Consider the following 57,610-nt stretch of genomic DNA (forward strand, 5'->3'; position numbering starts at 1 on the left):
CTCTCTCTCTCTCTCTCTCTCTCTCTCTCTCTCTTCATTTTTATTTTTTTGAGTTCGAAATCATTGTCTTCAACATCGTTGTGTTCATCTTTTCGTGGTTGAAGGCAGAACAGTGTCGTCAACATCGATGTCATCGAAGAGGATCGAGACGGAGGTATGGCTGTGGGCAGTAGGTTGGGTGGTGGCTCCACAGAGCCTCCCACCAGAATACGTGTTCCGACATTTAGGTAGATTGGTTCTTGAAATTCCAATTACAAAATTTGAATTTGCAAAGGTTGTAGTAAGATACAACTATCTGAGAAAGGTGGGAGTAAAAGAGTAGATTTGGTGAGATGATGGATTTTGCAGCGAAAGTAGTGGTAGTTATGGAACGAAGATGAAGAAGGAAGAGAAAAAGAGGAGATATTTACAGAATTGGTCATTTTTATCGAACAAAACTTATCTTATATAGGTATAATTTTAGTTTCAATTTTTCATAGTCAATTTTATCAGTTTTTGAATATTTCGTGGTCAAAAATGACTATTTACTCTTTAAAAAATTGTCTCAAATTATTTTTTTATATCTACTAACGAGCAATAATGTTTTTTAAAAATTAGTTCTAATCTCAAATCCAATTAAATCCTTTTTTTTTGTACTAAAGGTCTCCTCCTCGGATTTTTGTGGTCGCTTTGTTATTATATCTTTTTTAATCAACATCTCAAATCATCACTCTGCGTATGATTTTTCATTTTTGAGATTCACTGCTATCAATTGATGGCCTGTGATTTGATGTCTAATTGTCATTGCAGCATCTCCATTCTTAATTTGTTGGTTAGATAATTCAAACATTAATTATATTTTATAATAATATAGTACAATCGTAACATCTCCATCTTTTTCTTTTTCATCTTCTCTTTTTTATTTTATTTTTTTAAAATTCTTCTTGATTTACTCAAATTTAACATAATTTTTGAGTTCTGTAGATATTGTTTTCTGCTTCTCTTTCTTTCTGAGTTAATTATGTCGCAATCATTATGTAATTTTGGTTCATTTTTGAGTTAATTGTGTTGCAATTATTATATAATTTCGGTTCATTTATGAGTGAATTAAGCTACATTTGGACTCGTTGTCCTACTCAATTTAAAACTTTTTCTCCTCACCTTCTACAGCAATAAATAACAGCAGCAACAAAAGAATGACGGTGAAAAAAAAAACACATGAAGCAGAAGGCGGAGAAGGAGGAGGAGGAACGCGAAGACAAAAAAGAAGACGACGATGACGATAACGTAAAGCCGTGTGAACATAAATGACTTGGTTGAAAGAATGATATGTGCGCGTGTAATCACACTCTTTTTAATAAGAGTGGTTTTTGTTGGTGTTAAGTTTACTTAGTTGAACTTAAATGGCAATATTACTTAAATGTGTAACAGATCTGATTTTTAAAATATTATCTTAACCATTTTCTAGACCCTACTACTTAATAAAAATGCTAACTGCTACTGGTATTTTGGACAAAAAGTCTTCGAACCCAATAAATCAGCCAACGATAAATATTAAAAGAAAATATTTAAAATAAAATAAAAGTATCTAAAATTTCAATAAAAAAATTTGAAGAAGAAATAAAATAAAATAAAATCAATTTAGAGTATAGAAATTAGAATTTAAAATTAAAAATTATATTATAAGAATTATTAAAATGATGACTGATTTAACGACTGATTTAAAGAGTTATTAAATAAAAAATAATGTTAATTTTCAACTAAAGATGATCAAACATGTGTCAAATGAATTCAACTGCTAAAATTCAGTTGGTAAATCGATCATTAAATAACAACTAATTTTAAAAATGTCAAATCCATCACTAGCAATTGATCATTAAATGATGACTAATTTTTTCAATTGCTATCAGAAGAAAAAGCTTTATTTTCATCCAATTTGAATTGATCTTAAATATCCAATAACTAAGAGTCCAAGCTTCTGTTATTGTTTGGCTTAGTTGTTAAACTGAATTATATACCAAGATTCAAGAATGAACATTAACTATTTTTTATCTTTGTGTATTTGTTATCCTTTACACCCCCTTCAAATATAACAGAGGGCTATTAATCACTCTGAATTCGAATTTCAACTGATTAAAAGTAGCCACTAATAATGGTTTAGTCAGGATGTCAGCAATTTGTTCACTTTTTAAAATGTGCACAACATGAAATTTTTTAGTGTTAATCTCGTGTCTCACACATGAAGTTCCTTAGTCTTATTGTGGAGGACTGGTGGATTCGCTGCTAACATCACCGTGGACATGTTATCACAGAATATAGTGAGAGCCGTTCGTAGCTTAATCTGCAACTCTTGAAGCAGATTTTTGATCCACTCGAGTTCAACTTGGCAAGCGGCTAGGTTTCGAAACTATGCCTCCGTTGATGACCTGATAATAGTGAACTGTTTTCTGCAAAACCAAAAGACCAAATTAGTTCCTAGATATACACAAAAGCCTGAGACAAATTTTCTATCCTCTAAATTTGTTGACCAGTCTGTATCAGCAAACCCATATAGCCAAAAATTACTGCACTTGTTGAACACCAAGCCAAGAGTTCTGGTACCTTGTAACCATCTAATGAGAAAACAAAAGATGATGTATAAATTGGTTGATATTACAAACCGCAAATGATATGTCTGACCTTGTCACAGTTACATATTACAAAGCTCTTACTATGGAACGAAATAGGGAAGGATCTTCAAATTTCTCTGAGCCAATGGACAAGAGTTAAAGGGAGGAGATTATAGGGGTTGGCATACTAGTGGCAGAACTCATCCCAACCTTAGAAAGCAAATTATCTATATATCTAGATTAAGAAAAATGTAGCTTATTCGGACGAGTATACTGCACTTGTATACCTAAAAAATAATGTAATTTTCCAAGATCTTTAAGTGAGAACATATTATGCAGTTTGTTAATCATCAATTGAACTTTAATAGTATCATTTCTAGTGATGATAATATCATCAACATAGCATCATATAAATAATGTAGGTTAGTCCATTCTTAATGATTAAAGAAGTATCTAACTTAGTAGTATGAAAACCAAAAGAGTGGAGAGTTGAGCTAAGTTTCATAAACTATTCTCTAGGAGCATGTTTAAGACCACAGAGACTTTTATTTAATTTGTGAGTGAAACCTAATCCTGACCCCTAACAATTTCACAAAAATCTTTTTTGCCCCTTAACAAAAGCATAATCCCATTGCGACTCCTAACGATTAACTCCGTGAGACCTTCTGCCTCCTCCATTAATATCTCTGTCTAGAGCTAACAGATTTTATCTATGTAGACCGTTAAGTCAACAATTTAATCAGAAAAATCGTCCCTTTTTTTCTTTTCTTTTCTCCTTTCCTCCTCTATGCGAATCAGAATGCCACCAGGCCAACTTTCCTCTCTCCTTTTCCTCAACATCATTTTTGGTCACTATCATCAACATCCACTACCATTATCTGTTCTCGCTGTACCAACCCACTATCATTCTTCTTATTCTTCTACCCACTGCCACCTCCTTTCAATTGAGTAATTTTATCTGTTTAAATACTTGAATTTGGTTTGGGATATAGTCTTACGAGTTGTCATTTTCTAGATTTTGATGATTGAGTATAAAGATTTAATTAAAGTATCAATTTTTATGTGAAAGAGTAGTTTGGTGATTATGGGGTGCATTAGTGTTTTAATTTATTCGATATAAGGTTCTCCACTTGAAATGTAGATTTGGGATTTAATAATGTGAAACCAAATAGAGACAAGGTAAGCTAGTGAGAGAGGGATTGTGAGGATAACGAGAAGAAAAAGAAAGAGAGGGTACCAGTGGTAGCGCTAGGATTGCCGATGGTGAACAGAGAAGTAGGGGGAGAGATATGACTTTGTGGTTTTGGTTCGGTCGAAAAAAAGAATAATGATAACAATGCAGTGGTGCAGCGAAAATAGAGAATGGTGGTGGATGTTGATGATGATGGTGGCCAAAAATAGTGGAGAGGAGAAAGAAAAATGTAGAGAATGGTGGTAGGTGTTGGTGATGATTAGGGATTAAGTTGGGGTTATACTCCTCCTATTGACGGAAATTTTGACGGGAATGCCAGAATGTCTAGAAAAAATAATGGATAAGGGTCGTGATGAGATTATATTTTCGTTAAGGGACTGAAAAGAATTTATGAAATTGTTAGGGGTTGAGGTGAAGTTTCACTCTTTAATTTGCATACAAGGTCTAAAGTCTTGAGACTAATGCATGTAAATTTTTTAATATAAATCACCATTTAAAAAAATGTTATTAAAATCAAATTGTCTTAAAATTAAGTTTTAAGACAAAACTATATATAGTTAGAATAAGTTTTACAGCACGTGGTTGACCTTACGAATCAGTTAAATACTTTTTGAAATTCAAAATTAGGGGTGTTCATGGTACGGCCCGACTCAGTTCCGAATATTTTAGAGGTTAATTTGGTGTGATTTCACCGGGTCTAGAAACGGATAAGAGTCTTAAAAATAAACTCGGTCATTATTTCGGGTCGGGTCCGGGTCCGGGTCAAGGTGAACCCGACTTCACCCGACCCATGTGCGCCCTAAGGGAACTAAAAAAGATTTATATGTTTTAAATAAATTTCAATAGGTTTAATTACTTTGCAGGTCCCTATAGTTTCACCGAATTTTCAATTATGTCCCTATACTTTTTTTCTTTTCAATTGGGTCCCTGTACCTTATTTTTTTTTCAATTAAGTCCCTGCCGTCAGTGTACCATTTGAGATAACAGAATATTCTTCATAAAAAAGAAATATTATTGGCAATTAGCTGTAGAGGCTTGGTGAAGTAATCTGAATTTTTCCCTAATACCCAAATAACCCCTCGCATTTCATTCCTAAGAAAAAAAGAAACCCTAAGTTTCTCTTGTCTTCTCCGTCTCCTGCCTCCGTCGACGGCATGTGTGTCTGTCATCGACTGCAACAGACGGTTGCCGGTGTCCCCTCCGTCACCTTCTCTCTGCGCTGGGCCGTTGTGCGTTGTTGTTGTCAGAGGTCTTCTCCACGGTTTGTCCGGCCAAGACGTCTTCGTTCCGTTGCGGTGAAGGCCCTCGCCTGGAGTCACCATGCCGCACGTTGCCGAGCCTCCGACCACGCTTCTGCTCCATCTCCCTACAGTCGAAGTTTCAGCAAGTAAGTGACAAAGAAAAAAACCTATCTTTTCACTATTAAAAGTTGATATTTATGTTATTTTTTTTAAAAAAATATGGCATTGTTTGACTGTTATTGCTGTGATGGTGGTGCTTTAAATAGATTCTACTTCTATTTTTATTAAATGGATTTTGCTTTCAATGGGAGATTTGTGAAAGTGTAATGTATGCTGATGGTTTCAACTTATGAAAGTTTGAACCTTTTTTTCAAATTATGTGATTGAATGGAGATACTATGGCATTGAATGATGAATTTTGTTTATTCTTGAATGTTGATTGTTGTGGCTGTGCTGATGTTGCTTTAAATGGATTATGTTTCTGTTTTTAATACCTGTAGGGATGAGGGACTCGGATTTTACCATAGACATACACCATGGTGGCAAGTTTCATGATTTAGAAAACGGGCTAGAATATTTGGGGAGAAAGGTGTTGGAAGATATGCATTATGAACTCGATGAATGGAGTTTGCAAGAAATAGTTAGTGAGTTGCAAAAGTTAGGGTACAAAGGGAATGCCAGGATCTGGTACTGTGAACCAGGCTATCAATTGAGCTCGAGTCTCAGAGAGTTGATGAGTGATGGAGATGCCATGAGAATGGGTAGGTTATTAGTGTCGCAAACTGTTAAGCATTGCTTGGTGTATGTTGTTGATGGCTGTAGGGAAGGTAACGGTGTTGAGATATGTTCGAATGATAAGGACTATGTGCCAACTGAAGCTGATTACAATGAGAGTGGTTTCGTAGAAGTAGAGGTTGAATGTGAATCAGAAGCGTCTAGTGAGGAGGATAGATTTGATGACAGTGCAGACGATGGAGACCACGAGGATCATTTTGGGTTTGACGTTGAAGATGGAAATGATGGTGGAGTTGGAAATGCTTTTGGGGGATTTGATGGCCCTTTAAATGAACATGACAATGCTCAAACTGGTAGTGTTGATGCTGCTGTGAATGACGCCGCCGTTAGGGATGATGTTGAGGTCAGAGAGATTTTCGAGAGTTATGAACTTATAAATAGATTATAAATCTCTCTTGTAAATAGACTATAAGATGATTATCAATTGATTAAGCTGTGTTATAAATCTCTCTTGTAAATGGATTATAAATTCATTAAAAAAAGAGCTGAATATCCATGTTGCAATCTGCTGTTTACCTGATTTCAGAACCTGGTCTTGCAGCTGCCGCCAACGGAGAAGATCCGAATGCTGCTGACATTGTGCCTACTGTTGCGCCTGCTGCTGCTGCTACTGCTGCTGATCTTACAGCTGCTGTTGATACTGATCCTGCTACCGACAACAGATCCAATGTGAATATCTGTAGATCTGAACGAATAAGGAAAACATGGGTAGCAGGGGAAGAGGAAGGGGCAAGGGAAAAGGAAGGGGCAGGGGAAGGGGTAGAGGAAGGGGTACAACTGCATCTTCACAACCACTCCCCACCACACCTGCATCTTCCCAATAGCTACTGTTGCGCCTGCTGCTACTGCTGCTGTTGATCTTACAGCTGCTGTTGACACTGATCCTGCTGCCGACAACAGATCCGATGTGAATATCTGTAGATCTGAGCGAATAAGGAAAACATGGGTAGCAGGGGAAGAGGAAGGGGCAGGGGAAGGGGTAGAGGAAGGGGTACAACTGCATCTTCACAACCACTCCCCACCACACCTGCATCTTCCCAATAGCTACCCACCACACCTGCTGTTACTGCCTCTACTTAACCACCTCCTATACTTGCAACTTCAGCTTCTCAGGCTCTAACCACAGCCACCTCACAACAAGCCTTACCTCTTGAAGGGCCAGCCTCCCAGCCTCTCCTAGCTGTGGCAAGTGCAAAATCTCACCAAGCACCTAGAGCATCGTCTTAACCTTTACCAAAGACAAAGGTGTTTGGTGTGAGGAGAAGTTGGCGGCTGAAGTTAGGAGTGATGAAGCAAAAAGGGGCACCTAGTCTATATATAGACCTAAGTGATGACTGAAGTCTCTTTATATTTATAGTTAGGGTTGTTGGGGTTGCTGTTAAATAGTAATTTTGTGATGAATTGTGTCTATGTGGCCACTGTTTATTATGTGGATAGGACCACTATTTTGATATTTTGTAATCAGGTTGGACCACTTTTAATTGTTGCACTTCTTGGATCTTTATTTTGGATTAGCTATATGTGGCATATTATATGACCACTTATGTTATGATATTTTGTGTAAGTATGGTTTATAGGAACACTTAATGAAAATATATGTAGCATATTTTCTGGCCACTTCTTGCTGCAAGTTGTTGTCACTTGTGAAAATTTAAATATTCACATTGATAAAATTGCTTCCCAACTATCATTTGTTATACACAAAAAATACATCAAAGTGCAAAATTGATTTAAACTAAACATAATTAACTTTAATTAGATTGAAGCTATACAATCTCTTATATTACAACTTCATAGCACAGATAACTCTAAACTCTTGCAAACCACATTCTAATTATTAAGACTAGCAAAAACATAAATAGCATATATTGCATTTTACATTGAATTTTCATATTGTCATCCAACCTCCCAACTTGTTCTTGAAGAATATTCAACTCATCACATAATCTACCCACACAAGCATCTATTTCTTTGGCTTCAACAATTAATCTCTCCATCTCCACGTTTAGCCTCTCTATCTTTCTTTCTTGTGCATCCAATTTCAACATTTCAGCTTCCAACTTAGCAGAATTTTGTGTTCCAACAACTCCAACAGCAGCAGCAGCAGACACGTTACTTCTTGCACCAACTTTATCAACCCACTCAAAAAATTTGCATCTTCTGTTAGGACAAGAAATAAATCTTCTATTAGGATTCTTTGTTGTTCCTGAAATTTGAAGACTCAGAGTGTCACCACAAAAACAGTGAACCCGCCTTTCTTTTTCCTTTGGACACCCATTCTTTGCACCGTCATCAACCTCAATCCAATCAAAATCATCAATCCACTCAAAAAAGTTGCATTTTAGTATCTTCCCACAAGTAACATACCTCCTACCATGGTCAGAAACGGTTGAGGAACAGTGGACGGTTACTGCCTATCCACAGAAACACATGTGTCTTCTTTCCTTCGAGTACGAGCTCCTAGAAACACAGCTTTCTGAAGAGAGAATGAATGAGGTTTCTTGACTATGAGCCATAAATTTGGAGAATATGAAAACTGAAAATGGAAAAAGGGAGAAGAAGAGAAACCTCAAAACTGCAACGAGAGTGTTTATAGGGAGAAGTCAGGGGTAAATATGTCATTCCACAGCTCACTAACATTTTTTTTAATGTCAAACGTTAACAGGGACTTAATTGAAAAAAAAGGTATAGGGACCAATTGAAAAGAAAAAAAGTATAGGGACCTAATTGAAAATTCGGTGAAACTATAGGGACCTACAGAGTAATTAAACCATTTCAATATTATGTTATATTGATTATAAGCTTATTGTTTTATTTTTAATCACACTTGTTGAATTAGAAAATAAATCAAAGAAGCATCAAATTAGAATTTAGAGATAAATTCAAGTTCAAATATGGATATCAACTTTTCGGTAACAATTTTTTTTTTATAAATAAGGGCATCATAAATAAGTTTCTTTATACATAAATTTCTTTATAAATTATTGTTAAAACTTTAAAGACCCGATTTTCATCCGATTTGGACTGGTATAATTATGGCTCGAAAATGTTTAGATTTTATCAGGTCTAAAATTGGGTTAAGATCTAAAAAATAGATCCAATATATATTTAGAACCGATCTGAATCAGAACAAATTCAATTTCACCCAACCCATAAACACCCATATTCAAAACCATGTGACTGATGGAACCCTTTTGCAGCAAGTCTAACTTTAAACCTTTGAATACTATTATTAGAAAATTTTTTTTCATAGCAACTATTCTTGATCTTTGTGTATTTGCTATCCTTTACACAATCCATCTAATACATGACCAAGCTTAACACATCATATAGAACAGACAAATATTTTTGGGTAATTAATATTATGGATTCATCAAGATTTTTCCACAACTACAAGATTTTTGGGTCATTAATATAAAATAGGAACATAAACTATTGAACATTTTTTACACTATGAAATTACTATTGAGAGTAACATTAATAATGACTATAAACATATAAACCATGTAACTGGTGTACCATTGTTTCAATTCAGAACCCTACAAATATATATATATACTCTTTCCATACTAAAGAACTGGCTGACGGCGGCGGATAGAGAGGGATGACTGATGGCTAATGGTGGGCGGATAAAATATAAATGTGGTATTGGGAGGAAGAAAAAGAAGGGAGAAGGATCAAAATATTCAAAAAAGAAAATAGAAATAATTTGGTTTATTTGTTTATTTCGCGCTTAATCTTGCATATTCACTGTGTTTTCGTGTAAGGAATCAAATAATAGAGCATGTGTCTAAGCATTTCCCGGTCATCAGGTCATACCGTCATACTAATTGATGAGAAGTACCTTTTCTTTATCCAACTTTGCTTTTTTTTTTAATTTTATTTTTATTTTTATATTCATAATAATATTTTTTTTGAGAAATGCTATAGTAAAAAGTGTTTTTCAATAAAAGTATTTTCAGAACACATTATGAGGCCACACAATTAAAACCATTTATGTCTAAGTTGATTTCGGACTCTCAATCTAATTTCATCCCTAGAAGAATTAGTGTAAACAATGGCATTATTATTCAGAAAGTAGTTCATTCTACAAGAAGCAAGAAAGGAAAAAGAGACATGATTATTAAAGTAATCTCAAAAAAGCTTACGACAAACTTAAATGAAGTTTTATTCTTGATTCGCTAAAAGATGCAAACTTCCCCCCTCCCCCGCGCAGATCATTAGCCTCATCGGATGCTACATATCTACTTCTTCCATTTATGTTCTTTGGAATGGTTTTTTTTGGAGGCGGCTTTCAACCCATTGCGAAGAATTTGTTAGGGAGATTCTCTATGCCCTTATTTATTTGTTATTTACATTCAAAGATTGTCTTAGTAAATTAAAAAGCTTATTAATGATAACAAGTGGAAACTTATTAGCTTTTTAAAAATGGTCCTAATTTGACTCACTTATATTTTGCGGATGATCTGATTCTTTTTTCTAAAGTAGACAACACTCAAGTTAAGGTGATCAAGGAGGCTCTTGAAAACCTTTTGTAGAAGTTATAGTCAAAGCATACGTTATGGCAAATCTTGTGCATTTTTCTCCAACAACATCCATCATTCGATCAAGAATGAGTTGAGTATCAACCTGAAAATTTTCCTAACTTCTAATTTGGGGAAATATCTAGGTGTCCCTCATCCATGATCACTATAGCCAACATCAGTTCCACTTTATCCTGGATAGAATGATGAAGAAACTGAATAGTTGGAACAACAATACCCTCTCTCGTCGGAAGATGTACCTTGGCGCACTCTTCTTTCTTATATTCTTAGTTATGCTATGCAAATTATGAAAATTTCGGTGGCTTTTTTCTTATGAATCTTGCTTGGGGACTTATTAATAATAAAAAGACTCTTTGGGTTAGGGTACTTCGAAGTAAGTATGGATGGGAAGAAGATTCTATCCTTAAAGTCAGATAAAAAAACTAGCAGCTCTAATGCTTAATTGTGAAGGTTTGGAATGATTTCAAAGCCCATCTTATTTGGCGTATTGGCAAAGGAAATGAGGTTGCCTTTTGGGCTGATCACTGGATTTCGAGTATTCCTAAGCTTAGTGATTTAGCATTAGATGACATTCACCTCTTATTAAATGATAAGGTAGCAGATTATGCTAATTCGGATGACAATTGGAGATCTAATATTTTCAACGAGATTCTACTTGGTGATATTGTTAACATGATGAGAATTATCAAAACCCCCAAAGGGAGCTAGGAGAAGATGTTGTTTATTGGCTTCCCTCTTCTACATCAAGCTAGCCACCAACCTAGTTCTAATTCTAGTTTCTCTTTTACCAAGGTCTGGAAGCTATAATTTCCTCAAAGACTAGGAGCCATCACTTGGCTGCTTGCTTAAAATGCTGTTTTGACTAATGAAAATAGAGCGAAAAAGAGACTTATCGACGTTGCTGATTGCCCCATATGTCAGAACTCCACTAAAACCTTGCTCTATGTTATGCATGACTGTCCCTTCATCAGCAAAATTTGGAAAGAAAATCTTTGGAGTCTTCACAAGAGAAATAATGGAACTAGTTGGCTTTTTCTTTTTATTACTAACTGTAACTTCTAACAAACTCACTCCAATCTAGACAGTTTGTTCAATCGAGCTACTTACCTGACTAGGAATTACGAAGACTCGAAGAGTGTCTCTATATTTTGAAAGCAGGTCGTGCAACGATTAGCACGAAAGAGAGGATTTCATTGGATGGGAACCCCCTTAGGGACTGGTCCAAGTTGAACGTTGATGGATTTGTCTCCCTTCCGTCGAGTGCGACAAGCTGTGGTGGTCTGATCCGTGATAACCAGGGTAGGGTCACTGCGGGGTTCATGCTAAATCTGGAAAAATGCTCGATTACCTTGGCCGAAATTTGAGGGTAGTATGTGGCCATTAAATTAGCTTTCGATTTGGTATTAAAAAACTCTTAGTTGAAACGAACTCTCTCTGTGTTTTTTGTTTTGTGCAGAACCAGTCTTGTGAGCGAGGTGCGAGCTCCTCCTTGCTTCCAGCCTTCAAAGTGCTCCTTGCTCAATCTCGGGATGTCCGCATAGCTCACATCTGTAGATAAAGAAATGTCTGTGCTGATTTACTCGCTAAGAAGGCACAGTCGCTGCCGATTGGTCTCTCTTGCTTCTCATCCCCTCCAGCTTTTCTCTCTGTTGCTCTCATGGCAGATGCTGCTGGAGTCAAGCTCCCTAGGATGATTCTTCTATAATTTTTGCTTTGCTTTTGGACAGTTGGTCCCGTTGCATATAAAAAAAAATAATAAAAAATTAAGAAATATCCAGAGCCAACGTGTTGAAGACAATGTTCTGAAAACCGGTTCGAACCGGTCGAACTCTGAATCAGACGCGAAAGCGGTAAAAAACCACAGAATTTGAAAATCGGTGTTGAACCGACGAACTGGCCGGTTACCGGTCGGTCGAACCGAATCGGAACCCGGCCGATTTTTTAACCTTGCAGCAAAACGCCGCCGTTTTGTGTTTTGGGAACCCTAATTCCCTTTTTCTCTTCGCAGCTCCCACTTTCGTCCAGCACTCCAGTTGCTCTGCACTCCATCGTCCCACAGAAGAGTGAAGACAGAGCAACACCCACAACTCCACGAGGCCGCCATGACCCACCACAGTTCAGCAAGGGTCAGACTTCAGAGAGAGTGAGACTGTGAGAGACATAGAGAACGCCTGAAGCCCTCAACGCACTCACCTCCGTCGCGCCTTCAGCACCGTCGCGCCTTCAGCACCGTCACGCCGTCAGCAGCGTCGCGCCGTCAGCTCCGTGGCGCCGTTGGGTCCGTTGCGCCTTCAGATACCTTGCGCAGTCAGCATCATCCGCCGTCAGCTCCATCGCGCCCTCAGCCACTTCGCATGTCACCTCCGTCGAGCTCTGCCTCTGAGAAAGCAATAGAGAAGCGTTGAAGCGTTGAAAAAATTAAAGCCTGAAGTCCTTCGAGCTCTGAGAGAAAGCAATAGATTTCCTCATTTTCAGGTAATTTTTAATTTAGTGATTCTGATTCTGATGAATTGAACTCTGATAAACTGAACTCTGATTCTGATACTGATTCTGATGAAAAAAAATTATAGAGAATCCTGAGTGCTTTTTTTCTAAAAATTATAGAGAATCACCTGATGTCATGCGAGCTTTACTTGATCTTGTTACATTGCATTGCAAGGTTAATAATTTAGATTCAGTTGAGGCAATGAAAGAAATACACTTATATAGAGATCGAAAGGAAAGCTTTGATAGGCCTAAAGCTGTTCCAGCTGCAAAAAAACTTCAACCTAGTAATAATATCTGTTTGATAATAAGCTTTAGTTATTTACTTATTTTATGTTTTGGTTTCCTTTATTTGATAACTAATACTTGAGATATGGGATTGTAATTTGTAGAAGAATGGTGGAGGTTGTTTGGTAGTTCTGCTTCATGTTTACAAAAAATTGTAGTTCGCATTCTTAGCCAAGCATCTGCTTCTTCAGGGTGTAAAAAAAAAAGAAAGCAAAAGTCGCAATATGATCCAATCGATATTGAAACTATTGATAAGGTTGATTTTTGGGTGACGGAAGAGGTTGTTGAAAAAGAGCCTGATCTTCCAAGTAATATTGAAGACTTGCTTCGTGAGTATTATAGTTTATTGATCAGACAATAAATTACAATAGCTTTTATCTTTAATTTATTGATAATGTGTTATATTTTCTTAGATGAGATTGATGCTGATTTATATCAAGGTGGTAGTGGTGGTAGTACTAGTACATTTTATGCTGCACCACTTGCTTTTTCTGGTCCAAGTAGTGGAAATGAAGGTGATGAAATCAATGAGGCAAATCTGCAGTAAATTATGGAGGATTTTGATGATTGATGACAAACTTGGATCATTTTGATGCTGCTATGTTATGTTTGATTGGTTGTTTGTTGACTTTTGAACTTTGAATTTATATTTGAATGAGATTATAACATTTGGTTTATGTAGTACTTTTAATTTGAATGATATTTTAAAGAATTAAACAAAAATATATAATAATAATTATTATAAATAATTTATAAAGTTATAATTACAATCAAATTTTAATGATTTTTAATGATAAAAAAATAACTAATATTTGTCTCAACTAATTTAAGTTGGTTGAGTGTTATCTTCGTCAATTAAGGAGTTTAAATTTTGTTTTTTGTGTGTAACAATTTATTCGCTAGTGACAGAATCATAAACAGAGTTTCAATCCATAAAAAAGGAGTAATTTTTAAAGTTTGTCGAATTAAAAAATACCATAAAAAATTAGCATATGACTTTAAAATAGATTTATCTTTGTTAAAATTTATCTAAGATAATTTTATTTGTTGATATTATATTTATTCTTAAAATCGAAATAATATGATCAACGTTATTACTTTATTAAAACTTCACATTTTATGACATAATGTTTAAGGTTTCAAAGTTATAGAATTACGCCATTGCAAAAATTATTGAATTAGTTCATATTTTTTGCTACCATGCATTACTAAAATACCATTATTAAATATTAATTTGCGTAAAAAAAATATAACAATTTTTATTATTCAATAATTTATTTTATTAAAAAAATAAATTATTATTCACTCTAGTAAATACATATTTTTCTAATTTCTTATCCACAATTACAATACAATATTAATCTCCAGCAGTTAAATCTTTATTATTTAGTCAACTTTAATTATTAGATCGGTTCCGTTAAGTAGACAATAGAATTTAGGTTTAATTACTCTGTTGGTCCCTATAATTTGACAAAATTTTTAATTAGGTTCCTATACTTTTTTTCCTTTTAATTGAGTTCTTGCACTAATTTTTTTTTAATTGGATCCTTACACTTTTTTTTTCTTTTATTTAGGTTCTTATACCAATTTTTTTTTAGTTAGGTCCCTATAAAATTAAGCCAATTATTATTAAAAGGAATTTAATTGAAAAAAAAATATAAAGACCTAATTAAAAATTTCACAAAACCATAAGAATCAACAGAATAATTAAACCTAAAATTTATGAATAATGAATTTAAATTTTGACCCACTAAAGATTAAAAAAAAAACACTCCACAAAAAATAGATAACAAAAAATACTAATACTTACTTTCAAAAAATTTAACCATACAATTTCTTCTCTACTTTATCGCTGCTGCTTCTTCTCCCCGTCCACCCTCTTTCACGTTGCAACGCCATTGCCAACATCCTCACCGGCGCGTCTCTCTTTGTCGCCGGTAGTCATCATTGCTGTCGAGCATCTTACGGTTGTTGCTGTGTCATCAACTAGCTCTCGTCAGCGTCTTTCTCCCTCTTCGGTCGTCATCCTGGCCGTCCAGCCTTACAGTATTATAGATAGATATCTAATTAATGAGAAATTTAATGCGTACGCAGTACGTTAAATGTTGTGGTCAACCCATAATATGTAGGATGGTAATTTTATTAGGTATGTGAATGAATATTTTCATACTAAAATGGATGTTTAATTTATTGGAATTGAATTTATGTATTTAACAATTAAGATATGTCAGATATTCAATTCACTCGGTATAGGGATGATTATTTTAAGGTAAAAACTCAGATGCAGTCGACTTTACGTGAAGTTGATAATCGAGAGCCGTTAGATGATTTGACTGATTTGACTAAATTTTCATCCAACAGCTCTCGACTATCAACTTCACGTAAAAACACCTGAGTTTTCACCTTATTTTAATTCTTAAATGGATGATTATTTGATTAGGTTGCATTTATATTAGTAAGAGACAATGTAATCCATTTTTGAGTATAATCCATTTACACTAACAAAATAGAACTTTCACTCCTGCGTCTGCACAGACTGCAAAGAGACAATGACAGTATCGGTGGATGCGAAAGCATGCACAGACAACAATGTTTTGACTGTGTCTGAACGATGTTAACAAAAAACGACGACGTTTTGATATTTTGGAATGATTATCTCTGACACTGATAAAAATTTTTGAGTGTGAATCAAAGATCGACAATAACAAATTTTAGATATAGACTAAAAACCGAGAGATTATAATAAAATTAGAAAAAATTTGTTAATTTTAATTTTTAAATTTTAAAATATAAAATTAATTAATTAATTAAAAATCTTATTTAAATTTTAAATTTATCTTTCTTTTTAAATTCATTATTCACATTATTCATCATTTTCATTATTTAGTGTCTACGAGTACTTTCTCTAATTATTAATGCATCATGATATCAAAAAAGTAGTGCTCAGAGGCACATATCCTCGACATGACTGAATACAAGTGGGCCTTACTATATGGAGAATTTTATATATAGATATAATATTCGAAATTCTAAATGATTGGACAGAGATATATAATTTATCTTCTTCATCAATTGAAGACTTATAGACATTAACCGTACCTGTTTTCTTGCCTTCTGAGGACATGGGAAGGATAAAATTACGACGTTGTTTACATCGTCATCATCATCATTTGGCTCTCCACAACTAATATATATATATGTCATATTGTTATTGACGAACGATGATGTGGGAAGTGGGCGTAATAGTCGATTAGTAGTCTTCTCAAATTTTTGTTTGCTATTTGCTATGCCACCTCTAGTTGTTCCACTTGTTAGTTGTTATTTTGTTAATGGATATATGAAGCATGGAAATTATCAGAAAGCATATATAGATTTACAGCGAAGCTCTAACGAAGTGGTCAAGTTAAATATCCTCAGCACGACTTAATTTATAGTTTGTATAATTGGAAAAATCAAATTTCTATGATTAATAAACAAATAAATTAATTAAATACAATCTATATAAGGATATTGATATACGTTGGATTGCACAGCTAGCTAGCTAGCACACGTTGTGGGTATATATATTATATATAGGCAAAGGAAAAGTATAAATCACTATCAGAACCAAATTTGAAAACTCACTCATTAAGTGCAATACAAGAAACCAAACTGCGGGGAAAGCTAAGCCCTTTTTCTTCTTCCCCAGCTCATCAAAGCAATTAATTAAATTCAAACATAATAAGGTATATATATCATGGCTGGGCTATCAATTGGTTAGAGTAAAGAAGCATAAATAGATGGTTCCCATCCACCAATTTTCATATAGAATTTTGTTTTACAAGAATAATATATATAGAGATGTTTAATCTATGTTTTAGTAACCCAGGCTTACAAGAAACGAAGAAAGAAAGAAAAAATCAATCATTAGTTAATTAATTCTATTCAATTTCAGTTTTGATGATGAGGAGGAGAGTACTCACAGACAACCTCAGTTTGCACTTCCCTGCGGTGGAAGTTGCGGTGGCAGCCACAAGCAGCACACGTGAGAGCGCCGTTGGTTCCTTCCCCTGCACTGGCCATGAACTCCCTGCACCCATCCACCGCGTACCCTCCGATATTGGCCGCGTGATTCTTCTGGCACTCCCCGTACCTTACGTTCCTTATCACCGTCGACGAAGTCTTCACCGCCACCTGTCTCTTCTTCATCCTTCTCGATCGATCTCTGATCTCTTCTTCAAAATGAAAAAACCTATGCGTCTATATATACGTACAGATGTTTCAGACTTAACAATCAGTTATCGATTTCAGATTTTCACCCACAAGAATTAGATGATGGCTACACGCGCACACACATACATATTTGGTGGTATAATTCTATAGGTCTATCTATATATAGGTCAATGCTCCTGGGGTTGGCTAACCCTAACCCTAGTAGTGTGTGGCTTTCTTATTATTTTATTTGCTGAAATATGCAGGAGCAAGGAGTAAGATATATGTGGAAGTATAAATTATTAATCAAGATGGATGATGTTTCGCAGCCTTATTTTACCTACTTTTTGGGTGGTCATTTAGGTCAAAGCAATGACTATGAGTGAGGCATAGGAACACCTCTAATTTAGTCTCACTAACCATTATTATTGCTTCATAAGCCAATGAAGGAAGAACGCGTGCGTCAACAAACTAGTGGGATTGGAATGGTGGTGGGGTTTCTTTCTTCTCTTTCTTGCCACATACAGGAAGGTGTTGAATGAAGATCAGAAGAAGTAGGTTTACACACACACAACCAATAAAAATGATCTAGCTATATCATCCCCTTTTCCTCTTGGCAGTATAATAAGAAAAAGAGATTGTGGATCCCTCTAATGCTAGAACGGGACAAAAACTTCAAAGCAGCGTATTAAGAAACGCTGGTCCTTTGCGCTATAACCTACCTCACATTATACAACCCTACAACATTACTTGTCTTTCAGAAGTGATAGCTCACCTGTATATCATTTGATTGATTGATTATTTCAACCAAAAAAATTCGCATTCGATAGAGGAAAGAAATACAAACGAATAAGATTAGCTCTATATATATATGTACACGTACATGGGGTAGTAATAATAATGTGAATTAAGTAATCAGAGGCCAGGAGAGTGTTTGCTACCTTTTAATCTGGTCAAACTGATTGATTAAAATATTTAAGCATGGTTATCAACCAAAGGGTAGATGCTGATTTTATATCTGAAATGGGTCCAATCTGATACTCAAAAGGCAGGTTGCTGTGGCCCTTGCAACTGTGACAACAACTCTTGTCTAAATTTAATTACCTAAGATTCTAATAATTATTATAGGAGCATTCCCCACACGCTCTGATTCTTTTTTTCATCTTTATGTACTGTTCAGAAGAGAAATGACCTAGTGATGATGATAATAATAAAAACCCCGACGATTTCCCATCTAGAAAAAATGTGAAAGACATGTGTGATTCTGTAGTTGATATATATTTTGTTTTTGACGGTTTGGAAACACAGGAGCGAGACAAGAAAACAGAAAGACAGATTAGAGTAAAGAAGGAAAGGCACGCAGCCGTTATAATCTACACTGCATTATTACGAAAAGATATCCCATTATAATTAGTGCTGGCCCATATCGGAATGGGTATGCAGTGGAATTAGAATGAAGAAAATAGAAATCAATTTGCAGTGCCACAGACAAGTTTAATTTATTCGACCGTGAAATAATTAAAAGTCAAGATATTATTCATCCTAATCATGTTTTTTTTAAACTAAAATTAACTATCAGTCACAAAAAAAAAAACTAAAATTGACTATCAAAATTAATTATTAAGATAAAATATTTATTTAAAAATAAAATATATATTAAAAATAAATTAAATTATATATATATGGTGAATAATTTTAATGTATAAATATTTTTTTTATTCATTCGATCCACTTAATTTATAGCATGAGCAATACATGCAGAAGCAAATAAAGCATGATGAGGAACCTCCACCTCCACCCTCACCTCCACCACCAACGCCATATATCATCAAGATTCAAGAAACTAGCTAGAAAAGGGACAAGAACACAAATTGGAATGGGGCNTAATACCTAATTTAATTTCTAAATGTTCATGAGAATCTTAATTTTTCTCTAAAATTTTAATAACCATTATTTAGTCTCTAAATTTAATAAATGTAGCTAATGTTAATTTTTAGAACAACTTTCAATATACAGACATTAATGAATTACTGATATGAGTAATTGAATATTATGTTAAACTCTGTAAAATGATACTATTTTGATTTTGATACTCAAATAATCCAAAAATATCATGAATAGTGTTTATTGAATATTTTCTTCCCTTGACAAGTGATAAGATGTCATTTTCTTATATTTAAACACCAAAACTAAAATAATATTGCTTTATATGTTGCTATCTATGTTCGTACTCTATTAATATTTGTGTATCGAAAATTATTTTAAAAACTAATGTGAATCAAATTTGTAAAATTTAAAAATTAAATAAATACAATTAAAATTTTAAAGACTAAATTAAAATTTATCTATAAGATCAATCACTAAATTGAATATTATTTCATATAGCATATATCATTCACATAATTAATTAATAAATAAATACACATATATATACACTAAACACTATTTTACTTTCATCATTTGGTTGATTGATTGATTCCAATCTGGAGAAGCATATATAGTATATAACTGTCTCTGCCATTGTCAAATGTCAACAATTTGGTTCTATTCCAGTATTTGTCTGCTCCAACCAGCAATGTTAATATGCAAGGAAGTGGAAGATAAAAAGATATTGAAATAATAATTAAATACTCAATTGTATTATCTTCCTAACTAATGTCTTTAATGCTGAGTGTTACAATTGCTACATTAGCAGTTTATATACATAAAAGACAATGGCACGTTGGCAAAAGTTTGCCAGCGCTGCGATGTGAATTGTGCTCATTTAGTGTGGAAGCAATGTGTTATATGTTGCTTGGCGCTGTAAATCATTGGTCAATTAGTGCTGATGGAAGCGTGTGATTGTTTTCTTCTGTTGGAGGTTCATGAGTTATGGGGCGCTACTACCATTTTATGTAGCCCAAACCTTTTTGTCAAAACCAAATACAAGCTATTTATGATGGGTTTAGTATAATTTGAACTTTTTAAATTAAAACCAGTTTATTTGATATTTTAAATATAATTTTTTAAAAGTTATAAAAGTTATGTTTGGTAAAATAAAATAAAATCAAAATATTTTTTTAATGAGCTACAAATTAAATAAATTGCATTTATTAAAATTACTTTTAATATTTAAAATATTTTTAATAATAAATATAAATGAATAAGTATATATAAAAAATTAATTTTTAATTAACCAAGTCAACCTTTTTATTATTGTAAAATTATTTTTTAATTCTCATTTTTTAGTTAATTTAAAATTTTAAGAATTTAAATAAAAAAGTGATAATTTCAAAAGAATTAGTGTAAGAATCGGAATAACCGTCTTAATAAAATAATAAATTTTAACTGTCCGGAATAGGTTCGAAAATATGAAAATGTTATTTTGAAAATAAAAAGGTAAAATTTGAATTTAATAAACTTTTCTGAGTAGAAAAATATATCTTTTGTAAAAAAAATTTGTAAAAATGCGTACCGGTGTTTAAACCGGCAGTACCGGCTCTAGTCTGTCTGGTACTGCGTATTAAGAAAAAGAAGATTTTTTGAAAATTGAATTTATTGTTTTGAAAATACAAAAATAATTTAGAATTAAAAACCGGACACTAACTCAAAAGATTTTGGCCCAAAGTTGGGTCAAACGGATTTAAAAATGCTAACGGGTTGAACCGGACTCAAGTTGGACCCAAGCCCAACATATATAAGTGTCAATTAATGAGCATTCAGTTCATTTTACCCTATAACCAAAGAAAAGGGGTGCTGGAAGTGACGGGAGAAGAGAAGAGAATTTACTATTCATCTTCTCTTTTATTTATTCATAACTTGAGCTTTGGAGTTCCGATTGACGAGCTGTCTGCAGCTGCGCAAGCTCTCGTCGAGTTCTTCATTTATAGCTAGGTGTTGTTGGTAAGAAATTAAAACTCAACCTCCAGTTTCCAACCCTAAATATTTTGCGTTTTTACGTTTGGTTTTGAGTAGATTTTGTAATTTTGTTTGTTTAGGGGTGATCTATCATTGGATTATTGTTGGATTTTATCCCTAATATCATTGTTAAGGTAAGTCTCTTCGAAATATTGTGGTTTGATATTTTGGTTAGCCATAGTGTTGATTTTTGGTATGTTATATGTATATAGCTTAATAGTTGGTGAGTTTTGGAAGTAGTGTTGGTGCTTGAGGCTTGTTATTGATCTTGTTAAAATCAAGCTTTGTGTGTTTGTGCATATTGAAAATCGACTAAGGTATGGTTTCGGTTTTTTCTATATAATATGTAATATTTCTGGATCACTTAGACTAGTGGATCCTAAGATAGGATTGAATGATGTTAGTGTATGATTAATTATATGTAAATTTATGTTTGATGATGAATAAGATGATACGGAGTGTTGAAATGTGTGATATATGAATTATAATGATTGATGATGGATATTGATGATTATGATGTGTGATGATAAATGTTGATGATGGTATTGGATTTTGAATCTTGTGGTTGGTGTTGATATTGAATGGTGGTGAATGTTGCTTATGAAGAGTTAAATTATGTAAAATTGTTAAGGTTGGGATCTTGATTTATGAATGGTTGATTTTTGTTGAATTATGGTAGAAAGATTGAGTAAAACGGAGGTTGAGTTGATTGAAGTGTAATAGAATGATAAAGTGTAGTATGTGGTAGTGTTTTGTGATGAATTCAGTAGGTTTTGGATTGGTTTGGTTTTGAAATTTGAAAACTAGAGAACTTTGATGTTTTTTTATAAAACTTTATTTTTAACGAACTTTGGCTGATTATAACTTGAACCTCAAATTTTGAAATTGAGTGATTTTTATTTTAAATTAAAGATGATTTCAAAAGTTTTAAAATGATATAAAGTTTGAAGAAAATGGAGTTTGTAGAGAAAGTTATGAACGCTTGAAGTTTGGTGCAAAAATCTAAAAATTCTGCAGCTTAAAATTTTCCGAAGTCTGTTAAAGGTCGCGTAGGCGACACAGTACACGTGACGCAAGCATTCCATTCGGGTTGGAACACTCGCGTATGCGAAAGGGGTTCCGCGTACGCGAACGCACCTTTTTCAACGTGTGTGTACACACGGCAGGAGTGTGTGTACGCACAATCCCTGTTTTGCTGAAAATGTGTTTTTCTTCACTTTTAAGGGTTCTCTTGCTTTCCAAACCTCTTTAACTTCTCATTAAGGCTTGTGGCTAGTGCTTAGATCCTAAGACTAGTAAAGATAGGTTTATGATTTGAGATTAGTGAATTTATGTTTGAGTTTAGAATACGGAGATTTAGGTTTCTGAAGTTGTTAGTAGTCTGTTGAAATACTATATTTTCTTCTCTGCCGCAAGAGTGTGCCAGACACTATATCTTCGGAGCATGCCAGTGTACCAGGGATTAAATCCTCGGAACAATAGTATTGTTCCAGGCACTATATCCTTAGAACAAAAGCCTGCCGGCACTATATCCTCGGATGTGGCAGAAAGGTGACATTCAAAATGATGTGTCGGGTTGGCATTTATGAACCGACAAGTGATATCACGAGCCAAATAGGATAGATATTCATCATATGCATCTTTTACATGCTTGCTTGCTTTGATTACTTTTACTTGAGTTATGCCTATTTAAATAACATGCCTAAATGTTAGTTGATTTACCTATTATATATGTATATTATTTGTGTTTTACTTGTTTGCATTATATATATTTTAATAGCGTTGAGGATGATTGGTAGGCGGTGGTGATGGATTCGCACGGAGGGTAGGTTGGTGAAGGTTGTGGAACACAGCGGAGACTAGTTTTAGTTAGAAATCTCCTAAGTTTAGATAATCTTGACCTATTTATGGTTTCTGGTTTAAGTTATTTATTTTATTAAGCTTGAATATGCGTATCGATGTGAAGTTCTAGGATTGTCTTTGGTGTCCCGAAACCTTATATCTTACATATTGGACAATATTACCATATTGAGAACCTTCGATTCTTATACCATATACTATTGTTGTTTTTCAGATGTAGGTCGTAACCCACCTTGGTGAGTCTGCGGATATGGTGACAGAATGGAGGATAATCTTCCTTATGTTTGATTTTACTATACTTTTATTGTAGTACTCTCTCACCTTTTGTATATTTAACGTTATTGCCTTAGAGGTTTTATTTCTGAAAAAATTTGAGAGATAGGTTGTTACTTTTTCAAACTTCAAAACTTTGTTGTATTCAGTTTTGATTTATCAGCCTAAACTCAACAGATTGTAACTAATTCTCTTTTTGTATATTCATACCATATACATATAATTTATTTTAATTATTACCTTGTGTATTTAGAGTTATCTACAAGGTTTTATATGTATTATATTTTGTTCTGTTTGTATCTACGCTTTTAGTCAATAGTGTGAATGCGCGCTTTGTAATTTCGCTTTATGCAACTTTGAGATTTAGTCCTTCATCGGGCTTCTAGTTATATATTATAAGCTTTAGAATTATTGAGACACTTTGTTATCTTTTACTTTATGGCTAGAAGTAAGGTTTAAGATAACGGAGTATTACAATTAACCTAATTAAATGTAAATATTCGTTAATATATATATAGTTATATTACATTTTTTAACTTCTTTTAAAAGAATTTTTAAGTTTCTAAAGTAAAAAATGTAAATACATATTTTTTTATTTGTCAAATATAATCCGAGGTGCTTACATTTGTTTAAAACTTAATTTGGTAAAATTTTTACTTTTTGAAAGTAGCTTATGAAAACTATTTGGTAAAATTAAATTAAAAATTATTTTTAATAAGTATAAGCACCACAATTGTGTTTGGTAAAATAGTTTTTAAAACTTAAAAAAATTATAATAAACATATTTATAACGAAGAATAATTTCTTTTTTCAAATTTTATAAAATTTTATATAATATTTTAAAATATAATAATTTTAAAATAAAAAATTATTTTATATATTGGCTCACCTTTACTGATCACAAAAAATGGGACACATATCTCAAATAAACTACTCTTATGATTATATATGTATTTTTACATATGTATATACATATTGTTATTATAATTTTGACTAATATTCATGCAAAGAAAATTTTATGATTGATTTTCATAAACCAAGTCCACCTCTTCACATTTCAAAGAACAGATAAAAAACAAACAAACATCATAGATCTACTGAAAAAATACAAAAATAACACACACAAAAATAATATAAATGGATAGAAATTCATACCTAATATGTGATAGAGATGTATTTGTGTTAAAATTTGTGAAGAATAGGTTGAAAAATAAAAAATATATAAAGACTGTGTTAGAATTTGTGAAGATTAGGATGAGAAGTTAGAAATATATGAAAATTTCAATGGCAATATAATAGCGGAGAATATGTGCGAGAAAATAAATAAAATTTGATAAGTATAAGCCAACTTTAAAAAGCTCCCACTTATGTGCTTTGAAAAGCACCCATAACTTTTAAAAGTCGTAAGTACAAGCACTTGAATTTTTTAATTTACCAATGTAAAATGAAGTGCTTGTCCTTTTTAAAAGCACAAACATCTCTTAAAAAATCTTTACCAAACCAAACATCTTTTAAAAAATCTTTACCAAACCAAGCCTAAAGCATAAACACTTTTTCTATAAATTTTACTAAACCCATCTGTACAGAGTCCTATGAGAATGGGTAAAACTGTTAAAGTATATCCCTTGTTTAACATATTTTATTGTAAAAATAAAATATTAAACTTGCAATGACAATAGATGCATAAGAAATAGAATATTAAACTTTTTTATATTAACGGTGTCTCTATATATTACTTAGCAATATGTTAAGTTAATTAATTTTTTTAATATTTATAAATAGTAATACTTGATTTCTAAAATGAAAAGGTTATAGAGATACATACTTCTTATCAATAGTCGATGGATGATATAATTCTGGAGCCATTGCAAAAGAAAGTTCTATTGGAAGACATGACTTTTTGGATAAGCTTATTATTATCTTTCTACTTTTGATTTTTTTTAAATTAATTGTTATACATTATTTCTACCTTCAATTATTATTATATGCCATATTAACTTTTAGGAATAATTTTTTAGAGATTTTTTCAATTATTAGAAAATCAAAAAATAATTTTGGTTCTTTTAATAAATTGAAATTTCAATTTTAAAATTTAAAATATCTATCAATAACTTCTCAGATCAGACGCACACTTTTACTATTGCTGTCCATTCTACTAATAATCTTATCTTTCCAAATATGATTCTTTTTCTCTTCTTTTTTTATTCTATTTCTTATTCGAATTTGTCGATGATAAAAATATTAAACTTGGTCTTTAAAAGGCCAACCTTGAAAATGCCAAATTAGTGGCTCAAATGAATTTATGTTCTTCTTTTTCCCTTTAAAATTTGTCCCACTAAGAATTACAAAATGATATGGATAATAGACATTGTCTAGTGTACTGTTGTTCAATTTCCAAAATTTTTTTAAGGTCCTTAAATAAAACCCCAACTCTTTTTACAAAAAAAGAAAATGTGCTGCTGATGAATTGAAGAGCTTGAGGAGGATGATGAAAAGGAAGAAGCAACACAAGTAACTTCAATGGCTGTTAAATTATATTCTAAAACTGAACGCAATTCTTCATTTGAATTATTATGTTTGTCATTCTTAGCATTTATGTTTCGTTTTGTGAACCAAGAGTATGGGAAGCTTGGAACTTTCTAATGAAGGAAGAGCTTGAGGACAAAAGGATGTAGGTTTTAGTGGAGGAATAGAGGATGATACATATGATAGAAGTGTCACTGATAATGTTGATGATGATGGAACTGCTTCATAGTTGTTTCTCTCTCTTTCGGTTTACACCATCTCTGTTTCTCTCTCTAAATAATATACAAATATTTATAAAAGTATGGGTCTAAATTAGAGTTTTTGTTTTAAAAAAATATGTTCACAAAATAGCTCCACAAAAAACAAAAAATAAAAATTACTCAAGTATTTAAAGTAGTGTTTGTTTTTAGGTACTAAAATAAAGATGGAGAAATTGAAATTTAATATTATATTTATTAGTCCAGAAGTTGATACTAAAATTTTAGTTTCCATTTTCAAAATTTTAATATTTTAGTCTCTCTAAAAAGGAGGGATACAGGAAACTAAAATTTTTAGGGACGGAGACTGAAACGTTAATAACATTTTATATTTAAAATATTTTCATTCCAATTAATTAATTTTAACGCGTTACTCTTTGTGCAAATCAAATTAGGGCTCTATTCTTTGCAACTCTTTAATCCTTTATCTTCTCATTTCTGTATATTTTTATATTAAACATAATACTGAGACTTATTTGTTATTTCAATCTCTGGCTCTCAATCTCAGACTCTCAGACTTTCAAAGTCTCATATCAATTTCTGTCTCTCTTTCAAACACTCTCTAAAACACCTATCTCTCTTTTTAGTTTTTTATTCTATTATACTTTTATTTTTATAATTTTTTAATAATATCTGAATTAATCAATTCATACAATTGAATTAATAAATCAATAAATTAATAGTTTGAGCTTGATTTTAACAACTATAGCACGAAATAGTGGATGTTTGTCCATAACCAAATAATTTGTGATGAAATAATTATAATTTGATAATGCTAGGGAAATATAAAAAAGTCAAAATTTGTCTTATTTAGTATTAATTAATTATTGCAGTAATTAATAAATGTTAAATAATACAAATTATAGCTAGTTTTAGTTTATTTTTTTTAGTTACCGAACATTTATGTTATAATTAGCTACTATATTCGGTAATAACTATTCTTAGGAAACAAATGAAGGAATGTATGAATATGTTATTTTCAAGGATTTAATCAACATATCAAATGAGAAATGCTAGAGGGTCAACAAATTTTGTGATTTATAATTATCAATTAGTTATTATTAGTATTTTTAATGGATTGAGATTATATTTAATAGTGTGGAATTATTCACTTGAGTATTGCTACACATACAAGTCTTTTTGGCATACAAGTTAACTCTAACTCAACAAAATCCACTTATATAACATGCGCGTGAAAATCACGTTCCTCTTTTTATCCCGCGTTCATCCTCCTCTTCCTTCTTCTTTGCGTTTCTCCTCATTTTTCTTCGCGTATTTCATCTTCATCGTCGTTTTTTTATTATTGTTGTTGTTGCTGCATTTTTTTCCTCTTCCTCTTCCTATTGATTTTGCAACATTATGTATTTTTTCTTTATTTGATTTTTCCTCCCCAAAAAAATTATGAGAATATGAAATAAGAATATGAAGAAGAAGAAACAGCAAAAGATGGGAGAAAAAGAAAAGGAAGAGTCTTGAATTATGTAGAACTTATTATTAGTGAACATACACAAAAAATTCTTAAACAATACACTCAAATATCTTTGCGTTACACCCAAATATCTTCGTGTTATGTAACACCCTACCACACAGAACCTTACGCTTAAGCTGTAAAGCAGAGGTGGCCAGGTATTACGACCTCTAAAAATAAAATATACATATATAATATACTAGAAAGGATAAAATATGTATTAAAGAGAATTCTAAACATAAATGTACATAACAAAACCCAATGGACAAAGTCCCAACTTCACTTGCAACAGGAAACTCCAGACACTCACTGAGGCGTATCTCGACCTGCATCTGAAAAATAACAATATTGTATGGGATGAGAACCTAGTATGGTTAAAGTGCTCACATACATAATATATAAGGTCCCAAAAATCCAGAGGCAATCTTAGAACTCTAACACTCAGATTATAAAATTTAAAGATTAAAAAAAGAGAAAAGGACAAATAGGTCCTTCACCTTTTGCCCCGCAGACATTTATACCCTTAAGGATTTGAAAATATATTTAAGTCCCTAACTTTCTCAAAATTTGGATATATCGATCCATGAGTCTAATTTGTCGTATTTTAAAAATTTTTCTACATGTGCATCTGTATATCGGCCAGACTAATACAATAGAAGTTATGTTTGATTTTTTCGTTAAGTCTACCATACCTAAGTGAACAGAGGGATCGATGTGTTTAGATTTTGAGAAGGTCAGGGACTTAAATATATTTTCAGATCGTTGGGGATTTAAATGTTCACAGATCAAAAGGTCAATGACCTATTTGTCCTTTTCTCTAGAAAAAAATCGAAAGCCATAAGTAGGGTGGTTCTCTAAGTTTCCTAAACTTAACAAAAACTCTATCTAAATTCCTCCATCATCCGCTGATGGTTGGATTTTTGACGGTTTAGAATTTCACAAATGAATTCTTGTTGCAAGTATAGTTTCTAAACCAACAATAATACTTTCATACAAAAGATTGTTTGTCACAAGTAACAAACCCCTAAAATTAATAACCGAAGTATTCAAACCTTGGGTCGTTCTCCCTAGGAATTGTAATGAAGTATTTTGTTATTAGTTGTGATGTGTTTTGGGGTTTTGGATAAGAAACATGAAAAGTAGTCAACAAAGGAATTAGATAACTCAAGTGTCACTAATTACTCTACCTAGGCCAAGAGGAACAAAATCTATACTATATCTAGAAGAGGCATTTCAACAAACACATAAAAGGCAATAAAAGTAAACAACATAAATTGCAAGAATTAAAGGGAGATCTAACTACGAATGCAAGAGATCAACAATAGAAAAGTAAAGAAGAATAATTATTATGAATTACCTCTTATTGAATTGAAAGAAAATGGAAGGAACAATAGTAGATCTACAACAAAATATAAGAACAACATAAAGGAAATTACAATAAAAGAATGAAAGAAGAATGAATGTAGCAACAAAGAATTGAGAGATAGAAGTGGAAGAAAGCAAAGATTAAAACCTAGATCTAAGAACTAATCCTAATCCTAATTCTAATCCTAGAGAGAAGTGAGAGCTTCTCTCTCTAGAAACTAACTAAAAGCTAAACTAAAACTAATTGGTAACTAACTTGTGTTTCCCTCTTCATTCCTTGGGTTAAATAGCATCAGAAATGAGTTGGATTGGGCCCACAAGGCTTTAGAATTCGCTGGCCACGTTTTGCTTTAAGTGAATCAGGTGGTAACAACGGCGCGTGCGCGTACTATGCGCGTGCGCACCACCATACGTGTAGCAACTATGGCAAATCTTATATCGTTTCGAAGCCCCGGATGTTAGCTTTTTAACCCAACTAGAACCGCATCATTTGGACCTCTGTAGCTCAAGTTATGGTCGTTTAAGTGCGAAGAGGTCGGCTTGACAGCTTTTGCGTTTCCTTTATTTCTTCATGATTTCTCTATTTCTACATGCTTTTCCTTCATTCCCTTGGTCCAATCCTTGCCTCCTAAATATGAAATCACTTAGCAAACATATCAAGGCATCTAATAGAATCAAAGAGAATTAGATTTAGCTATTTTAAGTCCTAAAAAGCATGTTTTCACTCTTAAGCACAATTAAAGGAGAATATACAAAACCATGCTATTTCATTGAATAAATGTGGGTAAAAGGTGATAAAATCCCCTAAATCAAGCACAAGATAAACTCTACAAATGGGGTTTATCATCCGCCTTCTTCCAAATTCTCTAATTCCAGTGGAAATACACAGACTGACAAATAGACAATGGCAAACACAATTAGAGTATAACTGTATAAGTAATGCAGGTAGCAAGTATAACAATTAGGTATACTAAATCATAAAGACACTCCCAATTAATGCACAAACAAGCAAATTAATCATATTCACATGATGTATGCATGTCCTATAGCTGATGAGTCTCATCTGTCGGTTATAAGGCCAACCTGACATGTTCGGTAGCTAACGCCAGACAGAACACCACAACATGGAATAGGTATTACTCGTCTCTCCATGTCGGTATTTCACCCAACCCAGAATAGGTATTACTCGTCTACTCAAGTAGGTGCCTCAAATCATAACCAGAGTAGGAATTACTCGTCTATCTACAGGCCATGACTCGGATAGGAATTACTCGTCTATCCTCAAAATTACATCTCGAATAGGAATTGCTCATCTACCCTCACAGTCATAACTCGACATCTCAAAATAATTAATAATTAAACTCAATTCTAATCATTAACCATATCTCAATATCCCCAAATTCAAAATCATAGCTTAGATAGGAATTACTCGTCCATCCTCACAATCACAACTTATCACTATCACTTCAATCATTATTAATATAGCCTTTGTTTATAATAATCTCAACACTCCGCACTTCTCATTCATAATCATCACATCTCAAACTCTCTTCACTCCCAAGTCAATAAGCCTTCATAGCTTGATCCCTCCACTATGTTTACAACTAATATTTAGGATCTAAAAAAGTGAAAATATAGGTTTGGAAGTTCAAAATTATGTTTTAAATCACAAACTCATTTTGCTGATTCCAGGGTTCCGCGTACGCATGGACAATCTCGCGTTCGCGGGGGTGCTTTTCCCTTACTCGCGTACGCGGGACATCCAACGTAACCCGAACAGAATTCCCGCTCCGCATGTGAGGCTCGCGTACGCAAGTTATAAAGAGTTGGCAAAAATTGTGAGTGTTGTAGAATTTCAGCTTTACACACCAAACTTCCGACGCACATAACTTTTTCATTTGAAATAATTTTTCCTTCATTCTTCAAAAGGCGTAAACTTCACGGGCCTAATTTTCATATAAAACAAGTTTGGAAAGTTAGATGGTCCAAAAACCGAGTTATGACTCGCCAAAGTTTGGCCAAAATTCAATTTTTTTTCAAAAATATCAACCTCTATTTTTACGAAGTTTTCCAACTCAAAACCAACAATCCAAGTTTTTAACCAATACAAAACAAGCTAAATTCAATCTCAGCCTTCTCATACATTTCACAACCCACCAATATACTTACTCATCAAATTCAACCCCTAAAAGCTCATAATCAAACATAATTCCATACTCAAACATTAAAATAGTATCATTATTTATTTAATACATCATCTCATCAACCTTCCATCACACTCATATTATTAACCAACACAACATAACTTATAATCATCTTATAATTAATTCTCAACATTCACATTCTCAATTTCGACAATTCAAAATCACACAGTACATTTTAATTCACTAATCAATCATCAACATGTCAACAACCATTATTATTCGATATTCATCAAACACCTAATCCATCACATACCAACTCAATTACCCTTCATACCCAATTCATATACCACTCACGCATTTCAACAATAATCTATTCCGTTCAACTTACCCGGTCACGGCCCCCGGACCAGTTTCCTCATCAATCATCTTTCATAACTCTATCATATTCACATACATATATCAATTCTCAAATTTATTGTACACATATACATATTAGTTCCCTAATCACCTCAGCAACCAAACATTCAATCCAACTTATCCTATAGTTATCTAGTCTAAGTTTTCACATACATTACATATTATATACGAGAAACCAAAATCATATCTCGACCGATTTCGTCGTAAAACCCAGAGACACTTCATGATCAACGTTCCTCAAGAGTCCACAACCCCAAAACCTTTCTGAACAAAATTTTCAGCCGCCAAGGTCCAACAATCCAGCTCCCAACATCATCAACATACTCCAATTCAATATTTATTCAATCTAATTCTATAACATAACACTATAATCAACATTCAAGCTATCTAAATCACTAATCAACAAGAGGTTTGACCTCTTTACCTTACTCATGCTTCAATTGAACAAAACTCGCTAATTTTCGTGAGTTAATTCGAACCTAAAACACCAAAATTATATAAATTCTTAATTCCAACACTTTTCAAATTCAAAACTGAGAAGGAATGATTTGGGTAAGAAAAATAAATTCCTTACCAAATTATTTTATGAATTTTGAGACGAATGCGTGGTCACTGACGACTCGTCAATCGGAGCTTCGGATTGAAAGTTATGAAGAGTAGAAGATTAGAGCAAGAGTTTGCATATTTTCCCCTCCTTCCATGAGTTTCCCAGCGTGTTTCCCAAATGTGGGAGGGAAGAAGAGCTGAAGCTCTTCCTATACATGTTGTAGGGTTGGGCCTTAGGTCTGGTTCGTTTGGTTTAGTCTGTTCGATCCAGTTTGGATCCAAATTTTTAAAATTAGTGTTAAATTTTATATTTTAAATATTTCTATCGTTCTAATTTATCAACTTTAATTTTCTAATTCTTGTAAATAATAATTAACTTATTGGTTAACTATTCATTAATTTTTGCGGGTTTTACATGTTACACCCAAATTTGATATAAATATAGAAAAATATTTCCTCTAATACTACATTTTTTTTTCTTATTTCTTTCTTTCTTTTAGTCGAATGAATATAAGTTCATCATCTTTCAAGTAATTTTACAGCATTATGTGTTTCTTCTTCTTCTTTGTTTGATTTTTTTGTTTTTATTCTTGTTATGAGAGTAAAATAAAGAGAAACTTAAAGATGAATAAGAAAAAAAAGAAGAAAAAGATGGTGATGATGATGAAAAAAGAAGAAGCAGCAGTAGATGAGGATGAGAAAGAGGAAGAATTTTGAATTATGCAGAGCTTATCAGCATACACACATCGAAAATTCTTAAACAATACACTCAAATATCTTCGCGTTACACCCAAATATCTTCGTGTTACACCCAAATTTGCTGCAATTACAGAAAAATATTTCCTCTAATGCTATATTTTTTTCTTCTTTTTTTTCTTATTTCTTTCTTTCTTTTAGTTGAATGAATGTAAGTTCATCATCTTTCAAGTAATTTTATACCATTATGTGTTTCTTCTTCTTTGTTTGATTTTTTTTTATTCTTGTTAATAGAGTAAAACAAGAAAAAACTTAAGAAGATAAAATAAGAAAAAAAAAGAGGATGATGATGATGAAAAAGAAGAAGAAGAAGATGCAGCAGAAGATGAGGAAGAGGGAGAAGAAGAGTTTTGAATTATGCAGAACTTATCAACACACATATACCGAAAATTCTTAAACAATACACTCAAATATCTTCGCGTTACACCCAAATATCTTCGTGTTACATCCAAATTTACTGCAAATATAGAAAAATATTTTCTTTAATGCAGAATTTTTACATTACATTCAATTCAAACCATCAACAATGAACAACAATTTTCACAAACAAAAACATTATTCACTTTTAGAATCATAAACTACTAACGAAAATATTAACTAGAATCGAACCACACCTCACCAATTTGATTGGATTCAAAACAATAATCAATTTCGTTTTTGTTTAATTGACAATCTGAACTTGAATTATTCATTATCTTTAACAACGAGATAACTGATGACAGAAGAAACGGAGAAAAAGAAAAGAGGAGAAGAAATTCCAATAAAAAAAAAAAGAGGAAGAGTAAATAACGGCACAAAAAAAATGTGCACACGTGAATATAAATAATTTATATAGATTTGTTTTAAAAAATGACTTATATATAAAAAATAATATTATTCACTTTTTTCTTACTAATTAAATATTGGTCAAATTTTAATAAAACATATACTAAAATTTTAGTAAATATTTTTCTTTCATGATACTTGCCTTTTAGCATATGATACCAAGATTCTGTTTTTAAAGCATCCACTAATTAACGAAACATTCCGAACAAGGAGTGAGGAAACGAAGCAGAGACCTCGTATTTTTCGAAGGCAATAAACATTTCTGAATTTTGACGGACATAGCGTAAGATAAGCAAGTACACACAAACACAGCCAGCTCAACCCAATCATCCACTCCCCCTCTTTCTGCCATTCCAAACGAAAAGAAGACTACGAACTCCTCTGCTTGTTTCAGATCTTCCCTCACTGTTTTGTTCTTTTCATTCTCTGCACAGAGGGTTGTTCCTTTCCTTTCTCCATCTTCGACCAACTGCCCAATCATCAAGTCTTAAACTTGATTTTGTAAGGTAAGGTCCCACCCACGATTTATTTGTCATAATCATTATTCACTAGTAACCTTGGCTTTATGTAAAATAAATTTGTTGATTATCTCATTATTGTTTTTGTTGCATGATCATTCTCTTTAAATTTTAAAATGAAATAAGCACTTACTGTCTTCTGAATTAACCAACCTTGGTGTTGAAAAATAGCTTTCTCTAAGAGGGCTTCTTAGCAGTTAGAGCATTTCACGTTTGATGCGTGCATTAATGTATTTCAATGGAACAATGTAGCGACTCATGTCGGTTTGGAGATAATAAAGATCCATCATGGTTACAAAAGGGAACCCGGGAGACAACAGAAACAATAAGGGTCCCATGCCTGTTTTCACGGTAGTTGGCTTGTGTGCTTTCTTCTATATATTAGGCGTATGGCAGCGGAGTGGTTTTGGAAAGGGAGACAGCATAGCGGTGGCAATTAACAGAGAAACGGATTGCAGTGTTCTGAGTGATCTTAGCTATGAATCCCATCGCGATGGTGAAGCTGGAGCGCCTGATGCTCCTGAAGGAGGAGTCAAGGAGTTCAAGCCATGTGATGATCAATACATTGATTATACTCCTTGTCATGATCAAAGACGAGCAATGACATTCCCCCGCGAAAATATGATGTATAGAGAAAGGCATTGTCCTCCTCAAGAAGAAAAACTTTATTGTCTCATACCAGCTCCTAGAGGATATGCAACCCCATTTCCATGGCCCAAGAGCCGTGATTATGTTCCCTATGCGAATGCCCCTTACAAGAGCTTGACAGTGGAGAAGGCTGTGCAAAACTGGATACAATATGAAGGAAATGTTTTCAGGTTTCCTGGTGGAGGCACACAGTTTCCCCAAGGAGCTGATGCTTATATTGATGAACTAGCATCTGTTATTCCACTCGACAATGGCATGGTTAGAACTGCTTTAGATACTGGTTGTGGGGTGAGTCGACATTCCTTGTTCTGTTTTATTCTTGCATTTCTCATCTACATCATGTTGGAATGAAGGAATTCTAAGTTTTCACTTAATAATTAATTATAAGCTTTTATCTTGGTTCCTTCTACTTCTAAATGCTTCTTCCATGCAAAATTTTGAGCTCCTATACTATATGTGCAGTAGGTGTTATATCCTAGCTCATTTGATGGTTATTGGTGATGGTAGGTTGCTAGTTGGGGGGCATACCTGTTTAAGAAAAATGTTGTTACAATGTCAATTGCACCAAGGGACTCTCATGAAGCACAAGTGCAATTTGCTTTAGAAAGAGGTGTTCCGGCTATCATTGGCGTTCTTGGAACCATCATGTTGCCTTTCCCTTCTGGATCATTTGACATGGCACATTGTTCTCGCTGTTTGATTCCATGGGGTGGAAATGGTAAGATAACTACCATGTCTCTGACACGGGACAATAAACATTTCTTTTGGTTCACCTAATAAATCTCATGCTATCACTTAAGGAAATGATTCCACAGGCGATCAGGGCTTCTATAGATGAAAGATATATTTTTTTTAATGAGACATTCATGCATTACATGTTTCAAAACTCTATATTTCATGACTACTTTCGTTTTTGCTGAGACATATGTTTAATTTGAAATTAACAATTTAAAGGTTAGCTTGTAGGATACGTTATTTGATCACATTGACCTCAACCTAAGATAACTTCAAGTACGAAAACTATGTCCTATTTATTTATTTATGATAAGATGATGATCTTCAAATCATTGTTATCCTTACTAGATTATTGTATCTTTCTTCTTTGAATTCATTGTTTTTTTTTTTCATGTTTTCTTATTTATTGTTCAATGGTTCATTAAAAGAAGCAAAGTTCATAAAATTATTTGAATTCAAAAAAATTGTTAGATGGTATATATATGAAGGAGGTTGATCGAGTTCTCAGACCTGGTGGTTACTGGATCCTTTCTGGCCCTCCAATCAGCTGGAGGAATAGCTACCGAGCATGGCAGCGTCCTGAAGATGAGCTTGAGGAGGAGCAAAAGCAGATTGAGGATATTGCTAAACTTCTTTGTTGGGAAAAGAGACATGAGAAGGGTGAAATCGCTATATGGAGAAAAAGATTAAATACTGATGAATGCACTGAACAAGAAGCTCAATCTTCAACATGTGATGCTACAAATGCCAGTGATGTCTGGTATTTTTCTGTCTCATTTCATTTCATCAATCTTTTTTCCCTTCTCTTTCTCTTCCATGGATTACTTATTTCCAATTTGATGATTTATGTTCAGACAATTAGATACACCATTTTTTGTGTTTACTCAGAAGGAAAATATGTATTACAATACAAATAAGAGGACTACTATGTTGATTATGGTTACCATGCCTATTGCCTAAGATACTAGAGGACCATCTTCTTATCACCTATGGCAACACCTCAAGAAATCGCTTATAACCAACACCTCTTGTCCATACGTTATGAATATTTACAATTTGATTCCCCGGCTGCATTTTCTATTCTAAGTTATTAATCCCAAGCTTATTTCCTAAGGCTTGTGTTTCGAAGAATACAAGGAGTTTGGATTTATGTTTCTTTTTTATGTTGAACAAGTTTTTGAAATGTATTTTATATTTATTTGCAAGAACTATTTCCTGGCTGGTAAATGGCATCTTTCAAGATAATTAAGTAGTTGAGAAGCAATGCAAGGCCTTTCAAGAGATTTTATATGTGTAGATCTCTAGCATAGTGTTAGTCCCCTAACTTGAACGAGGTAGGACTATGGTTGTAATCTTAATCTGAAAGCTCTGACACTGTGTAGGTACAAAAAGATGGAAAATTGTATAACTCCTACTAAAACTAATGGTTCGTGGAAGCCATTCCCAGAGAGACTCAATGCTATTCCTTCCAGAATAACAAGTGGATCTGTTCCTGGTCTATCTGTAGAGATATTTGTGGATGATAATCGATCATGGAAGAAGCATGTAAACGCTTATAAGCGGGTCAACAAAATCATTGACTCGGGAAGGTATCGCAACATAATGGACATGAATGCTGGTCTGGGGAGTTTTGCTGCTGCCATGGACTCTCCGAAATTATGGGTTATGAATGTTGTGCCTACAATCGCAGAGAAAGCTAACCTTGGTGTTATATTTGAGCGTGGATTGATTGGCATTTATCACGATTGGTAACTTATTTGTTGAGGTGTCCTTTTCTTTTTTTTTTTCCACTTTCTAGTTAAATTAGCGAAGTAACTATTTTTCAACTAATAACAACTATTTTTTTTTTGGAGTATCCATTTACTCTAAATCATAAATCTAAAATTTTAAACCGTAAACACTGAATTCTAGCTCTAAACTCTTCAAAAAGTGAGAATTAATATTGACTAATCAGAAGTTATCTTATTTCCTATACTTATTTTTTACTTTCTGTCCCTGCAAATTCTATTTATTGTAGTGGTTTTATACTATAGATAGTCTATGTTGAGTCTTGCTAGCTTATCACTAGTTATGCTTTTTATACCGTGTGAATTGGAAACGGAGGGGATGATAAAAAAAAAAAACCTTGTTCAGTTTGATAATTTTTCTATTTTCTGCCAGGTGCGAAGCCTTCTCCACATATCCCAGGACCTATGACCTAATCCATGCAAATGCTGTTTTCAGCTTATACAAGAATGAGTAAATTGTTTTTCATTGCAATTTACACACACACACGCACACACATATATGCAAATAGCACTAGCAGCCAAAGTAGTTCATACAATGAATACAGGTGGAGACATGTGAGTCAAGTTCTGGTTTTGCCTGACTCAAACCATGAATACAGGTGCGGCGCAGAAGACATTTTATTGGAGATTGATCGTATATTACGGCCTGAAGGAGCTGTAATAATTCGAGATGATGTTGGCGTGCTAATGCGGGTGAAGAGAATTGTGAGAGGAATGAGGTGGAAAACGAGAATGGTGGATAATGAGGATGGTCCATTGGTTTCAGAGAAGGTTTTGTTTGCAGTCAAGCAGTATTGGGTTGCAGGTGACAACAGTACAAGCTCACTGTGATTAACGTAAGCATTAAGCAGAGTTATTGGAATGGAACAATCGTTTCCAAACACACTTCTAATTGCATGTACTTTGGAGTTTGTCTAGCTGGGTGAGAGCTTGGAGACATGAAATTGCCTGGTGCCGAAGATATTAGTGGCCGTATGTTTAATTTTTTTAAATTGCAGAGTGAATAAGTGAGCAAAAACATAATAATTAGTGAATGCGTTGAGTGTAATTAGCGAGAGAAAACCGTTAGTTAGGTTTTTTGTTTGTTTGTAATTTGGTTTTGTTTGTATGAATGTAATTTTTACCATCATAAAAAGGGTTAACTACCAATTAAATGCTATCAACAAAACGGCTCATAAATGATTCGAAAATGGAATAAAAATAATCAATAATTATTATATGTTGTAAGTGACAAAAAAAAATGTATTTAGTAAACAGTTCATCCAATTAATCTGAATTTTTGTGACAATATTTGAATAAATATTTAAGTGTAAGAAAAAGAATTCGAAGTAAAATTTGATCTTTTAATTTTTTTTATTTTTAAAAAATATGTGACAATTTATAATATTTTTTTAAAAAAATTGTTGTGTTTTTAATTTTTTCAAAAATTTATTTATCGTTAGCATTTTTTGTGATTTTTTTTGTCAGCAATATAAACTTCCAGATTTAATAGTTTACTCTCGTAAAAAAAAAGTTGCAATTTTCTCATTTAGTCCTATTATTGCCATTATTATCTTAAATTATAGTCTTCAAATCTACTTTTTTTGGTTCTTTCCTTGACAAGATTGTATTGTAAATTACATGAATTAGAGTCCCTGCCCAAGGTAGCAGCTATGGAGTGTGGATCTTCTTAGTTTCGAATTTCGATCCCTTTCCCAGTGAGCACCATGTTCACTCCAAGCCACCATTGATGGATCCTGTGATTTAGGCTATCTCATGCAAGGAGAGCGTGAACGGTTTCAATTTCTGAGTGTCTCTAATGACTAATGCCATTAGCGTAACTGCATAAGTGTAATATTTGTTAGAAACTTTGAATGGTTTAAAAATACAACTGTAGTCGATAAATTATCTACGTTGTATGATTATTGTTATTCAATTTTTCTTATCTGTTGTCTTATTATTTTTTATTAATTTCTTTAACTTTGTTTATCCAATATTCCAATTTAAACTTTAGACCTTGTATTTATTTTTTCTTTTTTTATCCTTTGATTTTGAAGGGTTGTACTTTTTTAAATTATAGATAAATAACAAGTTATATTTGTTATGTATTAAGTCACCTAAACTCAACTCTCCTGACTAGTTACTAAAATGTGATATTAAATAGTCACAAAAAAATGTGATATTAAAAAAGTATTTTTGAGGAATTATTAAGAAGAGATTGTGATGAGATAGCTTTTATGATAAATATAGTATTTTGATCTTAAATAGATAATTAAAATAAATATTTATAAATTCCTCTTTATCATATGGTTGATGGTCTTCAAGGGGCGTAGAGGAATATGTTCCGAGTTTGGTGTTTTTAAAAGAAATATAAATTGATTCTTAACTTTTTAGTCCCTAGATGTATAAGTTTTTGAGAATTTAAAATATATTTAAGTTTTGGAGTTTAATTTGTCTCATTTTAAAAAAAAATTTATGTGTGTTTCTGTATCAACTAGATTAGTACAATGAAAATTGCATTTGATTTTTGTAAACATGAGAAATTGATATATTTATATTTTAAAAATATAAAAAATTTAAATATATTTTCAAATTCTAAAAGACTTAAATATTCATAGATCAAAAAGTCAAGGATTTGTATATTTTTTTTTTTTAAAAAAGCAATTTTCATATTATGTGATCATGTTACATTTAGTTGATTTACTATTATCATTAATGAACAAGATATAAGATCCAATTGTTAGGTTTAAGGATAATCGTCAATAAAGTGATTTTGTAATAATAGTATATTCATAACCCTTTAGTTTTAACTTTTAAGTCTTGATTGTTACGAGTCTCTCTTATGTATAATATTTATTTTGAAAATAAATTTTTTCATCATCTTAATGTATATGATTGTTGTTCTTAAATATTTTTTTTTCCTAAAACTAAGGATTTTTTTATCTTTTTCTTTTATCTATTTTATCTCTTTTATATGTGATTAACAATAATTAATTATAAATTTGACAACAAAAATATACATAATGTATTTTCTAATTACAATTGAAATAAAATTAATAATAAAAATGTGTCACGTAATACTCTCTCATTTTTACTAAATTATATTCGTGTAACTATATCAGGCTCAATAAGTATAGATAATGCAACAACAAAGATTAGGTTGTTGGGCATAATCCTTTTACTGAAATCATTCAATCCTTTTCAATTGATTGGATTCGCTTGAAAATAGAGTCAATTGCTCATCTCGAGAGCAGCAGTAACATCATTTCAAGATTTTTCTTTCTTCTGTTAGACATGATTCATTATTTTTAAAATCGTTTTCATTGCTTCAGAGATTCACTAAATTAATTGAAACACTTGACGATTTATGCTCAAATATTCGAGGTCCGACAATGGTATAGGCTTGGCCAAAATTTTCAGGAAACTTTCTTTAACCTTTTGTGGAGACGAACAACTGGCTAATAACTTAAGAAAAGCAATAGTCTTTTTGAATCAGAACTACTATTTCAGACGCCACACTTGAGAATGCAGAGTTCAGAGTGGAGAGACTCCACCACATACTAAAGAAACACTAGGGTTACACCCAAATCCATTGAAATTTTAAAAGCAAAGTTCATTTCAATTGAAAAGATGGAAAGGGTGGTGACACGATCGCATATTGGAAAGATCAGCCCATCCATGCTTAAACGTGTTCTGTCTTAGTAACAAGAAACCAAAAAGAGAAACCTCAATCCATGTATGCAATACAAGAAACATATTTCAGTCATCACCATGTCAAACACGAGTAGGCTTCCAGACAAATCGAATTGGTCATCGCTATAAGTTTGCATTCTTGCTGGATTTTTTACTCATCAATTCATTCTAGATCAATAACTTAAGGGACTGCAAGGTTTATTACTTCATGAAACTGCAATCCAAGTCAAGTAGTCGGTGAATTGCAACCCACTAGTCATATTGTCATAGCTTTTATTTCAATAAATATAGAGAACTAATTCTTAATTAGCCAGCCATTTTTTTGTTGTTGTTATCTTTTAACTCTCATATTTTGGAAGGTTTAGGTTTTAGAAATTAGGACTTAAGGTTTAGGATTGAATATTGAAGATATAGGATTCAGAAGTTAAGATAAAAAAAAAAAGTAATTTGAAAAAAGTTGGCTCCTTAAACTCTTTCATTTTATCTCCTGGACAAAGTTTTCCCCAAAGAAGGGACTCTTAATAGTTAATACTATTCAATGTAAAGAATGATTTTTGTAGCCGGGGCAGAGGCATGCTCAATAATCAGTCAACAGTACTACAGTAGTCTAAGTTTGGACAGATCAATTATATAAACCTTCAAAACTGAAAGATATTATAGTGAGAGAACAGGAAATCAAGGAAGGAAAATGATCTGTTTAGAGCTTGATATGATTTGAAGAATGGTGAACTGAGCCACATCACCGTTACAAGTATTAGAAACAAGCATGGGAATCGGAAATGACAATAATATGAACAAAAAGCAGATGATCGATTTGTCTATAAAATAGTGGCAGTGGAAGAAGTCAGCTACAAATTGGGCATACCACTAAGCCATTCTCATTGCAATGAGCACACTTGATGACAACTGTCCTCCCCTTGTGGCCTTCTTCCTTGAGGAGCACCGCTGTCTTGCAGCTGCCGTTGCACCGGAAACAGGGCAAGAACCTCATGTCCCCACAGCCGTCACACACAGCACCCATCTTCTTCCTCGGAAGGCCTTCCAACAGCTCCCCCAGCAGCCCCTCCTCCGCCGCCCTCAGCATCTCCTCGGCGCCACCCACATAGAAGCCCTTGACGAACACCCTGGGAGGCACCGTTTCCTCCCTCTCCTTCCCCTTCAGAAGGTCCCTCAGCTCCTGCTTGAAGCCGCTGTCCATGGACACGTCACGCTCGCAGAAGGACACCCCGAAGGCCTCGAAAGCCGTCCTAACAGCGCAGCAGGCCTCGAAGGTGCTCCTCACTCCCCTCAAGGTGGTGGTGTAGATCACCACTCTGTTCTCGCCGCTGGGAGGGCATATCCTCTCGAAGGGGTCCAGGTTCTCTTTCTTAGAGGAGGGTTTGGGTTTGGGTTTTGGGGGAGGGAGTGGGAGTGGAGAGAAGCGGAAGCTGTCGGCGTCGAGGCCTTCCATCAGCTCCCAGGAGTTGATGACCTCTGGAGGTTCGGACAGGGTGGAAGGGGTGGTGGTGGAGGAGGGTGGGTCAAGAGTGAGGAGGCCATAGGTGGTGGATGTGAGGGACACGATGTGGTGGCCAACGCCGAGTGCGGAGGTACCCAGCTGGGCGAAGTCGTCTTCATGGTTGAGGAGGTTTGAAGATACGCATCCCATTTCACTTTTTCAAACTTTGAATGACGGATTTTGGAGGGAGAACAAAACTGAGCTCACTTCGGGACTTGGGACTTGGGACAGGGACTACTCTCCTCTCACAAGTTTATTCTTTAATTTCCTTTTTCTCGAAAAAAAATTTTGTATGCTCTTTCTTCTTTTTCTCTTTTAACATTAATATCATATTATCATTTGGTTCTTTTTCCTTGTGGGATTCAATTTTGAAACGGTTGCCTGTTGGTGGCCCCGTGGAATTCAAGCGCAGAATAAGAAATTAATGGCATTACTGTACTGAATTGGAAACTCCGCTTTCGTGGACGCTTTTGCCAAATGCCAACTCAAAAGAGTGGTTCTCTCTCTTCGTGACCGTCTTTAGTTTCTCCATCTCCGCTTCTTTACTCATTTCATTTCACATACTTTTATTGTTTTGGAAAAAACAAAAATAGTTGTATACGATTATGTAGGATTAAAGATTTTTTAGTCTAAAATTTTACACGATTGATATAAAAAATAATTATTTTTACTAATATAATGTTATATAATTGAATATTAAATATACATATAAAGTTACTTTATACTAACATGTATTAAAATTAAATTCCTTTATTATTTTAACAATTGTTATTGTACTCCACCTTACAAAATTGGAAATAATATTCTATACCTCGACCACGTCAGCCACGCAGAGAAAACAAGCAATCAACGGATAAACATGATAACAACCACTACTCAAGAATCTCAACTAAAATTGAGATCCACTCCAATAGATCGCAAAACGAAATTAAATCTAAATCTATAAAATAACAGCACCTAAATCAAATGACCACGGTGATAACAAATCATACACATACAAGCTTCTCGTTCTTATATTGAAATATTCTCTACTAACTTGAGCGTCGGAGTCCTTTTTGTAAGTACTCCGCCCGGTTCGTGTTCAAGTAAGGAGTCTCCCGTTGCAGGACGAACCATCTCCTCCAGCAACACTCGGAATCCGACCTATAGCGCGGAGACGTGTATCCTTGTCAGAACATTTGGCGCCCACCGTGGGGCCCCACCACCTCACTTTGTTTTTCATTTTTCTTTCGAGCTTACAACACTGCATTGGCCCTGTATCTTCTCTTTTCAGGGATCATGACGGACCGGTCAGCAACGCCTTCGACCAATCCAACCAATGCCGAACTATTAGCTGCGAATGCCACCTTGCTTGCGAAAAACCAGCGAATGGCCGAGCTGTTGGAGGCCATGCAGAACAACGACGAACAGAAAACCAACAAGAAAGTAAATACTGACCAACATGAGGAGCACCAGTCGGAATCAAACGCAAAGACGGGGGAAACCAACTCCAAAGCAACAAGACGACGAACAAACCCCTTTTCAGAAGAAATAATGAGCTTTAAAATGCCCAAAGGCTTTACACTCCCAATGACTCTAACGCCGTACAAGGGGATCGGAGATCCTAAAATCCATGTTACAAAATTTGAATCAATGATGTTTCTCAATAGTGACTCCGATCCCATCTTGTGCCGATATTTTCCTACCTTTTTATATGGAGCTGCTTTATTATGGTTTTCTAACTTGCCTGCAGGATCAATAACAAGCTTTGACGAGTTTGCCAAATTGTTCATAAACTACTTCGCAGCATCTAAAATCTACGTACGAGACTCGGATTACCTCAGCACAATCAAACAAGAACAACACAAAAGCTTAAAGGAGTACATGATGCGATTCACAGAAGCTGCTATGCAAATCCCCGACCTTAACCCTGAAGTACAGCTGCACGCCATCAAAAGCGGTCTCCGCCCCAAAAAAATTCAGGAGGCAATTGCAGTGGCAAGACTGAAGACCCTGGAAGAATTCTGAGAAAAAGCACAGGGCCAGATTGAAATCGAAGAGCTAAGGGAGGCCCGAAGAGGTGAAAAGCCGACCAAAAAAGATGAAGAAAGGTCCCACCAGCCCACAAGCAAAGACCTCAAAAAGCCATTAAAACTAGCACCGAAGTTTGATTCATACACAAAATTTAACACAAAAAGGGAGGATATAATCAAGGAGATTCTACACAACAAACTGATTAAGCCACCAGTCAGAGCAGGGTCGTATCAAGATCAGAAATACGTGGACAAGAGTAAACATTGTGCGTTCCACCAAAAGTTCGAGCATACAACAGACGAGTGTGTGGTGGCAAAAGATCTGCTAGAAAGGCTAGCGAGATAAGGGCTTCTAGACAAGTATATCTCGTCGAGAAAACAACGAGAAACAAAAAGAGAAAGCAGGCGACAACAGGTTGAAGTACCCCGTCCAAGGGGATAATTAACTACATTTCAGGTGGCTTTGCTGGTGGTGGAACTACTACTTCGGCAAGAAAAAGAAGTTATAGAGCAATGATGACAATGGAAGGCTCACGACCAGAACGACAGCCATCAATTCCGACCTCCCACATCGGCTTCAGCACAGCCGACTTTAAAACAACTTGTCCGAATTTAGATGATCCAGTTGTCATCTCAATTCACATGGGAGAACTGACAGTAAAAAAGGTCCTGCTGGACCCAGGAAGTAGTGCCGACGTGTTGTTCTACTCAACTTTCAAAAAGATGCACTTCAGCGACAACGCACTACAACCCTCGCCCGGAGAATTAGTAGGGTTCTCCGGGGAAAAGGTATCGGTATCAGGGTACATTTGGCTGAGAACAACAATTGGAGAGCCTCCAAATAGCAAAACACTAGACATCCAATTTCTAGTGGTTGATTGTCCTTAGCCCTTATAATATCATCCTAGGGCGTCCATCATTAAATGCCTTTGGAGCTATTGTTTCGACTGTTCATCTTTGTGTGAAATTTCCTTTGCAGGATAACCTAGTAGGGACAGTATACGCCGACCATAAGGAGGCGAGACAGTACTACAACGCAAGCCTCAAAACAACAAAGAAGGAGGAAACAACTCGGGTACACACAGTATACAACTCGGAGAACATACCAACACTGGCCGAACTAGACCCTCGAAGTGACAACAGTCATCCCACACCAACAGACGACCTAGAAAATGTACAATTAGGCCAAGATGAGCAATTTACTAACATAGGATCCGCATTCATTGCATGACAAAAGGACGACCTCATCATGCTCCTAAAGACAAATGCCGACCTTTTTGCATGGACACCAGCGAATATGCCTGGCATCGATCTTAACTTTATCTGCCACAAGTTGGTAGTCATCCCCAATTCCCGACCTATACGACAAAAGAAGAGAAACCTGGGAGACAAAAGGATAAAGGCAGCCAAATCAGAGACCAAAAAGCTCCTGGAGGCAGGGTTTATCCGAGAACTACGATTTTCAGCATGGCTAGCAAACGTCGTCATGGTACGAAAAAGCTCGGGAAGGTGGCGCATGTGCGTAGACTTTACCGACTTGAATAAAGCATGCCCTAAGGATTGCTATCCGCTCCCCAACATAGACAGACTAGTAGACGACACCTCAGGCTTCCCAGTACTCAGCTTCATGGATGCATATTCAGGTTACAATCAAATTCTCATGCACCCGGGAGACGAGGAAAAAATGGCATTTGTCACCGATCAAGGAAACTACTGTTACAAGGTCATGCCCTTTGGGCTAAAAAACGCAGGAGCAACGTACCAACGGCTAATGGACAAAGTCTTCAAGGAACAAATCTGAAAAAAATATTGAAATATATGTAGATGACATGGTGGTAAAATAAGCCTCAGAAGAACAGCACAAAAATGATCTGAACGAGATATTCACACAGCTCAGAAAGCATAATATGAGATTAAATCTAGAAAATGCGCATTCGGAGTATAAGGAGGAAAATTCCTCGGCTTCTTACTAACTAACAGAGGGATAGAGGTGAATCCCGAAAAATGCCTTGCAGTAATCAACATGCAATCTCCTCGGAATAAGAAGGAGGTGCAACAACTCACAGGTTGGTTAGCAGCTCTCTCTCGCTTCTTGCCGGCAGCAGCAGAAAAATCATATCACTTTTTCAATACCTTAAAGAAGTCGGATTGATTCAACTGGACGGAGAAATGTGAAGAAGCTTTCAAAAAATTCAAAAATACTTTAGGATCACCACTTATATTGAAAAAACCAGAACGAGGTAAGCCACTACACCTATTCCTTTCAATTTCAGCTAATGCAATCAATTCAGTACTTGTAATAGATAATGACAAATAACAACACCCGGTGTACTTTGTAAGTAAAGTCCTACAGGGTGCTGAGACGAGATACCCAACGATAGAAAAATTAGCATTTGGGTTAATCATCACAGCTCGGAGGTTGCGGCATTATTTCTAAGGATACCAAAATTATAGTTCGGACCAATCAACCGCTACGCCAAATCTTAGCAAAACCCGACCTGGCAGGAAGACTTACGAAATGGTCGATTGAACTCTCAGAATTCGACATTTCTTATCAATCAAGAGGATCCCCTAAGGCCCAAGCACTTGCCGATTTCATTTCAGAGTTCACAAATGCAGTAGAACCAGAATCATGGGAATTATACGTAGATGGAGCATCCAATGACAACGGATGCGGAGCAGGTATACTACTAAGAGACAAAAAGGGTGTATATGCAGAACAATCAATCAAATTCATGTTCCAAGCAACAAATAACCAGGCTGAGTATGAGGCGCTACTGTCAGGACAAAAACTGGCAAAAGAGATTCAGGTGCCGAACTTGCAGGTATACTGCGATTCCTTACTCGTAGTACAACAGCTAACAGGTAACTTCCAAACTAAAAATCCCCTCTTAGAGAAATATTTACATATTTTCCAAAACATGATAAGAAACTTTCAAAAATTTGAAATAACACACATACCACGAGAACAAAATAGTAGGGCAGATATACTATCAAAGCTAGCGACCCATAGAGAGGATCAACAATCAGAAAATCTGGTACATCTTACACTAACAAAACCTAGCCTAGATATGCAGTATATCTTAAATATATCACAGGGAGAAGATTGGCGGACTCCCATAATACACTACCTGAAGACAGGGATAGCACCAGGAGGTGATCCGAGGTCTTTCAAAAGAAAAGCATCTCATTTTACCCTAATAGGGGACGAGCTATACAAATGTGGCCTCTCTCGACCCCTACTTAAATGTCTTGCAGGAGAAAACACAAGAACAGTGATAGATGAAGTCTACGAAGGTATCTGCAGACATCACGTCGGAAGCAGAAGCCTAACATAAAAAATCTTGCGCGTAGGTTATTACTGGCCGACTTTAAGATCGGAATGTATAAACAAAGTTCGAAAATGTGAAGCATGTCAAAAGTGCTCGCCATTAATACACAGTCCAGCCGAAGCATTGCACATAACTAACGCCAGCTGGCCGTTCCACAAATGGGGCATGGACATCCTCGGACCGTTCCCCATATCACCAGGACAGGTAAAGTTCCTTTTGGTAGCCATCAATTATTTCACAAAGTGGATAGAAGTACAGCCACTCGCAAAAATAACCTCGGACAAGGTACAAAAGTTTATTTGGAAATTTATCATTTGTAGATATGGTTTACCAAGAGAAATTGTTTTTGATAGCGGTAGGCAGTTTACTGATAAAAAAATCACCACTTTCTTAACTAACATGAACATTAGACACCATTTTTCCTCTGTCAAGCACCCACAAATTAATGGGCTTGCAGAGGCTGCTAATAAAGTAATTTTGTAGGCTTTTAAGAAGAAACTGACCGAAGCTAAAGGCCGCTGGGCCGAACTCATACCAGAAATATTGTGGAGCTATAACACAACACCACAATCCACAACAAAGGAGAGCCCTTTCCGTTTGGTGTATGGAGCTGAATGCATGATTCCTTTAGAACTTGGCCAAGGCTCAACCCGGATCGAACATTTCAATGAGAACAATAACAAACAAGCTCGGTGCGCTGAGCTTGATGTCATTGACGAAGAACGCCATCTCACAGAGCTAAGGCAAAGATCAATGCAACTAGCCATGAAACGTCAGTACGACAAGAAATTCAGACGAAGAACACTCGAAGAAGGAGACCTAGTTCTCAGACAACTAGAAGACTTCTGAAAACCACCAGGCCATGGAAAATTAGCGCAAATATGAGAAGGACCTTTCCGAATCGCTAAAGTAGTCGGCAAGGGAGCTTATCGCTTAGAAACATTGAATGGAACGGCCTTGCCAAACACATGGAATATCTCGTCACTCAAATACTACTATAGTTGATCACACTACTGTAATAAGTAGGGTGGCTAGGTACTCTTTTTCCTAACCACGAGGTTTTTTCCTAAGGAGGGTTTACTCGGGTAGGTTTTAACGAGGCCGACCATCCTACAAACCTTAAACATAAGGAACAATTTCAAATGCCATATATTCATTACACTATCCATTTATATCTCTACAAAAACTACGAATCAGCAAACATCAAAGTTGAAATCATAAAACATGTACCAAAACAAACCCGAGACATAAGCTCGGAATAACAGTCAACAAAGTCGGAAACTAAAACCGACATTAGTATCTCCAAAATACAAAATACAAATTCCATCTACTTCATAATACAGACATTCAAAGAGGTGGTGGAACATTTTCATCATGGTCCTCGCCAGCCTCGTCCTGAACAAGCTTTCCGTTAATAACAATTTTCGTCACATCAAGTTGACGAATGTCGAACTCAGGAGCAAATAGCGAAAACTGAGAAACAGCTCGGTCAAATCCCGAGGTAAACATTTTAATACCTTGATCCTCAAGCTCGTGAATACAAGCAGTCATCTCTCCTTTGGTCTTATCATTCTCTCTTATCTCGGCTTGAAGGGATCTGATCTGATCCTGAAGACGAGTAAATTCTCGTTCCTTCTCGTTCAACTTCGAAGCAACATCAATAGCGGCATCCTCTTTCTCCTTCATCTTAGCAGCCAAGTCAATGATAACTCCTTCCTTCTCCTTAACTAAACGCTCCAAAGCAGCAAACTTATCAGCATCAACCTGTTCGGCTCTGAGCAGCTCAGTGGTACGACCAACACACAATAGACGAGCAGCAACAACCTGGCGATAACAAACGTTACAAAAAAAAAGAAGAAAAAAAAGAAGGAAAGAAAAGGAGGCGAAAGAGAGTTTACTTGAACGTATTTTCCTAAAGCAACCCAGCACGGCGAGTGAGTACCATATCTCCAGGATATTGCGAAGCTCTATCAGAGAGCTCAGTTAGGGGAAATTGATCACTCCACAAAGAATGAGCATTCGCCCCAGGGATGAAACCATGAAGCTTGCGTTGATGGTCAAAAACAGATGATGAGACCTCGATAGCAGCCTTACCCTCCGCAGAAAGCACTTCTAATGAATCATCAGGCATATCCCTTTTTCTCTTTGAAGACACCGGTTGCGCAGCCGAAAAAGCAGCACCATCCTCACCAGCCTTGGGAAGCGCAGAAGCACTCGCACCTTTCTCCTTTTTCCTATCAAGGAAAGATTGAAGCCAAGACGAAGTCAGATGCGGAAGACGTCCTCCTGCGAACAAACACAAAACAAAGCAACATCAGTCTTCAAATGCCAAATTAACACTAAAAATACACATGTTTATTACCTATATAATTCCGCAACCCCTCCCCATCATTATCTTTTTCAAAACCCAACATCTTAGAGATCGAAAAGCATTCACCAGCAGCAAAATTCTTTACTAAAAAGTCAATAACGAAGTCCTCCTCTTCAGTCTTATAGGCCTCAAGAACTTGCATAGGCTCAGAACACCAGTAAAGCGGATATCTCTCTATCAGCTCGTCGTCGAGATAAAAAGGGTATTCCATTTCCACAGAACGGACTTTCACGAATAGGGATTTAAAGTTCTTAAAAGAAGATTTGTAAAGAAGAAATAAAGAACGCCCGAGAAAACTACTCAAACAAACCCATAAACCCTTCCGAACCCCCTTACATTGAAACAAAGAAAAGAAAACCCCAAGAGAAGGGGGATATTCAAGAAAATCCATCAAGCACTGATACGCTTTTAGAAATGCCCAAGAATTTTGGTGAGTTGGGAAGGAGCGCAGTTGAGTTAGGTTAATACGTCACATTCAAAAGAGGTAAAGGGAAACCTAACATGCAGTTCAAAGAAGTAAGGGGTATATATATAAAAATACTCCCAATCCCCTCTGCGCTCACAAACCCTATCCTCACTCGAGCAAGGGAGAAGTTCGATAGCAATGTCAAAGTCATTATTCGTCAATTTTATAGTGCGAAGCTCCCGAAGAGAGTCAGAACTACAGTACGAGAAAGCACGAGTTTTTACATCCTCATGAACCCAGTGGTAAAAATAATATTTTCTAACCTCAACAACCTTTTGCTTCTCCTTCGACTTTTCCCTCTCCATCATAGACTACAATTTCGACAAAAAACAGAGAAAGAGTAGAAGATGGAGGAAACGAAAAAAAGGAAAAATCTAACCTTTGGAAGTCATTTTGCAGTCAAAATTAGAGTAAAAAGAGTGACTTTTCGAAGAAATCCCAAGAGGCAGGAATGATAAAAACCTATTACAACCCACTAACTAAGTGGGAAAACAAAAAACAGAAACCGCTAAGTAACCAATGGTTAAAATCGGTTCAGTTACAGTCATTAAATGAAATAATGACAGCACGTTTTCCTAAAATTATGGGGAAACAACTCTTTTAAACTAATTAGTTAATCAACTTCTTTTTGAAAATGCAGTTTACAGGAATAAAGCAAACGAAGCGTTGAGTTTGGGGCTCCCTAGACCAAAAGCCGAGATATAGGCTATCTTAAAGCTCAACTTGCTAAACAACGAAACACCCGAGCAAGTCAAGCTTGGGGGCTATGTACTGCACCTTACAAAATCAGAACTAATACCCTATACCTCGGCCATGTCAGCCACGCAGAGAAGCAAGCAATCAACGGATAAACATGAAAACAACCACTACTCAAGAATCTCGACTAAAACCGAGATCCACTCCAACAGATCGCAAAACGAAATTAAATCTAAATCTATAAAACAGCAGCCCCTGGATCAAATGACCACGGTGATAACAAATCATACACATACAAGCTTCTTGTTCTTATATTGAAATATTCTCTACTAACTTGAGCGTCGGAGTCCTTTTTGTAGGTACTCCGCCCGGTTCATGTTCAAGTAAGGAGTCTTCCGTTGCAGGACAAGCCATCTCCTCCAGCAACACTCGGAATCCGACCTATAGCGCGGAGATGTGTATCCTTGCCAGAACAGTTATCATTAAACTCAATAAATTAAGAATAAAATCCCATTCTGACCCTTGACAATTTTATAAAATTTCTACCCATTTCTTAAAAAAAAATTAATATCATCGCAATCCTTATTCATCATTTTCATTGGACATTTTAGTTATTGTGTAAAATGTTTCGGCAAAACGAGGCGGCAACATTCTTACGTGTCCGTCACAGTTTTTTCGAAACCGTTTATCCCTTAATTTACTTTTTTCTTTCCAGACAATTAAAACCTCAAAGATTCTGAAACAGGACTCTTAAACCCCTATTAATTTTATATAAGATACTTAAAACCACAAACATTATAAACTTAGGTCTACATAGCACCTGTAGCTGGCTGGACTGGTTGCTACTGTCCTGATAAATTATCAGTAGCCTCAATAATTTGTGTTTCTTTCTCTGTTGTTGCTAGTTGGGATTCTTTGGAGCTCCTTTGCATATTTTGCATAATTAATAAGAGAAAAAAAATTTTTAAACGCCCTAACGATTATTTCAAAAGACAATGAAATCCTATTAGTCCTTCTATTAATATTTTCTCTCTGTATTGACAAATTCGTTTTTGTTGAGAGTTTCGTTATTTTTTAAAGATAATTGTTAATATCGTTTAATTTTTTTATATTTTTTGTTACCTTTTTTAAATACATTAACTAAATTTTCAGTGTAAAATTAATAAATATTTAGTAATTTTTAAATTATTTTAAATTATAAAAATTAAATAGAAGATATATTATAATTAAAATATCATAGAAATATATTTTAAAGAGAAATCATTAACAAAAAGACTAATCAATCACATAAAGTTAAATATTAAGAGGCGAAAAGGTTTCTTTTTTTTTGTCCGCCTCAAAGTTCTTCGAAAAAATTATCAAAAGCCGGAATGAGTATCCACCCTAATAACAATAACGTTAAAAAAGCAATGGAGTCTTGTTGAATGAATCAGAACTACTATTTCAGATATTACACTTGAGAATTCAGAATTGAGAGTCGACAGTCTCCAGTACATACTAAAGAACACAAGGGTTACACCCAATTCCATTAAATAAATTTCTAACGCAAAGCTCATTAAAGTCATATTCAACTAAAAAGATGAGAAGGGCCGTGACATGACCTCCACTTATCGTAAAAACTAGCCCATCCATGCTTACAAGGAGAGAACAAAAGCGTCACAAGCAAGCAGAGCAGCTACAACCATGTCATCAAACGCCATTCTATAGCAATGGCACCAGGAACCTTTATCAATCCTTCATCACAGACGGAGACCAGTTAGTCAAAGACCCCGCCATGGGATACATTTTCAGCAACAATCAGGCTTTGGTTTCTTCCTTAGCTGCAGCTTCTTCATCTGCAGCTTCAGCTTCCTCTTCATCGTCAGCAGCATTGAAGTTTTCGTTAAGGTAATCCTGGGCTTCATCTAGTGCTGATTCCTTTGTATCAGTAGCATACAAAATCTTCCTAATTGCTACAGACATCTGAATATAAAAGATGGAGCAAATTAAGGTTTATTTAACGATCCCTGATGTTTAAATAGTTTATGATTCCCCATTATCTTCGGTTATTTTGGATTGCTAATCAATATTTTAGGTACAGATTCAAAAGAAAAAGAGAGTAAAACTGAAAGCGGTTTCAAATACCAATACATAACACCATTATTCAACCCTATTATACCAGTGTGAAAAATACAGCTTCAATAAGGTAGAAATGGATTATGAACATTGGCATATTTAAATCAGTGGTAGAAACACAAGAAGGTATACATAGAGGTAGAAAACAATAGTGAAGTTGCAAAGTTTAACAAAAAACTTTCTCTTTGTCCAGAGATACAAACTTATAACTCAAGGAGGACTAACCATACCTTATCCACTCCACAAATCAAACAAGTCAACTATAAATGAAAGAACTTCCACAAATAAAAAATAAGAGTTAAATTGCCAATGTCAAAACTAGAAATCTTAAAGCAAGAACTTCCAATGTGAAAATTAAGTGAAAGAAAACGATTACTAAATCACAACAATGGAATATGATATATTCCTGAATCACACAGAAGTTAGACATAATCAAAAGCATACTTCAAGATGGAAAAAGCCTCTCCCCATCCAATGTGAATAAAAATAAATACCCCATAAGCTTTCATCGAAATTCTTACAGGATCATTCTCCACTTCGGCAGCTTGACAAAGAATTTCTATATCCCTTAGTTTTGCAAAGTAAAAGTCTCTTTCTTTTTCCAAGAGATCCATCGAGAGATTGAGATCAGTAACCTGAGAAATAGAAGACAGAAGATAGGTGACTTAGACAACGAAAGCATAGGAATGCGATATACTATCAGAGGCAAGCACAAAGAAAATCAACAATGTCTGCATAAAATACACACAAATAACAATTTTCCAACAACTTCTTCAGCTACATAATATCTGACTAGAATTCAGTTATGATCAAAAGCTTAAAAGAGAATTATGCTATATGTCATGTCTACTCCAATGCAAAGCTGTTGACCATTTTAGTGTGCCTCCTTGGTCACATTTCTTATTCCCAATATATCCCTAGCCACGCTAAATTAGAGAAGTTACAGAGATTAAAGGAGTAAAAGAAAAGCAAGAAAGTTGTTCACTTCAATTCAAAACACAAACTATATTAAATATTTAAATTATAATGATGTTTAGAAAAAAGTGGATTGGTAGGCACTGAATTGTAAACATCAATAAAAATACATTTCTGAATTATAAATTTATAATTGAGAAAAATAAAATGTGGATTTCTATCAATCACTAGTTCTATAATTGTCACATGCACAGAGAATGTAATGATCATACATTCATACCTGCTTAGACAATGCTTCAATTTCTGAAGAATTAGGCCCACCTGCTCCTCTGCTTGACTTTGATTGCTTGGGAACTACAGGAAAAAAAAGGCAAAAACCCAGAAAGTGAGAAGAAAAATAGAGTAACAAACCAAGGACATGCATCTCGAAAAGTGCAGCATGATTGAGGATTGAGGTCACGAAAAAGCCAACCAGAGATTCTATTGGGACCCAGCATATCGCCTGAACCAGCATTATAGATAGCACTTGTTTGTAGGTATTTTGAGCTCTTCAGAATTTTAGAATTTCCACCCTTTCCACCCTTACACCTACGCTCCACAGGATTATAATTCCTACACACAAAAGGGAAAAGTATGTGATCAAATGATACAGCACAGTACTTGAAAATATGTGCAATTGCATGTGGAAAAATTAGTTAACATATCCATTTGACAAGTGTCTTACAATAGTTTCGGGTCAAATGTCATAACTTAAGTAATCCTACAATTAATATAGAACCATTGATAACCAAAGTTCCTTAGAGGATGGTAAGGGTGAGTAGCATACTCATTCATAATGCCGCCATTCACAGAATCGCAGTATCGTTTCAGCCATTGTAGAAACTCTAAGTTGTCCAAAGGTCGACCTTTAACTAGCCTGTTAACTTCAATATGCTGCCACATGGTAGTCAACCCAGCCCATTATATGCAAACATAAATAATTCATTATGACAGTATTTTCTACTGCTAGTTTTCAACCTGAAATAAAGTAATACTCTGAAAATACATTCAACATTTAACATTCACACCCTTTTTACAAAACTAATTCAACCAATGAAATTGAGATTGAGCATCTAACATTATGAAATCATTACATCACATATGGATTTAGCCAAGCAAGATAATCATTCAAAAATGTAGTTCACAAGTAGGGTCACCATGATGACGTAAATTGAGGTATAGAAGAAAAGAGAGGGACAAAATAAATAAATAAGTAAATAAATAAATAAAGGCATTCTCACTAAAATGGATTTAGAATGTAACCACACCATTAAGTCTAATTAGAAGTCATGTTAAAACTTTACTGGTGGGATATCATACCATTGAAAGTTTGAAACCATAAACAAGAGATGATGATTTAGAAATTACAAAACTTTAGTTACAATTCCTAGCCAAGCTGTATTGAAACTTGAAAGTACTTGGTAAGTTGGTATTATATACCAAGTAGCATTCATCATTCATATACCTGGTTCGATATGTTTACAGTTAGGGGTGTTCAAATAAACCAATTTGCTATGTGAAAAAGTGATTTGGTGTGATTTTCAAAACGATTATAAACCATTTATAATGGTTTGGTACAGTTTCACATCAGTTTTCCCAAAAACCACACCATGAATACATCGAGTTACAGAAACTATTTACACGCAACATGCTTAAGAATGTGATATTGGGACAGGGAGAAACAGATACTTTATCAATTTTCAGCTTGTTGAACACTTCCTGCAGAATTTTGTAATTCTGAATCATATCATATTCTGTCTTTGCGTCAAAATTCACCTAGAATAAAAGCCCAAATTTAGAAAGTTAATCTTAAAGGGAAAAATTAAAAAATAAAATAAAAAATCAAGAGAGAAGAAAAGAATATATAAAGCAAATTCATATTTCACCTTGTGCATTGGAACAACCCCTGGATATGTCATATCCATTATCTGACATTGTACAGCTCCAGATGCAGCCTAGCCAAGAGCATAAGCACATAAACAGGCTAAAACAGGCTTATGAAATAAGCAACTGATACGATAAGACGTTAACAAATCAAGTAATTCATTATCAGTCAATCGATATTTCAAGATTCCATGCATCAAAATCCTCTTAAGCTTTAATTATTCTACCTCATTCGGAATATCATCTTAATAAAACCTCAATCCTTGCGGTTCTTGCAGAAAGAGACAAAGGTCTCTCAAAAAGTAAAGCAAACTCATTTCTGAATTTTGAGAACAAAATGAAAAGAGGAGGTTGCAGGGGCAATACTTCCTCAATGCGAGAGAGGTTAAGTTGAAGGCGGTTGTTGATCCAAGTGAGAATATCGTTTCTGCCGATATATGAAAAATAAAAAATGGATAATTGACAAGATTAAGGATAAAGGAATACGATAGTTGTGATGGGTAAAATGTCAGAACAAAGTTCACTTTTTTATTTTTGATATTGGGAAAAATATGGAATATAACAAGATTATCGGATTATAAGAGTGTGGGGCTTTTCGCGGATGGGGTGATGGCCGTGATAAAGAAATTGGACAGTCCGATTTGAAGCATAATAAATCAGTAATCGAATGATTCGATTACAAATCAGACCGATTGATTTGCGTCCGAGCCATGTATTAAGTATACATGTTGTTGAGCCTTTTATTTGTATACTCTCCAAATTGAATACCTTATTTTTCAATTTTTCACTTTTGTTCTAATTTTCATACTTTAACTTCATCTTCGCTTTTATTTTCTTCCATCGATGAAATGAAATCGGACTTTTAAAACACGTTAATTATCCAAAATTCCACATTACTAATTATCCATCTTAATTATATAAATTTTTATTTTTAAATATTTTGATTCAATTAAAATAATAGTTATAATGTTAGAGATTAAAAATTTATTATAGTAATAATATTAGATATTAGTGTAGTAATAATTTTTAAAATATTTTGATTTAACTAAAATATTAATGATAATGTTAGAGATTAGTTATTTATTACGGTGATAATATTAGAGACTAGTGTAATAATAACTTTTAATTATTTTAATTTAATTAAAATAATTTTAGAAATTAGTAGTAATAAATTATAGTAATAATGTTAGAGATTAGTGTAATAATAATTTTTATTAAGATTATAGATATATGATAATAAATTAATTATTATTATTAAAATGTGT

The 57,610-nt window shown here is 34.4% G+C and overlaps 5 protein-coding genes across 7 annotated transcripts; 2 read left to right on the forward strand and 3 right to left on the reverse strand.

Moving 5' to 3' along the window:
- Window positions 1–16,125: 16,125 nt before the first annotated feature.
- LOC107463477 (mini zinc finger protein 3) lies at window positions 16,126–17,712 on the reverse strand. The gene has a single exon (XM_016082270.3). It carries the CDS (start codon window positions 17,318–17,320, stop codon window positions 17,063–17,065), a length of 258 nt encoding a protein of 85 aa, XP_015937756.1. The 5' UTR covers window positions 17,321–17,712; the 3' UTR covers window positions 16,126–17,062.
- A 16,132-nt stretch (window positions 17,713–33,844) lies between these two features.
- LOC107463628 (probable methyltransferase PMT2) lies at window positions 33,845–38,501 on the forward strand. Of its 3 annotated transcripts, none has more exons than XR_002367076.2 (7): window positions 33,845–34,163; window positions 34,428–35,111; window positions 35,331–35,541; window positions 36,030–36,318; window positions 36,941–37,323; window positions 37,719–37,796; window positions 37,945–38,004. XR_002367076.2 is itself a non-coding variant. In XM_016082454.3 (7 exons), exons 2-7 carry the CDS (start codon window positions 34,464–34,466, stop codon window positions 38,174–38,176), a joined length of 1,824 nt encoding a protein of 607 aa, XP_015937940.1. In that variant the 5' UTR covers window positions 33,845–34,163; window positions 34,428–34,463; the 3' UTR covers window positions 38,177–38,501. The 3 variants fall into 3 exon arrangements, 2 of the variants coding, with proteins under 2 accessions (XP_015937940.1, XP_052108453.1); XM_016082454.3 differs by having other exon boundaries at window positions 36,941–37,306; window positions 37,945–38,501; XM_052252493.1 differs by lacking the exon at window positions 37,945–38,004 and having other exon boundaries at window positions 37,719–37,856.
- Window positions 38,502–41,727: 3,226 nt separating this feature from the next.
- Window positions 41,728–42,795, reverse strand: LOC107463478 (uncharacterized protein At5g39865). Its single transcript, XM_016082271.3, has one exon. The coding sequence runs from the start codon at window positions 42,663–42,665 to the stop codon at window positions 41,862–41,864; it is 804 nt and encodes a 267-aa protein (XP_015937757.1). The 5' UTR covers window positions 42,666–42,795; the 3' UTR covers window positions 41,728–41,861.
- Window positions 42,796–43,793: 998 nt separating this feature from the next.
- On the forward strand, window positions 43,794–44,522 carry LOC107463468 (uncharacterized). Its single transcript, XM_016082263.1, has one exon. It carries the CDS (start codon window positions 43,794–43,796, stop codon window positions 44,520–44,522), a length of 729 nt encoding a protein of 242 aa, XP_015937749.1.
- An 8,268-nt stretch (window positions 44,523–52,790) lies between these two features.
- LOC107463588 (microtubule-associated protein RP/EB family member 1A) lies at window positions 52,791–56,779 on the reverse strand (the record flags this gene model as incomplete). The annotated part of the gene is given in 8 exon segments (XM_052252461.1): window positions 52,791–53,354; window positions 54,029–54,142; window positions 54,703–54,776; window positions 54,895–55,034; window positions 55,249–55,355; window positions 56,151–56,237; window positions 56,348–56,416; window positions 56,712–56,779. Coding segments are annotated over 8 exon segments (824 nt in total), but the record flags the coding sequence as incomplete, so codon positions are not given.
- Window positions 56,780–57,610: the final 831 nt, after the last annotated feature.

Source organism: Arachis duranensis, chromosome 8, assembly GCF_000817695.3.
Source record: "Arachis duranensis cultivar V14167 chromosome 8, aradu.V14167.gnm2.J7QH, whole genome shotgun sequence".
NCBI lineage: Eukaryota > Viridiplantae > Streptophyta > Magnoliopsida > Fabales > Fabaceae > Arachis > Arachis duranensis.

Excerpts from the sequence above, each read along its gene's own strand:
- LOC107463478 (XM_016082271.3), bottom strand. The coding sequence starts at position 42,665 with ATGGGATGCGTATCTTCAAACCTCCTCAACCATGAAGACGACTTCGCC.
- LOC107463468 (XM_016082263.1), top strand. The coding sequence starts at position 43,794 with ATGACGGACCGGTCAGCAACGCCTTCGACCAATCCAACCAATGCCGAA.
- LOC107463477 (XM_016082270.3), bottom strand. The coding sequence starts at position 17,320 with ATGAAGAAGAGACAGGTGGCGGTGAAGACTTCGTCGACGGTGATAAGG.
- LOC107463628 (XM_016082454.3), top strand. The coding sequence starts at position 34,464 with ATGGTTACAAAAGGGAACCCGGGAGACAACAGAAACAATAAGGGTCCC. Across the intron at positions 35,112-35,330 it reads CTTTAGATACTGGTTGTGGG|GTTGCTAGTTGGGGGGCATA; the intron begins GTGAGTCGACAT and ends TGGTGATGGTAG. Across the intron at positions 35,542-36,029 it reads GATTCCATGGGGTGGAAATG|ATGGTATATATATGAAGGAG; the intron begins GTAAGATAACTA and ends AAAAATTGTTAG.